The following is a 61,201-nucleotide window of genomic DNA, read 5'->3' as shown; positions in this document are numbered from 1 at the left end:
AAGGCAAAATCATGTATGAAATTTTTAAGTGGAAATGACGAACTTCAGAAGCCTTTTTAAACCTCAAATACACTACAAGTTCTCCTGCAACAGGGTGATCAAATTAAGATCCTAGATCTGTATATACTGTAGTTGACAGTTGATTCTCACTCATAACGGTATCAATGCAAAATATGATGTCTCTTCATGTTCGTACCTTGATTCTATCTCTCCCTTATGCATCTCCACTTCTCCGTTATGCGTACATCTCCAGCCCTTTCTCTCCATCCCCTTATCCATCTGTCTTTTCTCCCTCTCTCTTTCTGCCAGAGGAACATTGTTACACATTGTAAACTTTACTCACTGAACGACACCCGGCAGTATAGGGTTTCACAGGCAGACTTTATATGTGAACCGCTCTGGCAATTAGTAGAGGATAGACTTACAGCGTACCCACTGCACAAAGAAAGGACAGGCCCAATTCCACAAGCCTCTGTCCCTGTTCTGTTCCTCTGCCCCTTTCCATCTGTCAGTCCCACAGGACAGGGTGTGTGTGTGTGTATGTGTGTATGTATGTATGAATGTGTGTGTGTGCATGTGTCTGTGTAGACGGTTCATGTGTGCGTGTGTTTGTGTGTGTTGTAGGAGGTTTGTGTGTGTATCTTTGCATGTGGCAGAGGATTTGTGTGTCCCTGTGTCAGAAGGTGTGTCAGCCATGTGACATTGCATGTACGTGTGTATGCATACAGAGCAGAGGGCAGGGGTTTCTGTGATGCGCTTACTTACATCACCCTGTCATTATCCTTATCCCTTGTACCTTGTTACACTGTCATTGTCACGGACTTGTTATTACGTCACATAAGACAGAATGTAGCACACACTGCTTTAATAACTCTGACATAGTGCTTGGTTGACATAGTGCTTTGTTGACATAGTGCTTGGATGACATAGTGCTTGGTTGACATAGTGCTTGGTTGACATAATGCTTGGTTGACATAGTGCTTGGTTGACATAGTGCTTGGATGACATAGTGCTTGGTTGACATAGTGCTTGGTTGACATAGTGCTTGGATGACATACTGCTTGGTTGACATAGTGCTTGGATGACATAGTGCTTAGTTGACATAGTGCTTGGTCTGTTCAGTAACACTACTGACATCATGGCTATTTCACTTTAATTGCATAGTAATGACTTTGAGTGTTTTTTTAAATAACACAATAGGGACTGTTCCTTATTCCAATTGTGTAATAAAACGCTACTATGCAATTACTTAACTGTTGCTGAATAATTAATTTCAGCGTTATTATAGATATTATTGTACAGCTGATGCTCAAATGCAAACCTCACTTTTATTCATGATTGGAGTATGGGGTAACTGATCCTGATCTGTGGTTAAGGGCAACTTCTATCTTCTACGTACCTACTAGCAAAGGTAGAATCAATGTTTCCCTGCCCGTTATCGCCCCCAAGTGGAAGGGTGGAGGTACACCTGGATGCATCAGAAGTCAAGCATTAGCCATTGATTGACATGACCAGGGGCGGAAATCCCGGGGGGGACGGGGGGGACACGACCCCCCCATCCTGGGAAAAATATGATTTGTCCCCCCCAATATATCACTGAAACATAACTATGTAATTTAAATAATATTAATAATACGCAATGAAAGCAATTGTGCTGATTATAGACACTTAATAGCGCGTTTTTATGTTTCAAAAGATTGCGACCCCCCCCCCCCACCCTTTGCCTCACAATGGTTTGATCCACTGCCAGTTCCTTAGCTTGCTAGGTAACAGAGAGGTCGTATCTACTGTCTGAAAGGCACTCAATGCACGGAACTGACGTGAGGTTAATCCAGTCAATCGCGCACACACACTAGCTGAATATGCAGAGCTAGCGCACAAATATTAACTATTAAGCTAGCTAGTACCTATTCCATTTATGTGGCGTCGTTAAAAGATGGAATCTTTGCTATCGTCAATTTATTCCAAGATCAGCATGCAGATGATGTAAATTAGTGCTTCAAAGTCCCTGTGATAAGGTTAGCGATAAACTGAAATCCAAACTGAACAGAACTACACTCTCTTCTACCATTGTCTTAAATATATTTAATGGTCTCGTTGCAAAAGCTAAATCGTCGCAAGGGAACTTTTATTTATTTATTTTATTTCACCTTTATTTAACCCGGGTAGCAAAGATTATAACAAACACCACTGAAACTGAATTGGTGCTCGCTAGCTTTGCAAATTCAGCTATTGTTGGAAGCCAGCCAATATGAAACAAACTATTAAAATTACAAAAGGTTGCAGCATATGTTGTGTAAATGGTGAACTCATACAGCTGTCAACTCTTGTCATTTTAATCCGTTTCACATTTGCTAGCTACCTTTTAGATCGAAGCCCAAATAGAATGATTGAAGATGATAGAAGCCCATCTCCTACTGTAAATAACCTACACACTGTGTGTGTAGCCAGCCAGACAGGTAGAAAAATGGCAGAAAAATAAAAGACGGACATCAGAGTATTTTTCATTACACCAAAACGCATAGTAAGAACCCTAGTAGCCTAATATCTCAAAGACTAGTTGATAAAATGTTCATAAGAAAGAAATTAAATTCTAATGGAAATGTTTCACAATGATGTCATTAGGCAGAGCAGGCAACAGATGGCACACAGACAGCAGAGTTGGGGACAGATATGCAGGGACAGACTGGCAGAGACAGGGAGTCTCAGGTAAGTTTGTTGAGTCTTTGTTTGGCAACATTATGAAAGGTTCTCAATTTTTTTGACTTGTAAAATAGGAACATAATTGGAAAATGCCATGGATACCCCCACTCTCAACTTAAACTGGTGACTGAACTAAGATTTGTTAAAGGCAATGGTATTGCTGTTGTGATTAGTTGTGTAGTTTTGGGTACCGGTAGTTAGGAGTACGGCAAACACCTTATTTCTTTGGTTCCTCAATATACATTTACCATCCCCCTCAGGAATTGCTCTTGAGAAAATTTCATGTAATTGTCCCCTCCAAAGTTGATATCAGATTTTCGCCCCTGGACATGACTAATGAGTGTGAGGTAACTCTGCATCTTAATAATATCTCCTTCCTCCAGAAGTGTGCACTTGTTCACATCCCTTCATGGATTTATAAGGAAATGACTGGTATATGGAAACTCCCTCTAGCCATGCCTACTCCAATACATTGCTTTTAAATTTGTCGGGAGTAGTGATCAAGTGCACACTTCAGGAAGAAGAGAATATTGGGACGAAACCTCACTCCCACTCTCTTTCAACTGTCTCTTACTGCTAGCTCATTTCTCTCTCTAAATCTCTCTCTCCCTTTGTCTCCCTCCCTCCACAGCCTGCTCTCACTCTCTATGGTAATGATTATAGTGACAATAAACATATATTTGTGTATTATCAGCCCAAAGTTCTTTCCAAATGAACACTTAAAAGAACCAAAACAAGGGAAAGCTAGTGGCTGCAATACAGCTGATCAGGAGCTAGTAGTCTATCACTAGACGCTGACCATGAGGAACAACTCAACTTAGGAATTCAGAGAGGGAGTAGAAAAGAAACATAAAGAGAACTAGAAATAGAGAGAGTGAGGGAGAGAGAGTAAGGAGCAAGCAAGGGGACTCAGAGATCCAAGCTGTTTTATTAATCTGCCAATTTTCTCAGATGACGCAAGGACTGGGATTTTGCCTATTCTTTCTCTCTCTCTATCGCTCCATCCTTTCCTCCCTTCATTGTGTCTCTCCCGATGCCTTGCTCTGGTTGGATGGGAGACGACACACAGCAGGTAGGACTGACTTTACCTCCCTTCTCTTCGTTCCTTCTATCCCTTCACCTGTCCTCCCTCTGATCTTTCTCATCTTCTGAGTGATGTCTGGACATTTCTTTCATGTTCGTCTCAAATCCTCCCCCACCCATGTGCATAGGATTTACCAGAAATGTTGTTGTACTACCATTGTCAGTGCTATTTTTCATTCACTGAATTGCTATGAATTTGGAGTCCATGTGCTCATGTCACTTTTGCTCTGTTTCTCTCAGTCAGAATGTGCTGCACATTGACTGTCTTTATATCCTGGTACTGCTACCAGTTTGTCTGTGGTGATGTGTGTATATAGGTGTAGGTGTGTGTATATAGGTGTAGGTGTGTGTGTGTACATCGTTCATCTTCATTCGATTTTATGGAATGTTCTGTATCATCATTTTTCTTTCACTGGAGTGTAGTCAGCGGTGATGGTTCGATATTAACAGTGCTATGGAACCTCAGAATTAGCTGACTATTTACATTCCAATGAAATGCTTTCCCAGCTGTTGCATTTCAAATAGTTGTGTTTAGAGTCAGAGTGAGAAGAAGAGAGAACCAAGACAGAGTTTGCGTTTGGAGAAAAAAAAACTGAGAATATTCAAAGATATTTTTGGCAAAAGGAGAGGATGGATAAACTGTTCTGGAGGATTGGGAAGAATAAAACTAGCTTCTGCTGGAGAAATTGCATTCCAATGACAGATCGAAAGGAAAGAGGAAAGAGAGAGTATGAGGGAGGATTTATAAATAGCAGAGCTTTAGAAGGGTGAAGAGAGCAGATGTGATAGACAGTCTGTGCTTAAGGAGTTCAAACAACAGATTAATACACTCAGATTACAGTCCGAGAGAGAGGAATGGAGGGGCTGCCACACACACACACACACACACACACACACACACACACACACACACACACACACACACACACACACACACACACACACACACACACACACACACACACACACACACACACACACAGACACACAGACAGATGCACACACTGATGAACAGTCAATGAAAAATACACAAGCTCCCTATTTTTTCTCTCTGTCATGGTCTATTGATTCCAGAGTTTGCCACTGACGACCAAATCTGACTAATGTTGAGCCTGAGACAGAGGGTTATTACACTACATACAAACCCACTACATACATTTTCTCTATATGGTCTGAACATGCCCTTAACACGTGTGTGTGGGTGTATGTGCATATGCTGTATGAGTAAACTCCTTGAACCTAGAATTAACATTTCTGAGGTGAGATTATGTGTGATGCCTGCCTGCGTGCCTGTGTGCCTGTGTGCCTGTGTGTGTGCTGCACACACTATTCAGTGTATGTGTCTATTTTACATTTTTTATTGCTTGGTATTACTGCACTGTTGGAGCTAGAAACACAAGCAAACTTTATTTGTCACATGCGCCGAATACAACAAGTGTAGACCTTACCGTGAAATGCTTACTTACAAGCCCTTAACCAACAATGCAGTTCAAGAAGAGTTAAGAAAATATTTCCCAAATAAACTAAAGTAAAAAATAATAAAAAGTAACACAATAACATAACAATAACGAGGCTATATACAGGGGGTACCGGTACCGAGTCAGTGTCAGTGTGCGGGGGTACAGGTTAATCGAGGTAATTTTACATGTGGGTAGGGGTGAACTGACTATGCATAGATAATAAACAGCGAGTAGCAGCAGTGTACAAAACAAAATGGAGGCGTGGGGGGGGGGTCAATGTAATAGTCCGGTGGCCATTTGATTAATTGTTCAGCAGTCTTATGGCTTGGGGGTAGAAGCTGTTAAGGAGCCTTTTGGTCCTAGACTTGGCGCTCCAGTACCGCTTGCCGTGCGGTAGCAGAAAGAACAGTCTATGACTAGGGTGACTGGAGTCTCTGACAATTTTATGGCTTTCCTCTGACACTGCCAATTATATAGGTCCTGGATTGCAGGAAGCTTGGTCCCAGCGATGTACTGGGCCGTACGCACTACCCTCTGTAGCGCCTTACAATCAGATGCCGAGCAGTTGTCATACCAGGCGGTGATGCAACCAGTCAGGATGCTCCCGATGGCGGAGCTGTAGAACTTTTTGAGGATCTGGGGACCCATGCTAAATATTTTCAGTCTCCTGAGGGGGAAAAGGTTTTGTCATGCCCTCTTCACAACTGCCTTGGTGTGATTGGATCATGATAGATCGTTGGTGATGTGGACACTAAGGAACTTGAAACTCTAGACCCGCTCCACTGCAGCCCCGTTGATGTTAATGGGGGCCTGTTTGGCCCGCCTTTTCCTGTAGTCCACGATCAGCTCCTTTGTTTTGCTCACATTGATGGAGAGGTTGTTGTCCTGGCATCACGCTGCTAGTTCTCTGACCTCCTCCCTATAGACTGTCTCATCGTTGTCTGTGATCAGGCCTACCACTGTTGTGTCGTCAGCAAACTTAATGATGGTGTTGGAGTCGTGTTTGGCCACGCAGTCGTGGGTGAACAGGGAGTACAGGAGGGTACTAAGTACACACCCCTGAGGGGCCCCTGTGTTGAGGACCAGCGTGGCAGACGTGTTGTTGCCTACCCTTACCATCTTGGAGCGGCCCGTCAAGAAGTCCAGGATCCAGTTGCAGAGGGAGGTGTTTAGTCCCAGGGTCCTTAGCTTAGTGATGAGCTTCATGGGCTCTATGGTGTTGAACGCTGAGTTGTTGTCAATGAACAGAATTCTCACATAGGTGTTCCTTTTGTCCAGGTGGGAAAGGACAGTGTGGAGTGCAATTGAGATTGCGTCATCTTTGTATCTGTTGGGGCGGTATGCATATTGGAGTGGGTCTAGGGTATCCGGGAGGATGCTGTTAATGTGAGCCATGACCAACCTTTCAAAGCACTTCATGGCTACCGACATGAGTGTTACGGGGCGGTAATCATTTAGACAGGTTACCTTCGCTTCCTTGGGCACAGGATCTATGGTGGTCTGCTTGAAACATGTAGGTATTACAGACTCAGTCAGGGAGAGGTTGAAAATGTCAGTGAAGACACTTGCCAGTTGGTCCGCGCATGCTCTGAGTACACGTCCTGGTAATCTGTCTGGCCCCGCGGCTTTGTGAATGTTGACCTGTTTAAAGGTCTTGCTCACATCGGCTACCGAGAGAGCGTTATCACACAGTCGAGCATAAAAGGCATTTAGGTCGTCTGGTAGGCTCACGTCACTGGGCAGCTCACGTCTGGGTTTCCCTTTCTAGTTCGTAATAGTTTTCAAGCCCTGCCACATCCGACGAGCGTCAAAGCCAGTGTAGTAGGATTCAATCTTAATCCTGTATTGATACTTGCGATAACATCTGCAAATCTGTGTACGCGACTAATAAACTTTGATTTTATGTTTCTGAATGGACTTGTTAACCTATACAGTGCAGTGTTGTAGTAGTATCCTGTCGAAAGTTTCAAGACCCCCTCCCTTGTTCTCTCTGGAAGAAGGGAGGGGGATATGGGATTATATCTCTTTCCCAGCGAAAATCACACCAAACAGTCAACAAATGGAAATAATCCCCCCCTCTCTCTCACACACACACACACACACACACACACACACACACACACACACACACACACACACACACACACATACACACACACACACACACACACAACATGCTCACGTGATAAAGACAAATGCATACACAGAGCTCAACGTAAATGCATATAAACTCCCATGTCCTGTTAGTTAATAGGGCTGTAGACAGAGGGTGGGGGTTTAGCGGTGGGCTAGCCATCACACAGCTGTTAAGTCTCTTAAACCCACATCACTGATTGGTCAGGGGCAGGGAGGGTCACTGATTGGATGAGAGCATGCGTGGGTCTCTGCATGGTGGAGTTCAGTTAATACCCCAGTCATTGGTTAATACTTTTGGGGCGGCAGGTGGCTTAGTGGTTTGTGCATTGGGCCAGTAACTGAAAGGTTGCTGGATCGAATCCCTGAACTAACAAGGTAAAAATCTGTCATTCTGCCCCTGAACAAGGCAGTTAACCCACTGTTCCCCAGTAGGCTGTCATTGTTTATAAGAATTTGTTCTTAACTGACTTGCCAAGTTAAATAAAGTTTAAAATATATATATATATATATATGCTGTCATTAATGACCATCATTCACCACTGACACAGTGCCTTGAGAAAGTATTCACACCCCTTGACTTTGTCCACATTTTGTTGTGTTACAGACTGAATTTAAAATGGATTAAACTGAGATTTTATGTCCCTGACCTACACACAATGTCAAAGTAGAATTATGTTTTTCAATTATTATTATTTTTATTAAAAATGAAAAGCTGAAATGTCTTGAGTCAATAAGTATTCAACCCCTTTGTTATGGAAAGCCTAAATAAGTTCAGCAGTACAAATGAGCTTAACCAGTAACATAATAAGTTGCATGGATTCACTCTGTGTGCAATAATAGTGTTTAACATGATTTTGAATGACTACCTCATCTCTGTACCCCATACATACAATTATCTGTACAGTCCCTCAGTCAAGCAGTGAATTTCAAACTCAGATTCAACCACAAAGACCAGGGTTTTCCAATGCCTCGCAAAGAAGGGCACCTATTGCTAGATGGGTAAAAAAAAAAAAAAACAGACATTGAATATCCCTTTGAGCATGGTGAAGTTATTAATTAGTAGAGGAAGGAAACCTCAGGGATTTCACTTTGAGGCCAATGGTGACTTTAAAACAATTACAGAGTTTAATGGCTGTAATAGGAGAAAACTGAGGATGGATCAACAACATTGTAGTTACTCCACAATACTAAACTAACTGACAGAGTGAAAAGAAGGATGTCTGTACAGAAAAAAATATTCGAAAACTGCATCATGTTATGGGTATGCTTGTGATCGACAAGGACTAGGGAGTTTTTTTATGATAAAAATAAATGGAATGGAGCTAAGAACAGGCAAGATCTTACAGGAAAACCTGGTCCAGTCTGCTTTCCACCAGACACAGTGTCATGGGCGTCGTAAGGATAGGACCAAGGCGCAGCGGGTAAAGTGCTCATACTTAATTAATTTGATGAAAATACTTAAACAAAATAAATGTACAACGAAAAACAGTTCCATAAGGCACACAGGCTATACAGAAAATAACCACCCACAAAACACAAGTGAAACAAACCGAGTTACAGTTTTGACTTAAATCTACTTGAAAATCTATGGCAAGATATGAAAATGGTTGTCTAGCAATGATCAACAACCAATTTGACAGAGCTTAAAGAATTTTGAAATAATAATGAGCATATGTGGCACAATCTAGAGACTTACCCAAAAAGACTCACAGCTTTAATCGCTGCCAAGGTTGCATCTAGAAATTACTGACCCAGGCGTTTGAATACTTATGTAAATGAGATATTCTATAATTTCTAAAATTTCAGAACATTGTTTTCACTTTGTCGCTATGGGGTATTGTGTGTAGATTTCTGAAGACACTGTAGATACTGATTGTCATAGTGACAGTCACAGTCATAGATACTGATCATCATAGTGACAGTGACAGTGATAGATGCTGATCATCATAGTGACAGTGATAGATGCTGATCATCATAGTGACAGTGACAGTGATAGATGCTGATCATCATAGTGACAGTGACAGTGATAGATGCTGATGATCATAGTGACAGTGACAGTGATAGATGCTAATCATCATAGTGACAGTGACAGTGATAGATGCTGATGATCATAGTGACAGTGACAGTGATAGATGCTGATGATCATAGTGACAGTGACAGTGATAGATGCTGATCATCATAGTGACAGTGATAGATGCTGATCATCATAGTGACAGTGACAGTGATAGATGCTGATCATCATAGTGACAGTGTTAGATGCTGATCATCATAGTGACAGTGACAGTGATAGATGCTGATCATCATAGTGACAGTGACAGTGATAGATGCTGATCGTCATAGTGACAGTGATAGATGCTGATCGTCATAGTGACAGTGATAGATGCTGATCGACATAGTGACAGTGTTAGATGCTGATCATCATAGTGACAGTGACAGTGATAGATGCTGATCATCATAGTGACAGTGACAGTGATAGATGCTGATCATCATAGTGACAGTGTTAGATGCTGATCATCATAGTGACAGTGACAGGGATAGATGCTGATCATCATAGTGACAGTGACAGTGATAGATGCTGATCGTCATAGTGACAGTGATAGATGCTGATCGTCACAGTGACAGTGATAGATGCTGATCGTCATAGTGACAGTGTTAGATGCTGATCATCATAGTGACAGTGATAGATGCTGATCGTCATAGTGACAGTGATAGATGCTGATCGTCATAGTGACAGTGATAGATGCTGATCGTCATAGTGACAGTGTTAGATGCTGATCATCATAGTGACAGTGACAGTGATAGATGCTGATCGTCATAGTGACAGTGACAGTGATAGATGCTGATCATAGTGACAGTGACAGTGATAGATGCTGATCATCATAGTGACAGTGACAGTGATAGATGCTGATGATCATAGTGACAGTGTTAGATGCTGATCATCATAGTGACAGTGACAGTGATAGATGCTGATCATAGTGACAGTGACAGTGATAGATGCTGATCATCATAGTGACAGTGACAGTGATAGATGCTGATCATCATAGTGACAGTGATAGATGCTGATCATCATAGTGACAGTGTTAGATGCTGATCATCATAGTGACAGTGACAGTGATAGATGCTGATGATCATAGTGACAGTGACAGTGATAGATGCTGATCGTCATAGTGACAGTGATAGATGCTGATCGTCATAGTGACAGTGATAGATGCTGATCGTCATAGTGACAGTGATAGATGCTGATTGTCATAGTGACAGTGTTAGATGCTGATCATCATAGTCACAGTGATAGATGCTGATCATCATAGTGACAGTGACAGTGATAGATGCTGATCGTCATAGTGACAGTGATAGATGCTGATCGTCATAGTGACAGTGATAGATGCTGATCGTCATAGTGACAGTGTTAGATGCTGATCATCATAGTGACAGTGACAGTGATAGATGCTGATCGTCATAGTGACAGTGATAGTGACAGTGATAGATGCTGATCATCATAGTGACAGTGACAGTGATAGATGCTGATGATCATAGTGACAGTGACAGTGATAGATGCTGATCGTCATAGTGACAGTGATAGATGCTGATCGTCATAGTGACAGTGATAGATGCTGATCGTCATAGTGACAGTGATAGATGCTGATCGTCATAGTGACAGTGATAGATGCTGATCATCATAGTGACAGTGACAGTGATAGATGCTGATCATCATAGTGACAGTGACAGTGATAGATGCTGATCATCATAGTGACAGTGACAGTGATAGATGCTAATCATCATAGTGACAGTGACAGTGATAGATGCTGATGATCATAGTGACAGTGACAGTGATAGATGCTGATGATCATAGTGACAGTGACAGTGATAGATGCTGATCATCATAGTGACAGTGATAGATGCTGATCATCATAGTGACAGTGACAGTGATAGATGCTGATCATCATAGTGACAGTGTTAGATGCTGATCATCATAGTGACAGTGACAGTGATAGATGCTGATCATCATAGTGACAGTGACAGTGATAGATGCTGATCGTCATAGTGACAGTGATAGATGCTGATCGTCATAGTGACAGTGTTAGATGCTGATCATCATAGTGACAGTGACAGTGATAGATGCTGATCATCATAGTGACAGTGATAGATGCTGATCATCATAGTGACAGTGACAGTGATAGATGCTGATCATCATAGTGACAGTGTTAGATGCTGATCATCATAGTGACAGTGACAGTGATAGATGCTGATCATCATAGTGACAGTGACAGTGATAGATGCTGATCGTCATAGTGACAGTGATAGATGCTGATCGTCATAGTGACAGTGATAGATGCTGATCGTCATAGTGACAGTGTTAGATGCTGATCATCATAGTGACAGTGATAGATGCTGATCGTCATAGTGACAGTGATAGATGCTGATCGTCATAGTGACAGTGATAGATGCTGATCGTCATAGTGACAGTGATAGATGCTGATCGTCATAGTGACAGTGTTAGATGCTGATCATCATAGTGACAGTGACAGTGATAGATGCTGATCGTCTTAGTGACAGTGATAGTGACAGTGATAGATGCTGATCATCATAGTGACAATGACAGTGATAGATGCTGATGATCATAGTGACAGTGACAGTGATAGATGCTGATCGTCATAGTGACAGTGATAGATGCTGATCGTCATAGTGACAGTGATAGATGCTGATCATCATAGTGACAGTGACAGTGATAGATGCCAATCATCATAGTGACAGTGACAGTGATAGATGCTGATGATCATAGTGACAGTGACAGTGATAGATTCTGATCATCATAGTGACAGTGACAGTGATAGATGCTGATGATCATAGTGACAGTGACAGTGATAGATACTGATCATCATAGTGACAGTGACAGTGATAGATGCTGATGATCATAGTGACAGTGACAGTGATAGATGCTGATGATCATAGTGACAGTGACAGTGATAGATGCTGATCATCATAGTGACAGTGACAGTGATAGATGCTGATCGTCATAGTGACAGTGACAGTGATAGATGCTGATCGTCATAGTGACAGTGATAGATGCTGATCGTCATAGTGACAGTGATAGATGCTGATCGTCATAGTGACAGTGATAGATGCTGATCATCATAGTGACAGTGACAGTGATAGATGCTGATCATCATAGTGACAGTGACAGTGATAGATGCTGATCATCATAGTGACAGTGATAGATGCTGATCATCATAGTGACAGTGACAGTGTTAGATGCTGATCATCATAGTGACAGTGACAGTGATAGATGCTGATCATCATAGTGACAGTGACAGTGATAGATGCTGATGATCATAGTGACAGTGATAGATGCTGATCGTCATAGTGACAGTGATAGATGCTGATCGTCATAGTGACAGTGATAGATGCTGATCGTCATAGTGACAGTGTTAGATGCTGATCATCATAGTGACAGTGACAGTGATAGATGCTGATCGTCTTAGTGACAGTGATAGTGACAGTGATAGATGCTGATCATCATAGTGACAGTGACAGTGATAGATGCTGATGATCATAGTGACAGTGACAGTGATAGATGCTGATCGTCATAGTGACAGTGATAGATGCTGATCGTCATAGTGACAGTGATAGATGCTGATCATCATAGTGACAGTGACAGTGATAGATGCCAATCATCATAGTGACAGTGACAGTGATAGATGCTGATGATCATAGTGACAGTGACAGTGATAGATTCTGATCATCATAGTGACAGTGACAGTGATAGATGCTGATGATCATAGTGACAGTGACAGTGATAGATACTGATCATCATAGTGACAGTGACAGTGATAGATGCTGATGATCATAGTGACAGTGACAGTGATAGATGCTGATGATCATAGTGACAGTGACAGTGATAGATGCTGATCATCATAGTGACAGTGACAGTGATAGATGCTGATCGTCATAGTGACAGTGATAGATGCTGATCGTCATAGTGACAGTGATAGATGCTGATCGTCATAGTGACAGTGTTAGATGCTGATCATCATCTGACAGTGACAGTGATATATTCTGATCGTCATAGTGACAGTGATAGATACTGATCGTCGTAGTGAAAGTGATAGTCATATTGATAGTGATCGTGATGTGAGAGAGATCATAACATAGGTAGTTTGTTTTCAGATCCAATGTTAATATGTGCATTGATAGCTCAGCGATATTGGATTACATACTACGGTGATGTAAATCTCTCCTCCTAATCAAAGAGAGAGAGATTAGCCCTCCTGACTTGACTGGCATGACCATTCAGGGGATATGAGTATCTCTGGAATCTGGATGCATGGAACTAGTTTCACTCTGGTCTTCTTGCTGATCCAGGAGAGCTCAACATGGCAAGACACGTAAAGAAAAACACCACTGCCAGTAACAGCCCTGCCAGTAAGGATTACAGCTTTCTCCTCCCGTTGAGACTTGCTGTCTTTGAAGTATCCTCCTTCATCCCTGGTGCTTTATGCTCATTTCTAACACATGTTTCTGTTCTGAGTGCTTCCCTAAAGCCTTTTCCTGAGGAATACTGTAGCTTTCTTCTCAGAGAGATCATGGCCTTTGAACCTACCTGCCAAGGTTGTAATATCTCTGTCATGTTTGACCAAATCCTGGATTTACCGTAAGGGCTCTGACTTAACAGTGTAAACCCATTGACTGTCTGCTTTTATGTATATAGTATCTTGTAAAAAACTGACAATAATATAGCTAGCAAGCCTGCATTCAAGATAGTGCTCTGGGTGCTGAGATTATGATGAACATTACATTATTAAGCACATTACTCATCTGCGATACGAGGTGATATGATGTAACATAAACTAATATGACAAGTCCCTATGACTAGCTCTGATCCAGGGCTACATGTGGACTATCTTCCCTTTCAGTCTGTTGGAGGCTAGCTGCTCTGGTCCAGAGCTATATGTAGACTTTCTTCCCTGTTGGTCTATTGGAGGCTAGCTCTGATCCAGGGTTACATGTGGACTATCTTCCATGTTGGTCTGTTGGAGCCTTGGAGGCTAGCTCCCAATCCCACTGCTCAGGCCATTCCTACATTTCCTGGAGACAGAAAATAACCCCTTAGTCTTGGGAAGAAAATGGATTTACAACATGGCTACAGCAGGCTACAGGTCGTTGAGCATGTCACTGCAATTTATGCACTGTTCAATCTTCAGGATATATCCTCATTACATGATGCAGGATACATCCTGATGTTTGGTAGGACAGTGGGTCGGGCATAGAGATCTTATTAAAATCCTACTGTATATGTCATTCAATAGGGTTGGGTCCTCTGTCTGACCTCCTCCAAGGTCTTAATACCCATCCTAAGAGCTGTAGACCTGGGCTGTTTTTGGCACTGCCATCCTACTGAACAAAGTATTGGCAATGAGATCTGTGTCCCAAATGGCACCCTTTTCCCTTTATAGTGCACTACTTTTGGCCAGAGCCCTATGAGCCTGGGTCAATTGTACACTATATAGAGAAAAGATTGCTATTTGGGATGCACATAAACACTCTGTGTGTTCATCGGTCTACTCTGTGTTTTCTGATAGTACAGTGATTCTACAGTTCATCAGATCATGGTGCGGTTTCTGACTCACCCTCCTACAACAGGACTGCTGGATAATTGTAGTACGGTACATTGTCTCCTGGATGTTTGTAAACATTAATGTTAAGAATGAAATGAATTTTGCAAAGAGGATTGGTACAGTAACAGAAACAGGGAGCCCCCTCCACCCCTCCCTTTCCCCCCATCGCACAGTTCACAAGGGATTATATCGGTCTGCTATCGAAATTTGGCAAGAGATTCCCTTCCCCCAAATTTTTGTTGCATTTGCTGGCAATCCCTCTTTATGCCTGGGCAGCAACTGTTGTTGGACTTTAAACGACAGATGAAGACAAGCTGATGAACAGAGCGGGGAAAGAGAGCACGATGGAGAGAAGCGAGGTCAAAGGGTGAGGTCCATAGAGAGTGGAGGAGGTAAAGAAGGAAGGAGAGAGGGAATAGAAGGAGGTTAGACTAGACTGGTCTACGTGCATTTTGGTGAGTGTTTTCTCCATTCTTCCTTATGTAGAAATGCCATCTGCATGGCTGATGAATTATAATCATGTGTGATTGTCCCTACGGAGGCGGTCTGTTTGTAAATGTGCCACTCAGGTTCCTGACACTGACTTCACACACCGCCATGTTGCTCTCCAGATGTGTTTATCTCTGGTGGGAGGGGGATTCATCATCCCTCTCTACACTCTGTTGGAGCTGGTGCTGCTGGTCACTGCATTGGAATACTGGAACAGACAGACTAGGCAGACTGAGTAGTTATTAGTTGAATATTATTATAATATATCAAACCTGATCAGATTTACGTAGCTTACATAATATTGATGTTTTTATGTAAAGGTCTTGTTTGGATGGCACGTCCACCTATTGTTTTGACTATGTTTGAACCTGTCTAGTCTGATATCTGATGTTAGGCTGGATGTTCCTTCTCTGGCAGAAGTGGGGGGTTTGGTTTAGGTTGTGATGTGGGGGTGACTACAGTGATTCTCTGGTTGACTTGAATAGAATTGTGCTCCATCACTCACATTGTCAGATTATCGTTGATCATTCCCATGACATGACTCTCAGATGATTGTCAGAGTGCTTTGTTACTCCGCCTCTCTCCGTCTCTCTCCCAATTGTTTTCCATCCATCTTTCTCCACCTCCATATCCTGTATTATTCAGGTTGTGGGTACATTCCTTCTCAATGTAATGACATTTATCAGACCTTATCCTGACTGATCTGTCAGATCTACGTTTTACTCATCTTAGTCAACAGCACCCAACGGTTTCGGTCTTCCCTTGGTATGGTGATGATGTTAAACTGGTTTGAAAACAACTCCTCGCCTCTTCCCCCTCTGTCTTCGCAGATCTCAAGGAACCAGGTGTAAAACAACAATATGGTGTACATTTCCCCAAGCCAATAGAAAGGCTAAGGGGAGCCACTGTAATGCTTACACCAGAGGAAGAGGCATGGGGCTGTTTTCTGACCAGGCAGATGTGTGCTCTCACAGTACACCTCCCTCTCTCACTGTCTCCCTCTCTACCACAGACAGGATGACGAATCAGCAGCCAGTCCACCAGTCTAACAAGGCCCATTATGATGAGGCACTGCCACCCATTGTTGGCGCTGGAGTGTTGGACTTGTTGGAACCCAAACTTCCCAATAGTTTCTTGGGAACCTACTGTGGCTTCCTCATCCGAAACTCACTGCTCGTCCTCACTATACTGGGTAGGTAGGCACCTACCCACCTACCACCTCGCTTCATGGTGGTCAACTGTCAGGAAATCAATTACTTCATCAACTTCAGTGGTTATAAAGTGTTACACTGCATTTCAGCTCTCTGTATTTCCTGCTCTAGCACACTATTTTTTATATATAAACATTTTATTAAATGTTTATTAGCCCATCCCCCTCTTCTACGACAATAACAAACTTTCTCTCTTATTTTTTTACAGCTTTCTCACACACATTTTACACACATGGCACTTCTCTCTAAGTTTTCTTCACCATAGTTACATATCAAGAATATAGTTAGTACATACAGTACATTCGGAAAGTATAAAGACCCCTTACATTTTTTCCACATTTTGTTAAGTTAGAGCCTTATTCTAAAATTGATTAAATTCTTTTTTTTCTCATCAATCTACACATAAAACCCCATAATGACAAAGCAAAAGCACGTTTTTAGACATTTTTGCAAATGTATAAAAACAAAAAATAGAAATATCTTATTTACATAAGTATTCAGATACTTTACTGAGTACTTTGTTGAGGCACCTTTGGCAGCGATCACAGCCTTGAGTATTCTTGGGTATGATGCTAAGCTTTGCACACTTGAATTTGGGGAGTTTCTCCCATTCTTCTCTGCAGATCCTCTCAAGTTCTGTCAGGTTGGATGGTAGCGTCGCTGCACAGCAATTTTCAGGTCTCTCCAGAGATGTTCAGTCGGGTTCAAGTCCGGGCTCTGGCTGGGCCACTCAAGGACATTCAGAAACGTGTCCCAAAGCCACTAATGCGTTGTCTTGGCTGTGTGCTAAGGGTTGTTGTCCTGTTGGAAGGTGAACCTTCTCCCCAGTCTGAGGCCCTGAGCAGTCTGGAGCAGGTTTTCATCAAGGATATTTCTGTACTTTGCTCCGTTCATCTTTCCCTCATTCCTGACTAGTCTCCCAGTCCCTGCCGCTGAAAAACATCCCCACAGCATTATGCTGCCACCACCATGCTTCAATGTAGGGATGGTGCCAGGTTTCCTCCAGATGTGACGCTTGGCATTCAGGCCAAAGGGTTCAATCTTGGTTTAATCAGACCAGAGAATCTTGTTTCTTATGGTCTGAGAGTCCTTTAGGTGCCTTTTGGCAAACGCCAAGCAGTCTGTCATGTATCTTTTACTGAGGAGTGGCTTCCGTCTGGCCAGTCTACCATAAAGGCCTGATTGGTGGAGTGCTGCAGAGATGGTTGTCCTTCTGGAAGGTTCTCCCATCTCCACTGAGGAACTCTGGAGCTCTGTCAGAGTGACCATCGGGTTCTTGGTCACCTCCCTGACCAAGGCCCTTCTCCCCCGATTGCTCAGTTTGGCTAGACGGACAGCTCTAGGAAGAGTCTTGGAGGTTCCAAACTTCTTCCATTTAAGAATGATGGAGGCCACAGTGGTCTTGGGGACCTTCAATGCTGCAAAAAAAATTGGTACCCTTCCCCAGATCTGTGCCTCAACACAGTCCTGTCACGGAGGTCTACGGAAAATTCCTTCAACCTCATGGCTTGGTATTTGCTCTGACATGCACTGTCAACTGTGGGACCTTATATGGACAGGTGTGTGCCTTTCCAAATCATGTCCAATCAATTGAATTTACCACAGGTGGACTCCAATCTAGTTGTAGAAACATCTCAAGGATGATCAATGGAAACAGGATGGACCTGAGCCCAATTTCGAGTTTCATAGCAAAGGGTCTGAATACTTGTAGTTACGTTTTCGCTTTGTCATTATGGGGTATTGTGTGTAGATTAATGAGGATTTTATTTTTAATCCATTTTAGAAAAAGGCTGTAACCCAACAAAGTGTGGAAAAGGTAAAGGGGTCTGAATACTTTCCGAATGCGCTGTACACATCACTTCTTGTTGGCACTAGTGCACTTACTGTAAATCCCCCTGGAATGGAAATCCAATGAGTCAGACGCTGTGATTATAAACCCTCTCGAAGTGCTCTTCTGAAGCGTTTCACTGGACTCTCTTCTCTCTGTGCTCTCACGGAAGCTGTAAGGGTGACAGAGGCAACCATTGTGTGGCTGTTGTGCTTACTCCTCTCCTCTGTGAACTGTAACAGGTGTAATAGCGGGGTCGCTGTTTGGGATGCTGCTGCGGTATGTTTCTATTACAGACCCCAACACCCTGATGCTGGTGTCCTTTCCTGGAGACATCCTCATGAGGATGCTGAAAATGCTCATCTTGCCCCTCATCATCTCCAGCCTCATCACAGGTACACTGTTGTAATACACAGCACACACACACACACACACACACACACACCCAGACACACAGTCTTATACAGCTAACCTTGTGGGGACACACAATTCCATCCCATTCAAAATCCTATTTTCCCTAACCCCTAACCCTAAACCTAACCCTAACCCTAACCCGTACTCTTACCCTTACCCTAACCATAACCCTAACCTTAACCTTAACCCTAACCTTAACCCAAAAACCTTTACCTTAAACCTGACCCTAACTCCTAATTCTAACCCTAAAACTAACCCTAGCTCCAAACCCTTAATGTAATTCTAACCATAGCACTAATTCTAACCTTAACCCTAAACCCCCTAGAAATAGCATTTGACCTCGTGCGGACCTTCAGAATGTCCCCAGGTGGTCAAATTTGTGTTTGTTTACTATTCCTGTTGGGACTTCTGGTTCCCACAAGAGTAGTTAAACACGTCCACACACACACACACACACACACACACACAGTCACACACACACACACACACACACACACACACACACACACACACACACACACACACACACACACACACACACACACACACACACACACACACACACACACACGCAAGTGGAATGTGCCCTGCTCATCAGCTTGTCTCTCTCCCTCCCAGGTCTGGCTGGTCTGGATGCTCGTTCCAGTGGGAGGATGGGGTCCAGGGCCATGGTCTACTACATGTCCACTACGGTCATAGCTGCCATCCTGGGGGTCATCCTGGTCCTGGGGATCCACCCGGGAAACCCCAAACTCAGGAGCAGTCAGGAGCAGGACACGGCCCCCAAGAACCAGGAGGTCAGCAGTCTGGACGCCTTCCTGGACCTCATCAGGAACCTGTTCCCTGAAAACCTGGTGCAGGCCTGCTTCCAACAGGTAGGACCCAGACCCAGAACTAGAACTGGACCCAGACGCAGAACTAAGCCCTTACCCCATCAAACAGTGGATGTTCAGTTGTTATTGTGAGATTTGGACCTTATCAAAGCCTGGCTTTAATGACCAGTATTGGGAATGTGTGGCTTATGGGGCAATTGATTGTTACAGTGCCTTCAGAAAGTATTACACCCCTTTACTTTTCCCACATTTTGTTGTGTTAAAAAGTGGGATTAAAATTGATTTAATTATCTTTTTTTTGTCAACGATCTACACTAAATACTCTGTCATGTCAAACTGGAAGAAAAATTCTAACATTTGTAAAATATTTGTGAAAACCAAACAGTAATATATCTTGATTAGAAAAGTACTCAACCCCATTACATGTTAGAGTCCCCTTTGGCAGCGATTACAAGTCTGAGTCTTTCTGGGTAAGTCTGTAAGAGCTTTGGATTGTACAATATTTGCACATTATTCTTTTTTAAATTCTTCAAGCTCTGTCAAAACTGTAACTAGGCCACTCAGGAACATTCAACGTCATCTTGGTAAGCAACTCCAGTGTTTATTTGGCCTTGTGTTTTAGGTTATTGTCCTGCTGAAAAGGTGAATTTGTCTCCCAGTGTCTGTTGGAAAGCAGACGGAACCAGGTTTTCCTCTAGGATTTTGCCTGTTCTTAGCTCTATTCCGTTTCTTTTTATCCTAAAAAAAAACTCCCTAGTCATTGCCGATCACAAGCATACCCATAACATGATGCAGCCACCGCCATGCTTGAAAATATGAAGAGTGATACTCAGTGATGTGTTCTGTTGGATTTGCCCCAAACATAAAACTTTGTATTCAGGACATAAAGGTAATTTCTTTGCCACATTTTTTTGTAGTTTTACTTTAGTGCCTTACTGCAAACATGATGCATATTTTGGAATATTTGTATTCTGTCAGGCTTTCTTCTTTTCACTCTGTTAATTAGGTTAGTATTGTGGTGTAACTACAATGTTGTTGATCCATCCTCAGTTTTCTCCTATCACAGCTCATAAACTCTGTAACTGTTTTAAATAGGTGCCCTTCTTTGCGAGGCATTGGAAAACCTGATCTTTATGGTTGAATCTGAGTCCATGCAACTTATTGTGTGACTTACTAAGCAAATTTTGACTTTTTAATTTATTTAGGCTTGCCATAACAAAGGGGTTGAATACTTATTGACTCAACACATTTCAGCTTTTCATTTGTAATTAATATGTAAAAATTCCTAAAATATAATTCCACTTTGACATTATGGGTTATTGTTTGTAGGCCAGTGACCAAAAATCTCTATCTAATCCATTTTAAGTTCAGGCTGTAACACAACAAAATGTGGAAGAAGTTAAGGGGAGCAAAATACTTTGAAATGACTGTATATGCACAAACAAGTTCATAAAAAGGAATGGCTTACGTTATCATGGAAGTAGATTTTTGCTTTAGAGTAGAGAAGACATTAGTACTATATAGGTAGAGAACATTGAACAGAACAACATGAATTGGGGTATTTACAGTACTATATAGGTAGAGAACATTGAACAGAACAACATGAATTGGGGTATTTACAGTACTATATAGGTAGAGAACATTGAACAGAACAACATGAATTGGGGTATTTACAGTACTATATAGGTAGAGAACATTGAACAGAACAACATGAATTGGGGTATTTACAGTACTATATAGGTAGAGAACATTGAACAGAACAACATGAATTGGGGTATTTACAGTACTATATAGGTAGAGAACATTGAACAGAAATGCAGCTAGAACCTTAAAGTCCCAGGCGCTCCATATTATGATCCTTCCATTTCCCAGAAAATGATGACTTTGCAGACCAACACGTGTGTGGTGTTAGCTGTGCAGATCCTAATCCCCTCTCTTTATTCCAAGCTTTTGTTGTTGCATTGGACATTTGATGTCTCCCTCTGAACATCTTTCCCCTTGTATTGACCAATAGCTGTTCTTGTGTTGACATTTACATTTGACATTTTGGGAATTTATCAGAGGCTGTTGTCCAGCGTGATTTACAGTTAGTGTATTTATCTTAAGATAGCTAGGTGAGACAACCACACACCATAGTCGTAGTGAGAACAGTTTTCCTCTGAAGAAATCAGCAAAGTCAGTGCTAGTAGGAAAAGTGCAGGTTTTTAGTTTTTATTTTTAGGGGCGAGGACGGAGGGAATGAGACGGAGATGTCTTATTTAAGATACTCTTTGAAGAGGTAGGGTTTCAGACGTTTTTGGAAGATGAGCAGGGACTCTGCTGTCCTAGCATCAAGGGGACATGATCCTGTACCTAGGTGGCTGACCACAGGACAGAACAGGAGAGGACAGGAGAGGACAGGAGAGAACAGGAGAGGACAGGAGACTACAGGACAGGACAAGGCAGGACAAGACTGTGATTTATAAAGCAACACTGCCTGGCAGATATGATTGCTGTTAATCCAAGCAGTCGGATCATTTTTAAGCGATAATCCAGACCTCAATCATGTCGCAGCAGTCGCCTTCTTTTGTCCAAATCCTGTGTTTTTTCTCTCTCTCTCCTTATCGCTCTCGTTCTCTCTCTCTTTCATGCGCGTGTGTCTGAATGATTAGAAATACTCTGTGTTAGACTGGGTGAGGGTCAGACCTTCTGTTGGTGCTAATCTCTTTACAGCTCCGTTGGGTTGTCTTCATTTACTACAGTAAGGCATCTGCCTAGTGTGTGTGTGTGTGTGTGTGTGTGTGTGTGTGTGTGTGTGTGTGTGTGTGTGTGCGTGTGCGTGTGCATGTGTGTGTGTGCTGTTCAGCCCTGGGCTTATAAGGATCCTTTCTCTCGTTGTGTGCTGTCACTGCGTTTGTCTTCATCAGAGATTAATTGATATTGTAATTGCTTTTGCAGATCAGCCAAGAAATTGCATGACGATCCCCAGCCCCCTTTTCCATATTTCCTCTTCTCTCTCTCTCTCTCTCTCTCTCCCTCTCTCTCTCCCTCCCCCTCTCTTCTTCTCTGTCTGCATAAACATCTCTCTCTTTCTGGTGGTTGCTCTCTCTCTCTCTCTATTCTCCACCCCCCTTCTACCCCACCTCTCTTTCTCTCTATTCTCCACCCCCTCTCTACCCCACCTCTCTCTCTTTCTCTCTATTCTCCACCCCCCTCTCCACCCCACCTCTCTCTCTCTCTCTCTCTCTCTCTATTCTCCACCCCACCTCTCTTTCTCTCTCTCTCTATTCTCCACCCCCCTCTCCACCCCACCTCTCTCTCTTCAGGTTCAAACAGTAGCAAAGAAAGTGTCAGTGATGCCCCCGAACCAGACAGAACCTGTCATAGTCAGCAAGAAGAAACTGGAGTTCAAATGGGGCATGAATGTTCTGGGTGAGAGAATGCTATGGTTCTTTCCTCTCTATTCACTGAGTGGGCAACAATATCCTGTTCGGTTCAACTCTCTTTCTGTTGATTGGACGGAATACTATTATGTCTATTTCCTTTTGTTTCATTGGTTTAGTTATATTCATCATATATTCATCATTCATGTTGAGAGAGCACATTGGGTATTTATGAACAGATGATTTAATGTTGTAATGATGTTTTCTGAAGGTTTAATTGGGTTCTTCATCACATTTGGAATGTGCATGGGGAAGATGGGAGAGAAGGGGAAGCTCATGTCAGAGTTCTTCAACATCCTCAACGAGATCATCATGAAGATGGTGGGCATGATCATGTGGTACGTGTCTCTCTGTGTCTTCCTGTCTGTGTCTTCCTGTCTGTGTCCCTGTCTGTGTCCTTGTCTGTGTCTCTCTCTGTGTCCATGTCTGTGTCCCTGTCTGTGTCCTCCTGTCTGTGTCACTGTATGTGTCTTCCTGTCTGTGTCCCTATCTGTGTCCCTGTCTGTGTCCTCCTGTCTGTGTCCCTGTCTGTGTCCTCCTGTCTGTGTCCCCCGTCTGTGTCCTCCTGTCTGTGTCTTCCTGTCTGTGTCACTGTCTGTGTCTTTCTGTCTGTGTCCCTGTCTGTGTCTTCCTGTCTGTTTCTTCCTGTCTGTGTCCCTGTCTGTGTCTTCCTGTCTGTGTCCCTGTCTGTGTCCCTGTCTGTGTCCTTGTCTGTGTCTCTCTCTGTGTCCATGTCTGTGTCCCTGTCTGTGTCCTCCTGTCTGTGTCACTGTATGTGTCTTCCTGTCTGTGTCCCTATCTGTGTCCCTGTCTGTGTCCTCCTGTCTGTGTCCCTGTCTGTGTCCTCCTGTCTGTGTCCCCCGTCTGTGTCCTCCTGTCTGTGTCTTCCTGTCTGTGTCTACCTGTCTGTTTCTTCCTGTCTGTGTCAATGTCTGTGTCTACCTGTCTGTGTCCCTGTCTGTGTCTACCTGTCTGTGTCCCTGTCTGTGTCCCTGTCTGGTTCCCTGTCTGTGTCTTCCTGTCTGTGTCCCTGTCTGTGTCCCACTCTGTATCCCTGTCTGTGTCCCTGTCTCTGTCTTCCTGTCTGTGTCCCAGTCTGTGTCCTCTTATCTGTGTCCCTGTCTATCTTCCTGCCTGTGTCCCTGTCTGTGTCGTCCTGTCTGTATCCCTGTCTGTGTCTTCCTGTCTGTGTCCCTGTCTGTGTCTTCCTGTCTGTGTCCCTGTCTGCATCCCTGTCTGTGTCTTTCTGTCTGTGTCCCTGTCTGTGTCTTCCTGTCTGTGTCCCTGTCTGTGTCTTCCTGTCTGTGTCCCTGTCTGCATCCCTGTCTGTGTCTTTCTGTCTGTGTCCCTGTCTGTGTCTTCCTGTCTGTGTGCCTGTCTGTGTCCCTGTCTGTGTCTCTGTATGGGTCTGTTTTCCTCTAGTGGAACAATGGCTGCAGTGCTGAAAAACATTCTATAGAATGATGAATTCACTGACAGTGATGAATAAGGGGAGGACTGCGTACATGAGAAAAATGGTGGGAACTGGGACCAGGGGCAGAGAGAGGATTGGAAAGGGGAGAAATATAGGGAGAAGAATTCCCTAAGACATGACAGTGTGTGGAATGCTGAGGACTAGCAGGAGTGGGAGCAGAGCAGAAGCCTTTCTGGTTCCCAGGGGGGAGAGGGTGAAACAGGTCCAGAACGTAATGGATCCACAGACAGGAAAGGAGCCACTAGCCGCTCAGCAGGCCAGCACAAATCAGAGCGCAGACAGACTGATGCAGGGCGGGACAGAGGGACGTGGTGAGATCCATGTCCTTGGAGAGCGATGAAAGCCTTGATGCGTTGCAGGACAGTAACAGACAGTCCAGTAGCACTGAAAGATCAAGGGAAAAGAGAGAGAAGGGGGAGAGACAGAGAGACTTCACACGACACTGGCCAATACCACTGAGAGAGAGAAAAACACACATCCTCTCTCTCTCTCTCTCTCTCTCTCTCTTTCTCTCTCTCTCTCCCTCTCACATACTCGGGGGACATCTTGATGTGCAGCACATTTTCCAAGGGAACTGTGTTCTCCATACCACAAACCCAACGTAAATCACCCATTTTACACACTAAACACATGACTCACTACTAGGCCTACAGAGCTGGCCAAACAAACCGACATGTATATACAAATAACATGTCATACACCGTACACTAAACACACTGGTCACACATAGTACACTAAACACACTGGTAATACACAGTATACTAACTACTCTACCAAACAACTCTGGCTAAATGCCATCTTCCTCACAGATCAACACACAGTACATCCCTTACACCTCAGATGCTAAGCTTGTGTTGCTGTGACCTATGACCCGCCCAGCTGTGGTTATCACCTAGTCCCACTGCCTCTTCAGTATTGATGCCATCGGTGGAGTGTGTCTCAATAGTCTAAAGTGGCTTCCTCTCCCCATATATTTTCCTACACCTGGAAAATTCTGGAAGAAGCCTCCTCATTAGCAATGTTGTGTCTCCAGGTACTCTCCAGTTGGTATCGCCTCTCTGATCTCAGGGAAGATAGCAGCCATCGGGGACCTGGAGGTGGTGGCTAGACAGCTGGGCATGTACATGGTGACAGTCATAGTGGGCCTAATGATCCACGGGGGCATTATCCTGCCACTCATCTTCTTCTCCATCACAAGGAAGAGCCCCTTCACCTTCTACTCCGGGATCTTCCAGGCCTGGATCACTGCCCTGGGCACCGCCAGCAGGTAGGGGAGGAACACTCTAGGGGGGATTGGGTGTGTATGGAGGGGGTGTATATACTATGTTTAGATCATTTGTGCTGGTGTGTATTTTCCTTAATAGCACTGTATGGCATCAAGTACTGTAGTAAATGTGATAGAGCCAACTGTGCATGAATCTGGGTGATCACAGACCAGCTCTGTCTGACAGACAGACAGACAGACAGACAGACAGACAGACAGACAGACAGACAGACAGACAGACAGACAGACTGACAGACAGGCAGGCAGGCAGGCAGGCAGGCAGGCAGGCAGGCAGACAGACAGACAGACAGACAGACAGACAGACAGACAGACAGACAGACAGACAGACAGACAGGCAGGCAGGCAGGCAGGCAGGCAGGCAGGCAGGCAGGCAGGCAGGCAGGCAGACAGACAGACAGACAGACAGACAGACAGACAGACAGACAGACAGACAGACAGACAGACAGACAGACAGACAGACAGACAGACAGACAGACAGACAGACAGACAGACAGACAGACAGACAGACAGACAGACAGACCCTGGGTTGTAAATGTCTGGGGCTCTGGATAAGGTTGTATGGGCCAAACTGGCCATGTTTCCGCTGCTTCTGAATCTGTCGTGCTGCTCAAACCAACTGTCATTTTGACGCATTAGGGAGGCTTTACAGAATAAGAGTAATCCTATCAACTTTCTCTAATTATATTATGACCTGGGCTTAGCTTAGGCTCAAATCAAATTCCTGCAATTCACATGTTGGATTGTAAAATACACTTGCTGTTATGATAATGCTGTTAGATTTCACCCCTTCTCTCCCCCTCTCTGTCCCCCTCCCCTCTTTTTTAACTCTCACTTTGTACTCTCACCCTCCCTGTCCCTCACTCTCCCTCACAATTTCTGTCATTATTTTCTTTCTCAATACTTCTCTCTCTCTATAACATCTTTATACCCTCTCTCCCCATTTTTATTTTCTTCCCTTTATCTCTCTCTACCGGTCTATATCCCTTTCTTACCCACTCTCTCCTTCTCTCAGTGCGGGAACGTTACCAGTCACATTTCGCTGTCTGGAGGAGAATCTGAAGATCGATAAGCGCGTGACGCGTTTCGTGCTGCCCATCGGAGCCACCATCAACATGGACGGGACAGCCCTGTACGAGGCGGTGGCAGCCATCTTCATCGCTCAGATGAATGACATCAACCTGGACGCAGGACAGATTGTTACCGTCAGGTAGGCCTCTTCTTTACCACTAACAACCCTGGCTCAGGGGGTTTCTCAGGATACTTTTGTGTTGAGGTGTGTTACCTGGGTGTAATATATTATGCTTTTAGGTATAGTACTAAAGTGTAGTGATGGTTTTAAGGTTGTCATGCTCTGTATGTATGTAAGAGAAAGCTGTGTCATTTCCTCCATGGGTTTTTGTACCTTGAAATAGTCATCTAACTGTAGGTTTACTGTATGTACCAGTTATGGTTGCTGATGACTTTTATGAGTCACATGCTAATTCATTCTGTGGTGACAATGTCTTGGAATGAGAAACGTGTGTGTAACGTCAATTCCCTCTTCTCCTTCCTCTCCCTCACTCCTTCCCCTCCTCTCCTCTCAGTATGACAGCCACCCTGGCCAGCGTGGGAGCGGCCAGTATTCCCAGCGCAGGCCTGGTGACCATGCTGTTGATCCTTACAGCTGTGGGCCTGCCCACCCAGGACATCAGCCTGCTCATCGCTGTCGACTGGCTGCTGTGAGTCACATACACACAATCACTGTGATGTTACACTTCAGATACTCTGGTCTTTGTTTCCAACAACATGATGACATTAGACTACAATGATTCAATGTTGCTGATTATCTCTCTGAATGAAAAGTAGGGTACGTCAAGCTCTGTCAAAATGCAACGCATATTGTCAACTGTAAAGGGTAGAGTGGTACTTAGCTGTAGATGGCATTGCTATTGTTGGCATCTACTCATCCATGAGAGCTGCTGTCTTGTAGTGTACCTGTATCACAGTGATCAGTCATGGCTGACTCCAGCATTGTCTGTCTGTTGGGTCAGTGACAGAATGCGTACCTCAATCAACGTGGTGGGCGACTCGTTTGGTGCTGGGATTGTGGACCACCTGTCCAGGGCAGAGCTAGCTGAGATTGACGCGGAGCTCCTCTCCCCTGAGGATGAGGAATTCATCCCCCCGCCCCCTGTCCTCACCGAGATAGACCTGGTGGACCCCAAGAGACCCCCCGAGTTACCCCCACGTTCCCCCCGCCCGCCCAAACTCAACCACCATGGCCACTCCAACCTGTCACAGATCTACTCCATCACCAACTCTCCCCGCTCCGTCCGCTCTCCGTCCCCCCGTTCTGTCCACTCTCCCTCCCAGCGCTCCAACTGTTCCCACTCCCACTCCCCACGGCCCTCTGCCTTCCGTACCCACTCCCCACGCATCCTCCGCAGAACAGAGCCTGGCTACTGCGCCCTGCCAAGCCACGACAACCAGGTAGGCTGGCTTCCCATTGACTTACTGCAGGGTTACAGATACCACTAGTCCTAGGGCTCAATCCTAACTTCTTGTTAATCATGTATTGATATCAATGGAATATTTGTGTGAACGTTTGAGTTGGATGATCCTTTGATGGCCTGTCTCTGACTCTATTTCTCTTTGTCTTCCCAGATCCCCACACTCCCTCGCTCCCACAGAGAGAGAGACAGAGGGGATAGAGACAGAAGGGAAAGAGACAGGGAAAGAGACAGGGAAAGAGACAGAGAGAGAGATAAAGGAAGAGAGAGGGAGAGACTGCGGGGGCGAGACAGCGACCGATATCAGAGCGAGACAGAGGAAGAGGAGGAGAGGGATAGGGTGCTGGATGAGGGGAGTGAAGGAGAAGAGAGTGACGACACTGCTTACGACCGCAGGAACACCATCCTGCCCTGCGACCTGCCCTGATTGGGACGCCTCTATGAAAGCACTTCTGTTTTACCACAGTTTTACTACACTTCCCCCAATTTACTGCACTCTACCACCTAGTACCACTGTGGTGTTTTAGATAGAGGTCTGGGTTGGTGGATGCAGTGCTCTACAAAATGCTTACTATTTAGCAGTTGTCTGATTTGAGTCCTGTTTGACATGATCAGGGATCAAGAAGCTTGCTTTGAGCGATGACGATATGTATGTTGCTATGGCAACACCCTTTAATAATCTTTTAAAGTAGAGCCCATGCCCTAACTTTTGCGCTCCAGTGTGCTGCAGAAGGGAGCTTTAACTTAGTGTTGTGTCCTCTGTCAACCCAGCTCTATTCTCTGATAATCACTGTCTTGTTCTAATCATTTCAGCTAGCCAGTTCCTCAACCTTATCCTCTACCCTCTAGCGTGGCTGAGAGAGATGCTGTACTGAGATCTTGGTGTTCAGTGTCAGTTAACGCACAATCAGAAATGTTCTCTTCTCAACTTCCAAAAGGTCACGTGTAGAACGTCATCCATCTCCAGCTGTACTGTATAGAATGATTCAACAAATAAATACTAATACTTCTACTTATATGTAAGTTAAAATGTGAGATAAACTTGCGTGTAGCAACTATATGTAATTAAAGGTAACAAACACACTGTAGTCAAACTATTTTTATACTATTCTACCTCCTCTCTCCCTCTTCTCTTCCTCTCCTTGTCCTCTACAAACTCAACACTTCACTTGACTTTACCTCAACTTGTACCTCAACTTGTCCTGAAATGACAATCACAATACGGTTATTGTTGTTAATATTGTTATTTCTCAGTATTAATGTACGGTTAGTCATTTTTTGTCATTGTCTGGTGTCTGAAATGATGGTTGTTAATATTTTTATAAAACATTTCCAGCACAACAGTCTTCAGTCTGTGTTGCACAGCAGTCTGTTTTCATTTTGGTTAATGTATTAATTTACTTGTTGTTTCATTACTTTTGTACTTTAATTATTTATTGGTTAATTAAGAGATATTCTCATTGGTTCTGTCATATTGATTTGTTTTCCTCTGTCCCTCTGAAATGCCTTTCGTTGAAGGTCATTACTGCCTACCCAAATCCTTCAGTCTTAAGGCAGGTTTGCAGATCCAGGTTGTGTGTATATTGTATGTAATAAAATCTTAGAGATTTATTTAAATTACAATGACAAAGATTTGGTTATTTCTGTACCTTGTGTAAAAACTGTGGACAGATTTGTTCTACAAAAAATATTTTGTGACTAAAGACAAGGATATTACTGGACGTTCAAGTTGCAACTGACACACCAAACCTCGAACACACACACACACACACACACACACACACACACACACACACACACACACACACACACACACACACACACACACACACACACACACACACACAGCATCACATTTACACATTGATGAGACAAAGACACACAGAGATATCAACACACTTAATCCTCTCAAAGAAGAGTTGGGGAGGGAGGGAGGGAGGGAGGGAGGGAGGGAGGGAGGGAGGGAGGGAGGGAGAGGAATAGAAGAACGGCAGATGGCCAGAAAGACGTCAATCCAACTCATTCTTCCAGACAGCATAGGGCACTGTGGGTAATTGCAAACAGGACTGACGTTAGTGTTGGGACCCTGCACGTCACGGAGAGAGGAGGAGAGGATGAGAGAAACAGGTAGATAATTAGGGAAAGCTTCAGGCCACAACAGGCCACCGCCACCTAGTGAACCCAGTGAACAGGGACAGACATGCCTCGACTCTCTGGGTGAAGGTATTCAACAAAACAGACAGACTGTGATTTATTTCTCTATTTCAATGTAGTGAACTGAGTCTTTTCGGCTCACATACAGGAATTCCTTACACAACAAGATTGACACTTGTATTTTTTTGTCAATTCAATGAATAGCAACCAAAAACAAGCATAAATCACTTTCTATTACACCAGAAACCTCTAACCCACAACACGACATCAGAATGTCAGCCAACCCGGGGGGAGAGAGGGGGTCAGGGTATGTAATCATTGGGACAGTCATCAAGCAGTGAGGGTATGAAGAGACTCATCTGCTCAAACCGTCAGTGTTGCTGAAAACCCATCAACTCATTTCAACTTCACTTCAGTCTGGCTTTTCTCCAGTTTTATTTAGAAGCGTTTACTTCTCTCTTTTAGCAACAGTCACTGAGTTTCCTCAGTCGTCCCTGGCAGAGTAGAGGCCATGGAACTGGTTGATGTTATTTCTATGTAGAGGATGGTTACTGATATCATTACATTAGTGTCACACTTATAGCATGTTTATTTAATCCCACCTGCACAATTTACCATTTCTGCCAACTAGGCTTTTTCAGTAGGGCGGAGGGTGAAGAATGTTGCAGAAAGAAATGCATTACAGACATTATTTTTTTGTATGGTTGTCCCATAAAATGTATGTTGTTTGTATAATTCGTTATTGTTTACATAATTATTTCAATCTGCAAAATACACAGTACGTGCTTCTTCTGGCTTCATGGATCAGGAGAAGCAACCACAGAGTCCTCAGTATGATGTCCCTGAGCTGGGATGACTGGGAGGATTTGCACTGAGTGCTTTGACCTCTAGAGACTAAAGAGATAGTTACAAGGAGGGAAATCAACTCAATCCTTTGGGCGCGTGTGAAGTGGGAACTCAAATGATCCAATCTGCTCTCTTACCAAATAAAACAGATGGTATCTAAATTGACAAAAAATATCATACATTTAACATAGTATGTCAACATTTTGAAAGACTTGACATTTTGGTTGCTGTTTTGTAGATAATTGTTTTGTGGTGAAGTGGGCATCTGCTGACTCATCTCCCCTCCGTTAATAAAACAGGGACTCATTTAGAGAACTGATAAATAAATATAATCTTTATTAAATACAACAAATATAAACAGGGTTCACAGTCATAGAACACATACCGGTAACCACACACACGTGCATACACACACACACACACACACACACACACACACACACACACACACACACACACACACACACACACACACACACACAGTCATAGAACACATACTGGTAACCACACACACACACATACACATACACACACACACACACACACACACACACACACACACACACACACACACACACACACACACACACACACACACACACACACACACACACACACACACACACACACACACACACAACCCACTCTCTTATACAATCTGTGCAGCTCACAATCTCTGATCATAAGAACATATTTATAAAGCACAGTATAAACACTGAACACTGTGCAAAGCATTTTGTTAAGACACATTCTAAGTAGGCAAGGTAATTGAGGCACCATGGTAACATGGACAGGGGCAGGGATGTGTCTTTGGATGACCAGTAAAGTAGTTCTACCCAGGGGGTGAGTATGGATTTAGGCCAGTGGTATCTACTAGTGGTAGCCCTGCACAGCCATTGGGAGGAAGGGTCAGCTGGAAGCCTGACAGGTCCAGGATCAGATTTCCCTGCCGCCCAGCCTAGCTGTCTCCATTACACACTGAAAACTCTCCACTGGCCCAGGACCAACACTTAGGGCTGCTCTCTGTTTGCACCACAGCCCCCAGGCTGATCTCTTTGTGTTCCATGTCAACACAATATCACTGCAGAGCATTTCTGCCATAGCTTTCAGAGACGGGTGCCCAGTCCCATCACGACATTCAGAGTGTTTTTACACATAGTCCTCTTTAAAATAACTGATCTTTGAATGAGGTCTCAACTCTTTTGTCAGTTCACTTCACCTATTTTGTGGTCCGAGTCCTCTTTGCATTGGCATTGCCATGTTTAGAAAGGAACCAAGATCTTTTTCCAAAATTCACTCAATGCACTCCAGGTTTTTACAAAGTGCAGTGCAGGACAAGCCATTCCATCAAAACGTGTTATCGGACAGCTATATACTACCGGCTTACATTTGGAAAGCTAATAGACTGCATTTAGTGAAAAAAGGGGAGAAACAATCATTTTAATCAGAAGACACTATTAACATGTAAATATTATTGGTAACAGAATAAATAGCAGAAGAATAACTGCAGTTTAAATAATACTGTAATTGAAAATTGTACACCCAATGTAGGCTACCGCCCTTTTAAGAGCTATAATTGATTTTGGACCCTGTGTTGTGATTCTCACCAAATATACTGTTGTCTTCTCACACTATTCAAACCCCACAATCAAATAAACAGTTTTATGAACCTCTCTTAGAATATAGATCACATATGGCAAACAAATAATCTGAACTACAAACTAAACATTTCGGTGGATTCTTGACAATCGCTAATCAATATAAAAAATCATCACTTTTTTTCCATGAACCTGCACATCCACTTCTCTCTTTTGTAACAACAATGTGAGTGGTTACGGCAGGAAAACAATGCTGCAGTAGTCAAGTGTGTCGCACGGAAATAATGACAAGTGAACCTGGGGAGCTTTGTGTTCACATTACCCTAAAAAAGGAACCGAACCTCGGAATTCAAGAGAACCGACCTCAGACCAGCTCTCGAGATGATCTCAGTTCGGTTCACTTAGGGGGCACTTCTGAGGGGGTCTGAGTTCCTTTGGGAGTGTTCACACTGCACTAAAAAATTTGCAAACTGCACTGGGTTGACAAAAATTGTAAAAACGCCCTTAGTCAACCCTCTACACACATTCAAAACGGCCCTGTGCATTTAGCTAGCTAGCACACAATAACAAATAAAATGGCACTGCAATTCACTCATGTCTTAAAAACACCAACATTTACAATTGCCAGAGTTGTATGTACTGTATAGACTGTTATTACAATCTGGTAAATATATAATAAATAAATATACATTCTGTTTCAGCTGTTTTTATTGTCAATATGACGGCATCATACTCGATTCTCAGTGACATTAGCAAAAAGCAAGCTGTCACAATATCTCTGCCATGGTCTCATCAGTTCTGTCTGTAGTAAACGGTGTAAGCCACTGACGGTGCAAGCGTGCAACTAAGTCCTTGAGTAAAATAGTACTTTTTTTGTATCTCTTCTCCTTTACTTTGCCATCCTCCGTTATCTTTCTCTCTATTTAACTTAGAGGCAGATTACCAGGGTTGTATTCAGCAGATCCTCTGTCTATCCATCCATCCTGTCTCATACCTGAGTGACCAGGGGTTCCCTGAGGTACACGTTGCCTTTGTTCTCCCACCCGTCCTGCCCCGCACACAGCCCTGACAGCAGTGTCCCATTGAGGGGGTTACAGATTCCCTTGCAGTCGCCCACATACAGGGGAGTGTAATCTCCCTCCCCCTCGTCTCCCTCCTCGTCCTCACCCTCCCAGAGAGAGGTGCTGATGTGGGTGTACTCACTGATTTTCTCGAGACACTCCGTCTCTCGGTGATAGAAGTAGCTGAAGTTGGACACAATGACGGGGACTGGCAGGGAGATGGTGAGCACGCCAGCGATGGCACACATGGAGCCCACCAGCTTGCCCCCCAGAGTTGTAGGGTACATGTCCCCGTAGCCCACTGTCGTCATGGAGACCACGGCCCACCAGAAGGCCTCGGGGATGCTGGTGAACACCGTGTCGGGGCTGTCCGCCTCGGCGAAGTAGACAGCGCTGGAGAAGAGGATGACTCCGATGAAGAGGAAGAAGATGAGCAGGGCCAGCTCTCTCAGGCTGGCCTTCAGAGTCTGGCCCAGGATCTGCAGGCCCTTGGAGTGACGCGACAGCTTGAAGATCCTGAACACCCTGACCAACCTAATGACCCTGATGATGGCCAAAGACATGCCCGGGTCCTTGTTGGAGGTTTTGTCCCTGGCCAGCTCTGTGCCCAGAGTGACGAAGAAGGGAATGATGGCGAGGAAGTCGATAGTGTTCATCACGTCCTTGAAGAAGTGGAGCTTACTGGGGGAGCTGGCTAAGCGCATAATGAGCTCAAAGGAGAACCAGAAGATACATATGGTCTCCACCTGGAAGAAGGGGTCATGGAAAGCACTGCCAGTGGGAGGGACCAGGATGGTGATGTTGGGGAGGGTAGGATGGGGCTGGTAGGTGAATTTCTGAAGGGAGAGAAGGAGAGAGGGAAAGTGAGTGGTAGAAATTAAGCAGGAGAGATTGAGGGGAGGTAAAACAGTGAAGGGGGGAATGACCGTGGTTTAGACAAGAGAAAGCAAACAGGGTTGTAAAGTCTGCTTCCAACTCACACCCTCCAACACATAGATCCCCTGAACGCAGCTAACTTTCAGGCCCACTTTCCAGCTCACACTCTCAAACACCTAGATCCCCTGAACGCAGCTCACTCTCCAGATCCCAATCATCTGAATTCTAATCACCTGTTCACACACCTGTATGTCATTATCACACACTATTTAGTTCAGTTCTTTGCATCCCATCACTGTGAGGTATTGTTTGTTTTGTGACACACAGAGCGCTGGGTTTCCTGTGATTTACGCCTCCCGTGTATGATAGTTTGTGTTTTCCTAACAATGCCTTTTGCCTATTCCCTGCCTGTACTTTAGCCTATCGGATTTCCTGTTATCTACCTATTGTCTGATCTCCCGGACTACGTTACTAGCCTTTTCCCTGCCTGTACTGTTGCCCTTTTGGACCCCCTGTGTATGACCTTCTGCCTGCCCCTGGACCCAGCTACCTGCCTCCTCCTGTGTATGACCTTCTGCCTGCCCCTGGATCCAGCTACCTGCCTCATCCTGTGTATGACCTTCTGCCTGCCCCTGGACCCAGCTACCTGCCTCCTCCTGTGTATGACCTTCTGCCTGCCCCTGGACCCAGCTACCTGCCTCCTCCTGTGGTCCTTTACAATAAACACCTGCTGCGTCCTGCGCTTGAAACCAGCTCTCTGTCTCTCGTGTTCATTACAAGGGTAATGAAGGACATAAATGAATAAGAAATAGTAAGGAGGGAAGGTTAAACAGAGATCAGGGAGAACCATGATGACTACAGTAAACATGAGAAGGAGGAGAAGTGATTATTTTAAAGGTGGAAAAGTCTTTCCTCAGCACATGTGGAAAATGTATCTGTCATCACGGTCTGATTAAGACTGTGATAACTGTAATACTGTGTTAACATAACTTCACTTGTGCAATCACACTCTCTTTCTTTCCGCAGACTTTGATACAAATGTGTTTCGTCTCTTTATTTAAACAGAAGAAAAACATTATAGTGCATGACTGCATGTGACAAATGCTAATGTTACAGCACAGCGTCAGGACTGACTGAGGAATCTGACACTTCATTTCATCCTGACAATGTTTTCTAAGAAGCAGTCTTGAGGTTCAAAGTGAGACAGTCAAATTTAGGTTTTATGGTATGTCCAGCCATAAGACGGATTGGAATCAAATGGCTCAGAATTTTTATTGCCTATGAATAGTGAAGCCAAAGTCTATGATATACTGTTTGTGTGTTAGTGTGTGCCTGTGTGAGGTACATATACAGCAGTTGTTTGTTTGTGCATATACTGCATATGTTAGTCTTTATGTAGAGGCCTGGAATGCTTTTACCAACTGAAATGACAGTGACATTTTGCCCTCACATTTGTCACCCACTTTAGTTCCATTTCTCCTCACCTTTATGAGGTTCAAAAGCCATGATCACACTGCCCCGACAGACATTCTCACTCTTTGTCACCCAATGAGAAAGGTATAACAACTAGCCTCTCATCCAAATGGTCACAGAACCATACAGCATGTCTTTCAATACTGTATGCAGTGTCTAGAGCTACCGTTGCAATGGGAGGTGATCGTCTTGTAAAAGACAAGGATTTATTTTCAATTGCTGCCACCTATGCTGCCATTTTGAGTCTGTACAGAGCACTGTGTGTCTTATGTCAGATGTTCTGATCATGTGAGTGTGTGTGAGAGGTCGGGTGTGTGCATATGCGCTTCGGTAAGACCCACCGTATACCTTGTGTTCTGTGCTTTTGCATGATCCCTCAAAATCCAAAGGCAGCTAAGCCAACCTTGTCGGTAAGCCACTTGGCGTGTGGGGTTCATTTCATTTTGTGCGAGTCATCAAATAGGTGTTCTGTACTACTCTTTCCATGCCTCTTTCAGTGGGTATGAGTCAGTGTGTTTATTAATGGGAACCATCGTTTACGTGTTGATGTGCTCTTAGGGTTGTCCTTACGCTATATATAGCTCCTTTAGATCTCTAAGGAGTAACGTGAGACACGCTCCTCTCCTCTTTTGCACTCCACTTTCACTTACCCCTCTCTCTCTCTCTCTCTCTCTCTCTCTCCCTCTCTCCCTCCCTCTCTCTTTCTCTCTCTCTCTCTCTCTCTCTCTCTCTCTCTCTCTCTCTCTCTCTCTCTCTCTCTCTCTCTCTCTCTCTCTCTCTCTCTCTCTCTCTCTCTCAGTTTATATGTTCCTATCAACTCCATCTATTCCCGTACGGAGTCGTCTTGGCAGTGATCCTGGAGCACCAGTCAATGTGAGACACAGATGGACAGTGATCTGGAGATACCATCAATAAAGCATAATGTTCTTTGTGCAGTCCATATTTACCCCTCCCTTCCTGCCCCTCATCTCTCTCTGTCCCACCCCTTTTTCTCTTCCGCTCTTACCTGCAGCCTCCCTCTTTCTCTAGATCCCTAACTGTGATTCTCCCTCTCCAATCTATTTCTCTTGTTTTCCTACCACACTTTCGTTCCCCCTCTCCTCACCCCCCACTCTTCCCATTCCTATGTGGTCACACATGTAGTATTTATGTTCCACAGGGTGACATCTGTCATTGACTTTCACCAACTGTCATCCACAAACTGTCATCCTTCACTAACTGTCATCCTTCACTAACTGTCATCCTTCACTAACTGTCATCCTTTACTAATTGTCATCCTTCACTGACTGTTGACGATCACCCCATCATCAGTCTCCCAATGTGCTAACCTCTGTTCTCTTAGCACCCTGTCGAGATGCCTTCCTTACTCTTTCATCCTCTCTTCATTCCTCTCTTCCTTCCTCTCCTTCCTCTATCTGCGCTTTATACACATCTCCCGCAGCCTCTCCTTTCTCCTGGTGCCTTTGTTAATTTCCTTTTCTACCATTCTCTGTTTCTCTCTCATTCTCTCTCTCCTGTGTGTCATTTCTGTTTGGCCCTCAGGCCCCTGGCCCCACAACGGCCCCCTCTCACCTCTCGGAGCTCCTTCTCGTTCCTGAAGTCAGGCAGCGTCTCCAAGCAAAAGATGGCGATGGACACCACAATAACCATGACGCTGATGATGGCGATGATGCGTGCGCCCGAGGAGGATTCTGGGTGCTCAAAAAGCATCCAAACCTTCCTCTGCATCTCGTTCTCAGGCAGGGCAGGCACCTCCTCCTTGGGGAAGCCCTCATCCTCCTTGAAGCGTTCCATGATCTCCTCACCAAGCTCATAGAAGCGCAGCTCATCCAAGAACACATCCAGGGGCACGTTGGCAGGCCTCCGCAGCCGCCCGCCAGACTGGTAGAAGTAGAGGATGGCGTCGAAGCAGTTCCGGTTCCGGTCCAGGAACATCTCATTGCGCAGAGGGTCAAAGTAGCGAATTCTGCGGTTAGGGTCCCCCAGGAGGGAGTCAGGGAACTGGGCCAGAGTGCGGAGCTGTGTCTCGTAGCGCATCCCCGACACGTTGATGGCTAGCCGCTCCGTCAGGGCCCAGCCCCCCCTCCACAGGGAGCCTGAGCGACGACAGCTTTCCCTTTTCCCCTCAACCCTCTCCTTTTCACTGCCGTTGTTCTCTGTCTCCTTCTCTCCCTTCTCCGCCTTGTTGCGCTGGTCCTTGGTCTCCTTGTCGCTCTCGCTCACCTCCTCTGGGAGATGTTTCTTGTCTCCTTCTCCTCCTCCTTCACCTCCACCCTTGTCATGGTTCTCCATTCCTTGGTCTGTCATTCAACTTCTATTTAGTTCTTTGTGTGGACAGTTTGTCCCCTCACTCTAGAGAGAAATGCACAACGCTGCTGAAGTTATCAAGGGACATATCAGGTACTGCAGAAGAAGAGACATATCAGGTACTGCAGAAGAAGAGAAATATCAGGTACTGCAGAAGAAGGGACATATCAGGTACTGCAGAATAAGGGACATATCAGGTACTGCAGAAGAAGGGACATATGAGGTACTGCAGAAGAAGAGACATATCAGGTACTGCAGAAGAAGAGACATTTCAGGTACTGCAGAAGAAGAGACCTATCAGGTACTGCAGAAGAAGAGACATGTCAGGTACTGCAGAAGAAGTGACATATCAGGTAAAGGCAGATAAAGAAGTGGGAGGAGAAACAACTCACATTATTGGCAATTTTAATACTCATAATTATTTAACAGAAATGTAAGCATTAAGTAATTTATGCCAATTCACCCGCAAATACACTACCGGTCAAGAATTTTAGAACACCTACTCATTCAGGGGTTTTTCTTTATTTTTACTATTTTCTACATTGTAGAATAACAGCTTTGCACACTCTTGGTATTCTCTCAACCAGCTTCACATGGAATACTTTTCCAACAGTCTTGAAGGAGTTCCCACATATGCTGAGTACCTGTTGGCTACTTTTCCTTCACTCTGCGGTCCAACTCAACCCAAACCATCTCAATTTGGTTGAGGTCGGGGGATTGTGGAGGCCAGGTCATCTGATGCAGCACTCCATCACTCTCCTTCTTGGTCAAATAGCCCTTACACAGCCTGGAGGTGTGTTGGGTCATTGTAACTGACTTGCCTGGTTAAATGAAGGTTACTTTTAAAAAATGTTTTAAATGTCCTGTTGAAAAACCAAATGATAGTCCCACTAAGCCCAAACCAGATGGGATGGCATATCGCTACAGAATGCTGTGGTAGCCATGCTGGTAAAGTGTGCCTTGAATTCTAAATAAATCACAGATAGTGTCACCAGCAAAGCACCCCCACACCATCACACCTCCTCCTCCATGCTTTATGGTGGGAAATACACATGCGGAGATAATCCGTTCACCCACACAGCGTCTCACAAAGACACAGCGGTTGGAACCAAAAATCGCCAATTTGGACTCCAGACCAAAGGACAAATTTCCACCGGTCTAATGTCCATTGCTCGTGTTTCTTGGCCCAAGGAATCCTCTTCTTCTTATTGGTGTCCTTTAATAGTGGTTTCTTTGCAGTAATTCGACCATGAAGGCCTGAATCACGCAGTCTCCTCTGAACAGTTGATGTTGAGATGTCTCTGTTACTTGAACTCTGTGAAGCATTTATTTGGGCTGCAATTTCTGAGGCTGGTAACTCTAATGAAATTATCCTCTGCAGCAGAGGTAACTCTGGGTCTTCCTTTCCTGTGGCAGTCCTCATGAGAGCCAGTTTCATCATAGCGCTTGATGGTTTTTGCGACTGCACTTGAAGAAACATTCAAATTTCTTGAAATGTTCCGTATTGAGTGGCCTTCATGTCTTAAAGTAATGATGGACTGTCATTTCCCTTTGCTTATTTGAGCTGATCTTGCCATAATATGGACTTGGTCTTTTACCAAATAGGGCTATCTTCTGTATACCACCCCCACCTTGTCACAACACAACTGATTGGCTCAAACACATTAAGAAAGAAAGAAATTCCACAAATGAACTTTTAAGAAGGCACACCTGTTAATTGAAATGCATTCCAGGTGACTACCTTGTGAAGCTGGTGAGAGAAAGCCAAGAGTGTTCAAAGCTGTCATCAAGGCAAAGGGTGGCTATTTGAAGAATCTCAAATACAAAATATATTTTGATTTGTTTAACACTTTTTTGGTTACTACATGATTCCATATGTGTTATTTCATAGTTCTGATGTCTTCACTATTATTCTACAATGTAGAAAATAGTTAAAATAAAGAAAAACCCTTGAATGAGGGTCAGTATGACCGGTAGTATGTAAGAAACATTTTACAACTAGAGTACAGAATAACAAATAAAAGCATGAACTAGACAGGTGTTATTTCAATCGTAACCTTTAACCTTTATGTTCGGTCAGAATGACTATTTATTTAATCAGAAGGTTAGTCTTTACAGTAAACACAGCCATTATTAGAATAATACAGAGTCCTACTCATAAACACCCTAGTTACAAGCCATGCCCAAGCATGCTGCTGTGAAGTAAGAACCATATTATTGGTGTTATTTACAAGAAGCAGCCTGCACTGTTCCACTCACCCCTCTGTCAGTCAGCTACTGTTGATAGAGACTAATTACTCAAGAGAATCACGGTGCCTCTGCTACTGTACCTCCACCAGGGTATCTGTCTGGCTGTCTGTCTGGCTGTCTGTCTGTCTGGCCCTCCCTCTGGCCGTCTGTCTGTCTGTCCGTCCGGCCCTCCCTCTGGCCGTCTCTCTAGCTGTGTCTGGTCTGGGGGTGGAAGGGAAGGGAATGCGGGGGCACAAATGCTCCTTCAGGGGTAGTGTTAATCTGTCTGCTGATACCCCACCCTGGGTGAAGTGAAGATAGTTAAGCTTGTTTGTAGGTCACAGCCTTCAGTCTCTCCCCTTTGCTCTCTCTCATGCCTACTATTTCTCTGGAGAATGCTGTCAGGTCGAAATTCAATCCACTGCCTTCTCTCTACAACCTCAGCACGGCGTCCTCCTCATACCCCCACCCCCTAATGTCAGCCCTCTGCCCCTCTCTTAAAGTCTTCAATTCTCCCTGTCTCCCTGTCATAAACAAACACACAAAAACACACACACACCATCCACAACACATGTACTGATGTCCTCACGAGACCCAAATGAACACCCATAAAATCCCAGTGAGAATGTATTTTGGAGTTCCATTCTGGCTTTAGTATTTTTATTGCTCCTGACTATGTAACCTTACCAGGAAACACTCAGGGCCCTAAACGAGTTATATAGCAGAGCCAATGTATTTCCTGGTAAGGTGTGGTCAGGACAAATGTAGGGCCCTAGTCACATTTACAAACATGTTGATACATGTTATGAGACCAAACAGTAAAACTGAAAGCCTACAACAAAAAGCCATGACACTCCTTTTCTGATTATCCTTTCGTAAGCCTTTATTCAGTTGGCTTAGTGTATGGTATAGTATAGGGTATGGTATAGTATAGTATAGGGGTATGGTATAGTATAGGGTATGGTATAGTATAGGGTATGGTATAGTATCGTGTATGGTATAGTATAGGGTATGGTATAGTATAGTGTATGGTATAGTATAGTGTATGGTATAGTATAGTGTATGGTATAGTATAGGGTATGGTATAGTATAGGGTATGGTATAGTATAGTGTATGGTATAGTATAGGGTATGGTATAGTATAGTGTATGGTATAGTATAGTGTATGGTATAGTATAGTGTATGGTATAGTATAGGGTATGGTATAGTATAGTGTATGGTATAGTATAGGGTATGGTATAGTATAGGGTATGGTATAGTATAGTGTATGGTATAGTATAGTGTATGGTATAGTATAGTGTATGGTATAGTATAGGGTATGGTATAGTATAGTGTATGGTATAGTATAGTGGTATGGTATAGTATAGGGTATGGTATAGTATAGTATAGGGTATGGTATAGTATAGTGTATGGTATAGTATAGTGTATGGTATAGTATAGTGTATGGTATAGTATAGGGTATGGTATAGTATAGGGTATGGTATAGTATAGTGTATGGTATAGTATAGTGTATGGTATAGTATAGGGTATGGTATAGTATAGTGTATGGTATAGTATAGTGTATGGTATAGTATAGGGTATGGTATAGTATAGTGTATGGTATAGTATAGTGTATGGTATAGTATAGTGTATGGTATAGTATAGGGTATGGTATAGTATAGTGTATGGTATAGTATAGTGTATGGTATAGTATAGGGTATGGTATAGTATAGTATAGTGTATGGTATAGTATAGTGTATGGTATAGTATAGTGTATGGTATAGTATAGTGTATGGTATAGTATAGGGTATGGTATAGTATAGGGTATGGTATAGTATAGGGTATGGTATAGTATAGTGTATGGTATAGTATAGTGTATGGTATAGTATAGTGTATGGTATAGTATAGGGTATGGTATAGTATAGTGTATGGTATAGTATAGTGTATGGTATAGTATAGTGTATGGTATAGTATAGTGTATGGTATAGTATAGTGTATGGTATAGTATAGTGTATGGTATAGTATAGGGTATGGTATAGTATAGTGTATGGTATAGTATAGTGTATGGTATAGTATAGGGTATGGTATAGTATAGTATAGTGTATGGTATAGTATAGTGTATGGTATAGTATAGTGTATGGTATAGTATAGTGTATGGTATAGTATAGGGTATGGTATAGTATAGGGTATGGTATAGTATAGTGTATGGTATAGTATAGTGTATGGTATAGTATAGGGTATGGTATAGTATAGTGTATGGTATAGTATAGTGTATGGTATAGTATAGGGTATGGTATAGTATAGTGTATGGTATAGTATAGTGTATGGTATAGTATAGTGTATGGTATAGTATAGGGTATGGTATAGTATAGTGTATGGTATAGTATAGTGTATGGTATAGTATAGGGTATGGTATAGTATAGTATGTGTATGGTATAGTATAGGGTATGGTATAGTATAGTGTATGGTATAGTATAGTGTATGGTATAGTATAGTATAGTGTATGGTATAGTATAGGGTATGGTATAGTATAGGGTATGGTATAGTATAGTGTATGGTATAGTATAGTGTATGGTATAGTATAGGGTATGGTATAGTATAGTGTATGGTATAGTATAGTGTATGGTATAGTATAGGGTATGGTATAGTATAGTGTATGGTATAGTATAGGGTATGGTATAGTATAGTGTATGGTATAGTATAGGGTATGGTATAGTATAGTATAGGGTATGGTATAGTATAGTGTATGGTATAGTATAGTGTATGGTATAGTATAGTGTATGGTATAGTATAGGGTATGGTATAGTATAGGGTATGGTATAGTATAGGGTATGGTATAGTATAGTGTATGGTATAGTATAGGGTATGGTATAGTATAGTGTATGGTATAGTATAGTGTATGGTATAGTATAGTGTATGGTATAGTATAGTGTATAGTATAGTATAGTGTATAGTATAGTATCGTGTATGGTATAGTATAGGGTATGGTATAGTATAGGGTATGGTATAGTATAGTGTATGGTATAGTATAGGGTATGGAGCAGACGTGTCAGACAGGTAATGACTCACAGGTGTGGTGTCAAGAAAAATGTAAGTGACATATAGTGACCACTGTAAGATGTCAACAGCATTATTTCTGGGCTAGAAAAAAGGTTACATGGGGTGGCACGTAGCCTAGCAGTTAAGAACGTTGGGCCAGTAACCGAAAGTTTGCTGGTTTGAATCCCAAACCAACTAGGTAAAGAAATATGTCGATGTGCCCTTGAGCAAGGCACTTAACCCTGATTGCTCCGGTAAATCGCTATGGATAAGAGCGTCAGCTAAAGGACTCAAATGTAAATGTAAAATAAGAATTGATGGTTGAGTTAACTATTTAGAGACGTGTACCAGTTGGAAGGGGGGAAAAAGACATGTAAAATGTATAACAGATATAACACTGATATGAGGTGGATTTTACAGGAAAGTGAGCATTAAAGCATTTAAAGTTTTTTTTTTTTTATTATGCATTAAACATTTGCATAAACCATCCCATTGGCTTCTTGGTTAATTGACGAATGTAATGGCTTATTTTTTCCATTTCAGAATATGCCTCATAGATAGACTGAGATACCGGTATGCATGTTGACACAGCAGGTTGCAGCACCAGGATGTGCGTTAGAATTTGCATGGAGCTTAAACGACAAGTCCCACAAAGCCGCTCACCTGTCTTCACAAACGACAACAAACCCCATGATTTTTGAGGAACTTAGAAGAGGGAAGAGAAAGTTAACGTACAAATGTAAAAGACAAAAAGACAACGGGAGGGATGCAATTATATATTTTGCTGCATGTAAAGAAATAGAATAAAAAGTGTAGCTTGGAAAGAGGGCAAGTAACTTTGTTTGCGGCATTCGACCAACACAGTCAACCAGGTAGTGGCGATTCTTTGTGAACGTATCATCAGTGAAATCATCACCCGTGACGGGTTGGCTCCAGTGAACATGTCAGGCAGTACATTGCGTTACGGAGACAAAGTTGTCATTGTGACCGGCGGGTCCAAAGGGATTGGTAGAGGGATTGTCAAAGTATTCGGTAATAATCAAAGTTGCTGATTTGAAGTTAGTTTGTTGAGATTTGAGCAGAGTGAGGTACTGGGGAAACAATAATGTGCTATTCTGTTGTTTTTTTCCAGTGGAGAATGGAGCCAAAGTTGTCTTCTGTGCAAGAGGGGGTGAGTGTCTGCACGTTTTATTCGATTTTTTTGCTCAGATTAAAGTATACCATTGCAGGTGTGGTGGAACTGGTGGCTTCTACGGTTGTGGCTAGATGGAGTGGAGTACAGTACAGCTACGTACCAAAAATTGCATGTTAGAGTTGCGTCGGTGACAACGGTAGGATTGAAGCTAAGCCTAACCTTAACCTTTTTCTCCTAACCTGCTACTTTAATTCTCCTAACCTGCTACGTTAAATATCCAAACCTGCTGCATTAGTTCTCCTAACCTGCTACATTAATTCTCCTAACCTGCTGCATGAATTATCCTAACCTGCTGCATTAGTTATCCTATCCATCTAGCCACAACGGTAGAAGCCATCAGTTACAAGAGTCTCAGAATCTTCATTCATCAGTAATCCATTGTTGAAGACTTTATGAATCATTAAAAAAATCATCTTTACATTGCATGTTCATAAGTTTACTGTATTCTTATTATTATTTATTTTTATATATTTTTTATTTTTTTACAGTGGCAGCAGGACAGGCTCTAGAGGCCGAGCTGAACAGGGCAGGGCTAGGGTCATGCAAATTTGTACCTTGTGACATCTCCAAAGAGGAGGACATCAAGGTAGGGCTTCTGGGCAATGACTTATCTTACAGGGCAGTGAAATGAGAGTCAAATGATCACTCATATGCACAACATTTCAACAGAGTTTATATCCTCATTCCTCAATGGATCATATGACCTGTGGTTTATCAGAATGCTTACTATAACGTTTTGTATTGTAATCTACACTCCACCTATCTTTAGTCTTTGTTGGATTTTCCCTGCCTGTGAAAGGACTTTTCTCCACTGAGTTTACTCACAGCTCTAGCAAGCTCCTTGCTCTTCATTTGAAGGTCTGCTTATAAACTCCTTAGAAATCACTGTTAAAGGCCCAGTCGGTCATTATTTGAAGCGCTCTGTGTTTCCTGTGCCCTGGTTTCCTGTTTTTTTCCCCCTGTTTTTTTGTGCTTGCCTCCCAGACTGAGAGTTCACTCAGGCATTGAGGTCTGTGCTGACATACATTTATTAATTAGTAAAAAAAAAATATATATATACAGTTGAAGTCAGAGGTTTACATACACCTTAGCCAAATACATTTAATCCTAGTAAAATCCTAGTAAAAATGCCATGTCTTAGGTCAGTTACGATCACCACTTTGTTTTAAGAATGTGAAATGTCAGAATAATATTATAGAGAATTATTTATTTCAGCTTTTATTTCTTTCATCACATTCCCAGTGGGTCAGAAGTTCACATACACTCATTTAGTATTTGGTAGCATTGCCTTTAAATTGATTAACTTGGGTCAAATGTTTCGGGAAGCCTTCCACAAGCTTCCCACAATAAGTTGGGTGAATTTTGGCCCATTCCAACTAACAGAGCTGGTGTAACTGAGTCAGGTTTGTAGGTCTCCTTACTCGCACACTCTTTTTCAGTTCTGCCCACAAATGTTCTATAGGATTGAGGTCACGGCTTTGTGATGGCCACTCCAATACCTTGATTTTGTTGTCCTTAAGCCATTTTTCCACAACTTTGGAAATATGCATGGGGTCATTGTCCATTTGAAAGACCCATTTGCGACCAAGCTTTAACTTCCTGACTGATGTCTTGAGATGTTGCTTCAATATATCCAGATAATTCTCCTCCCTTGTGGTGCCATCTATTTTATGAAGTGCACAAGTCCCTCCTGCAGCAAAGCACACCCACAATATGATGCTCCGTGCTTCATGGTTGGGATGGTGTTCTTCGGCTAGCAAGCCTCCCCCTTTTTCTTCCAAACATAACGATGGTCATTATGGCCAAATAGTTCTATTTTTGTTTCATCAGACCAGAGGACATTTCTCCAAAAAGTACGATCTTTGTCCCATTGTGCAGTTGCAAACTGTAGTCTGGCTTTTTTACGGTGGTTTTGGAGCAGTGGCTTCTTCCTTGCTGAGTGGCCTTTTAGGTTATGTCGATATAGGACTCGTTTTACTGTGGATATAAATACTTTTGTACCTGTTTCCTCCAGCATCTTCACAAGGGCCTTTGCTGTTCTGGGATTGATTTGCACTTTTCACACCAAAGTACGTTCATCTCTAGGAAACAGAACGCATCTCCTTCCTGAGCGGTATGACGGCTGCGTGTTCCCATGGTGTTTATACTTGCGTACAGATGAACGTTGTACCTTCAGAAGTTTGGAAATTGCTCCCAAGGATGAACCAGACTTGTGGAGGTCTACAATGTTTTTTCTGAGGTCTTTGCTGATTTCTTTTGATTTTCCCATGATGTCAAGCAAAGAGGCACTGAGTTTGAAGGTAGGCCTTGAAATACATCCACAGGTACACCTCCAATTGACTCAAATGATGTCAATTAGCCTATCAGAAGCTTCAAAAGCCATGACATCATTTTCTGGAATTTTCCAAGCTGTTTAAAGGCACAGTCAACTTGGTGTATGTAAACATCTGACCCGCTGGAATTGTGATACAGTGAATTATAAGTGAAATAATCTGTCTGTAAACAATTGTTGGAAAAATGACTTGTGTCAGGCACAAAGGAGTTGTCCTAACTGACTTGCCCACACTATAGTTTGTTAACAAGAAATTTGTGGTTGAAAAACGAGTTTTAATGACTCCAACCTAAGTGTATGTAAACTTCCGACTTCAACTGTATATATATATTGGAGTGGACAGATAGATGAAGCCTCATCAGACAATAAAATGTATTAGTGATCAGACTAGCACTGCAAGACGGAAGCTTTCCATCATGTTTTACATTTACATTTAGGTCATTTAGCAGATGTTCTTATCCAGAGCGACTTCTTTTTTTTCTACACCGCCAATCATCAATCAGTGTCCAGACCCTGGTGCTTGTGAACAATAGTGCCATTGCTATAACCTGTTTTGTGTGTTTGACTGAGGGATGTGTGTATGTTTCTATGTTATTCTAGTGGTGTGTCTAGCTGTTTTTTCAGCTTAGGCTCTATGTAGCAAGTTAGGTAGGTACATAGGTAATGGGATCATAGGTCCAGATACCTGGAGATGGCAGTTATAAACGTCTTACACAGTGTGGTGGTCAATGACAGAGAGCAGTCAACTCAACGTGTGATATTCTCTCTGCAGAGGTTGATTTCAGTGACAGTGGAGCATTATGGTCAAATAGACTGTCTGGTCAACAATGCTGGGTGGCGTGAGTATCTGTTATCATTTTGTATGAGAATTGATGTTGTTAAGGAAAGAAAGAAAGAAAGGAAATGATATATCCACAAATCAGCTGATAGTTGGTATACCAATCCACATCCAGGCACTTATTTTTATTATTATATATATACTTTTTTTACCACCTTTTTCTCCCCAATTTCGTCATATCCAATTTGGTAGTTACAGTCTTGTCCCATTGTCCGGAAACACAACCCCGCCAAGCCGTACTGCTTCTTGACACAATGCACGCTTAACCCGGAAGCCAGCCGCACCATTGTGTCGGAGGAAACACCGAACAACTGTCAGCGTGCATGCACCCGGCCCGCCACAGGAGTCGCTAGAGCGCGATGGGACAAGGACATCCCGGCCGGCGAAACCCTCCCCTAACTCGGATGATGCTGGGCCAATTGTGCGTCGCCTCATGGGTCTCCCGGTCGCGACCGGCTGCAACACAGCCCGGTATATAACCAGGGTCTGTAGTAACACAGCTAATATTGCGATGCAGTGCCTTAGACCGCTGCGCCACTCGGGAAGCCCTGGCAAGTCATTATTTAAACAGGCATATTCAAGCAATAAAAACACGTACACTGAGTGTACAAAACATTAAGAATACCTTCCTAATATTGAGATGCACCCCTCCTTTTGCCCCCAGAACAGCCTGGACTCTACAAGGTGTCAAAAGCGTTCCACAGGGATGCTGGCCCATGTTGACTCTAATGCTTCCCAAAGTTGGCTGGATGTCATTTGGGTAGTTGACCATACTTGATAAACACAGGAAACTATTTATGGTGAAAAATCCAGCAGCGTTGCAGTTCTTGACACAAACCGGCGTGCCAGGCACCTACTACAACACTCTGTTTAAAGGCAGTTAAATATTTTGTCTTGCCCATTCACCCTCTGAATGGCACACATACACAATCCATGTCTCAAATGTCTCAAGGCTTAAAGCTTTGCAGCTTGCACCATCAAACCAATCACATCCTGATCCTCACACCCTGACAATGGTGCAAGTCGCAACGCGGATGTGTTTTTAATGCTATACTGGTTTTCATCGTTTGTTAAGATCTGCATACGTTTTTGTACCACTTAACACTTTTTTTGTGGATATAAAATGCATGTTTTTTCCCCCTCTTTGGTTAGTGTTTATGCTGTATTCATTGAGTTCCCTCACTTTCATCCCCTTTCAGACCCACCTCATAAACCCACAGATGACACTACTGCAGATGAGTTCAGAGATCTTTTGAATCTTAACCTCATCAGTTACTTCCTGGCCTCCAAAGTAAATAATTCACTCATTATATTTACTTTACTGAAAGCCTTCAGGTACAATGCTTTATTACTTGTTATAAGCATGTATGAGCCTTAATAATGGGTTATTATATAGCTTATAATATGTTTTGCTTCATCACGGGATCTCCCCACCTCTCTCCCCTCCTCAGTATGCCCTGCCCCACCTGCGACAGCGCCAGGGGAACATCATTAACTTGTCCAGTCTGGTGGGCTCCATTGGTCAGAAAAATGCAGCACCATATGTAGCCACTAAGGTGAACTAAAAACCTAGATAACAGTATGCATCAGTACTTTATCCCAGTGTTTGAGGCTTGGAGAAGTAGGCTTAACAGGGGTGATGTGTCTCTTTTCCTCCACAAGGGGGCGATCATTGCCATGACAAAAGCCATGGCTGTGGATGAGAGTCGGTACCAAGTGAGAGTCAACTGGTGAGTAGAACTGGCATCTGTCCTGTTTTAAAAATACTTTTGTATTTTCCCACTTTTTCTCTTATCTCTATCTCTGTTTGCTGCAGTCTAAATGTGTATTATCTTGTAGCATCTCCCCTGGTAATGTGATGACACCTCTGTGGGAGGAGCTGGCTGGACAGACTGCAGATACCTTAGCTACCATTAAAGAGGGAGAGAACGCTCAGGCAAGTGCTCACTGGACAGGAGCCAATACAAGATATACGATGAAATATAGATCTGTTACAATGACATATTTCAGAATGCATTGAAAAGGGAGGGTTGGTAGAGACTTCCTAATTTCACTTGCATCTCTCGTCTTGATAAACCTGATGCTTTATCTTTAACATTCTTCCTAATCTCCAACAGCTGCTTGGTCGAATGGGGACAGAAGCTGAGAGTGGGTTGGCTGCTCTGTACCTGGCTGCTGATGCGACGTTCTGCACTGGGATAGACCTGCTGCTTAGTGGAGGGGCAGAACTCAACTATGGCTACAAGAGCCAGGTCCCATGAGCAGGCCTGTCACTCCGGGCCTTGTGCCTACCTGACCAATAACAGGACCTGTTATGTTCTATTGCTGTCCTGCTTGAGATTATTCAACCAATCACCCTGTTTTATCCATAGCCACGGGATGTAGAGGTGCTGGGGATGGTACAGCACCCTCTGGTGGTGAGATGGTAAAGCTTCAATAATTTGTGTTGCAATAAAAACGATTAAACTATTTTTTTTGTTGCATTGTTGATATAAATGATAATGGGATTGGGGTAGGGGTAGGGGAGAGAGAGAAAAAACATGGGATATGTATATATGGGCCCTATTTTGCATCGAGAGCTCTCAGCTCTGTTTTGTAAACTGTGCGCTCATGATATGCTCCTATCTATTCAGTGTGGTTGGTTTGGAGTTGGACACGCTCTACTGTACGATAGACCGTTTAAATTAATTCGGGTCTGACCCTCTCCACTCTTCATATTCTATTCTTTCCCCCTTGTGGTGGATATCAAGTGATCTGGAGAAGTTTTCGCAATAGTTTTTTACATATATTTTCTATTAGTTTACAATTCTAAACTTGGCGTAAAGGGAATGGGAACAAAATAAAATTGCGTTCTCTCGCACTTGGCTCGCAGGCCTGCTGCTGCCCATGTCAAACATGAGTTTCGTGAGTTTCAAGTTTGTGAAAATTCAAGTTTGGAGAAGCTTACAATTTATCCTACCATTTCTACCGATCTTCATACCAGTTATGATTATCATATGCACATTTTCGTGGAACAGTTTAATTTCAATAGTAACGTTTTTGTTTCTCAAAATCATTGTCACGTGGCTGATAATACAAATCGGGATTAAAATGATAAAAACCCCAAAAGTTAAAATTCCACTAATGGGAGAGCAGCAGCCTCTGCCATATGAACACACTGATTCACCATGAGCCATTGGCGGCTAAATAAATGAACACATGGAACAATGAGATAGCCTATAGGCCAATGTAGCAGTAGGACTATAGTTTACACTGTCAACTAAGAAAAATACCTAAAGCTGACAAATAAAAACTGAAAATGTCCTGATGAAAATGCAGGTTCTTTCAATTTCATCTATCTTCCCACCGCCTGTCTGCCTCCCGTTCTATCTGTCTTGATTTGAGCTATCACTAGTGAAGCCAACATTGCATCAAATCAATAAATTGGGTCTGGCCCAATGAAGGCCTGGCCCTAAGCTGTCACTGGCTACATTGAATCAACTAGCCTTTTCTGGGCCATCACAGTTTCTGGAGCTCCTGACAGACACAGTTGTTTTTGGCAAAGGGAAAGGTCTTCAGGTATTTTATGGCGTTTCCACTGGGTATATGGGATGCTCAGAGCATGACATTTTGCTCTTTCACACCAAGGCCTGGTGATTATCTAGGGGGAGAGTGTTGGAAAGATTTTTCAAATACTGTGAGGAACTATTATCATTCACACTGGATGTAAAACAAATATATATATATATAATTCATTGACTTGCTGAAGAAAAAATTGCTGAGAAACTCAGCGTATTAGTTGTGGTGAGTTAAGACAATCAGAAAAACCAGACATCCCAAAATAGGCAACCAGACACATTAGTCCATTGATGACATAGTCCCAAAGTGTCTGACCCAAGATGGCGTAGCAGTAGGACGTGTGTGTTTGTCTTTGTCTTATCCCGTGTCTTATCCAGTGTTAATAGCCGGTCTTTTTCGTATATATCTTAATCTCACTTTCTATCTACGAACTAAATATACTTTCCTGCAACCCGCCTCACCCATTGTGGTACGGCTCTTCTATTTTTATTCCTTATAACTGGAACTTCCATCAGGAGCTAGCCAGCTAACTAGCTACTAGTCTTTGTTAGCCACGGCTAGCGGTCTTCACCTTTTTCTCGGTCACCAGCCAGCCTTAGCTCGGACAATACCTGCCAGTCTGCACAGCACGATATCAACCCAGAGCATATCGGACTGCTTCTCTCTACCACATCACCGGATTCCTGCCGCTCTGGATCAATACATCGGACCATCGCAGCTAGCTAGCTGCAAACAAGTGGCTACTGTTAGCTAACGCCTCTGTCCCGAAGAAAGCACCAGCTAGCCTTCAGCTAGCCTCAAGCTAGGCCCATATACCAGCTAATTCTAGGGCTACAATACCTTCTTTGCCAATTGGCCTGGACCCTTTATTGTCGACACGGAGCGCCGCCAATCCATCACGACTGGACTGCAGACGTGATCACCCGATGTGGTCTCAACAGGCTATTCTGTTACAATGTCGCCGAAGAACCATCTACTAGCCCCGGCCCGCTAGCGTTTCTGAACGCTGTGTCCCCTGCTTGCCTAGCGTAGTAGTGACTACCAAACGGCACCGTGACTCACCTATTGCTGCTCTTTTGACCCTATGATCACTCAGCTACACAGCTGATGGATAACCCCTGGACTGTTTCAATAACACGGTACCTCATTTTGTTTACCTGTCGGCCCCAGCCTCTAACTCAGGTCCTGTATGTACCTAACTGACCCGCTCTGCCCATTCATCGCCATTTACCCTTTGTTGTCTTAGCTCTCCTGATCAACACCTGTGATTGCTTTATGCCTCTCTCTAATGTCAATATGCCTTGTCTACTGCTGTCTTGGCTAGTTCTTATTGTTTTATTTCACTGTAGAGCCCTCAGTCCCGCTCAGCATGCCATAGATTTCTCTTTTGTCCCACCCTGGTGCCTCCAGAGACGAAACCTCTCTCATCGTCACTCAACGCCTAGGTTTACCTCCACTGTACTCACATCCTACCATACCATTGTCTGTACATTATGCCCTGAATCTATTCTACCACGCCCAGAAATCCACTCCTTTTATTCTCTGTCCCCAACGCACTAGACGACCAGTTCTTATAGCCTTTAGCCGTACCCTTATCCTACTCTCCTCTGGTGATGTAGAGGTTAACCCAGGCCATGTAGCCCCCAGTTCGACTCCTATTCCCCCCAGCCGCTATCATTTGTTGACTTCTGTAACAGTAAAAGCCTTGGTTTCATGCATGTTAACATCAGAAGCCTCCTCCCTAAGTTTGTTTTATTCACTGCTTTAGCACACTTCGCCAACTATGATGTCCTAGCTGTGTCTGAATCCTGGCTTAGGAAGGCCACCAAAAATTCTGACATTTTCATTCCCAACTACAACATTTTCCACCAAGATAGAACTGCCAAAGGGGGTGGAGTTGCAATCTACTGCAGAGATAGTCTGCAGAGTTCTGTCATACTATCCATTTCTGTGCCCAAACAGTTTGAGCTTCTACTTTAAAAAATCCACCTTTCCAGAAATAAGTCTCTCACTGTTGCCGCTTGTTACAGAACCCCCTCAGCCCCCAGCTGTGCGCTGGACACCATATGTGAATTAATTTCCCCCCATTTATCTTCAGAGTTTGTACTGTTAGGTGACCTAAACTGGAATATGCATAACACCCCGGCCATCCTACAATCTAAACTAGATGCCCTCAATCTCACACAAATTATCAAGGAACCTACCAGGTACAACCCTAAATCCGTAAACACGGGCACCCTCATAGATATCATCCTGACCAGCCTGCCCTCTGAATACACCTGTGCTGTCTACAACCAGGATCTCAGCGATCACTGCCTCATTGCCTGCTTCCGTAATGGGTCAGCGGTCAAACGACCACCCCTCATCACTGTCAAATGCTCCCTAAAACACTTCAGCAAGCAGGCCTTTCTAATTGACCTGGCCTGGGTATCCTGGAAGGATATTGACCTCATTCCAGGATACCCAGTAGAGGATGCCTGGTTATTCTTTAAAAGTGCTTTCCTCACCATCTTAAATAAGCATGCCCAGTTCAAAAAATGTAGAACTAAGAAGAGATATAGCCCTTGGTTCACTCCAGACTTGACTGCCCTTGACCAGCATATCATAACCGTAATTGATAACAGACAATACTGTGCAGCCATCTTCATTGATCTGGCCACAGCTTTCGACTCTGTCAATAGCCACATTCTTATCGGCAGACTCAACAGCCTTGGTTTCTCAAATGACTGCCTCGCCTGGTTCACCAACTACTTCTCAGACAGAGTTCAGTGTTGTCCGGGCCTCTGGCAGTCTCTATGGGGGTGCCACAGGGTTCAATTCTCGGGCTGACTCTTTTCTCTGTATACATCAATGATGTCTCTCTTGCTGCTGGTGATTCTCTGATCCACCTCTACACAGACAACACCATTCTGTATATTTCTGGCCCTTCTTTGGACAATGTTTTAACTAACCTCCAGACGAGCTGCCATACAAGAGTCCTTTCGTGGCCTCCAACTGCTCTTAAATGCAAGTAAAACTAAATGCATGCTCTTCAACTGATCCCTGCCCGCACCTGCCCGCCCGTCCGACTAGCATCACTACTCTGGATGGTTCTGACTTAGAATATGTGGACAACTACAAATACCTATGTGTCTGGTTAGACTGTAAACTCTCCTTCCAGACTCGCATTAAGCGTCTCCAATCCAAAATTAAATCTAGAATCGGCTTCCTATTTCACAACAAAGCATCCATTCACTCATGCTGCCAAACATACCCTCGTAAAACTGACTATCCTACCGATCCTTGACTTCGGCGATGTAATTTACAAAATAGCCTCCAACACTCTACTCAGCAAATTGGTTGTAGTCTATCACAGTCCCATCTGTTTTGTCACCAAAGCACTATATACTACCCACCACTGCAACCTGTATGCTCTCGTTGGCTGGTCCTCGCTTCATATTTGTCGCCAAACCCACTGGCTCCAGGTCATCTAAAAGTATTTTCTAGGTAAAGCCCCTCCTTATCTCAGCTCACTGGTCACCATAGCAGCACCCACCCGTAGCACGTGCTCCAACAGGAATATTTCACTGGTCATCCCCAAAGCCAACTGCCTTTCATTCCAGTTCTCTGCTGCCAATGACTGGAATGAATTGCAAAAGTCACTGAAGCTGGAGTCTTATATCTCCCTCACTAACTTTAAGCATCAGCTGTCAGAGCAGCTTACCGATCATTGCACCTGTACACAGCCCATCTGTAAATAGCCCACCCAACTACCTCATCCCCATATTGGTATTTTGTTTTTTGCTCCTTTGCACCCCAGAATCTCTATTTGCACATTCATCTTCTGCACATCTGTCACTCCAGTGTTAATTGCTAAATTGTAATTATTTCGCCACTGTCACGTTCTGACCTGTAAAGGTGTTATTTGTTAGTGTCGTTTCTGTTAATTGTATACGTGTTTATTTTGTTTCTCCTTCTTATATATTAAAAAGAGAAGATGAGTATACACTTCCCTGTTGCGTCTTGGTCCTCCACACACGACACCCGTTACAGAACTACCCACCACAACCGGACCAAGCAACAGAAGAGGGAGCAGCCAAGGAAGCAGGAGGACTACAGGGAATCGTGGTCATGGGAGGAAATCCTGGCGGGAGAAGGTCCGTGGCGAAGGAACGGTGAGGACCGGTAGAAGTACGTTGGGACGAGGCTAGCAAGGAGGCCTGAGAGGCAGCCCCAATAAACATTTTTTTGGGGGGCACACGGGGTGGGTGGCTGGGCAAAGGATGCCCCTGAAGCCAACACCTCGTGCTTATTATGGGGAGCACATGGAGTGGAGAGCTCCGAAGTACGAAGAGGTACGCAAGATCTCGCCCATGCGCACGCACAGTCCGGTGTGTGTGATCTCAGCCCCAAGCAAAGGCCGTGCTAGAGTGGGCATCCAGCCTGGAAGGAGGATGCCAGCCCAATACGTCTGGCCACCGGTACGCCTCCGAAGTCAGGCCCCTGCATAGCCCAGTCCACCCTGTACCAGCACCCCGAACGCTCGACCTATCCCTGCTCCCCGCACAAGCCTACAGGTGTGTATCCAGTCTGGCTCCTCCGAAGCCAGCACCGCGCACCAGGCATTCCCGAGCGGCAGCCTAGTCCAGCTCGACCTACTCTTGCCCCTAGCACTAGCCCTGAGGTATGTGGGCCTAGTCCGGCATCCCCAACGCCAGCCCCACGTACCAGGCCTTGAATTTATAAAAAAACAACACTCAACAGTCAAACAATTAATACTAACAAGGAATGCGCAAGAATTGGCGGGAGACAGCTCATCACATTCTGGAGAGCTGAGCGCATTCTGGAGAGAGATGCACCAATATCGCCACATACCCCTCCCCTTCTTCTTGTCTCAACATTTCAAATGATAGTCAAGACACATTATCTTCACACATATTTTAGATGCATTGCTTTTCACTGACAGCTGCATCTCAATAATTAGCTAGGCCTATTGCTACATGCGCTGCCCAAATTGAGATGCTTCCCAACTAGGCATATAGCCCTATATGCTTGTGATTTGAAACAATCCACCACAATTGTTTTTAAATAAGCTAATGATCCTCTGTGGCTAAGTCATGCTTTCTGGTGAAGTATTTTGAATGATTTGAATGTTCTTCACCATGCTCCAAACTCCAGAGCACAAATCTCAGTGACATGGACTTGTCATTTGTTTTGCTACAGGGTAGAAGAAATCCCCAGGAGAAATCCCCAGGAGAAATCCCCAGAGTAGGCCTAATTCACCATGAAATGAAACTAGACCAACAGGTGATTCAGGCTCCACAAAACACAGACGCCCACATTGATATTTATTTATTTTATTTCACCTTTATTTAACCAGATAGGCAAGTTGAGAACAAGTTATCATTTACAATTGCGACCTGGCCAAGATAAAGCAAAGCAGTTTGACACATACAACAACACAGAGTTACACATGGAGTAAAATAAACATACAGTCAATAATATAGTAGAAAAATAAGTCTATATACAAAGTGAGCAAATGAGGTGAGATAAGAGAGGTAAAGGCAAAAAAGGCCATGGTGGCGAAGTAAATACAATATAGCAAGTAAAACACTGGAATAGTAGATTTGCAGTGGAAGAAAGTGCAAAGTAGAAATAGAAATAATGGGGTGCAAAGGAACAAAATAAATAAATAAATACAGTAGGGGAAGGGGTAGTTGTTTGGGCTAAATTATAGATGGGCTATGTACAGGTGCAGTAATCTGTGAGCTGCTCTGACAGCTGGTGCTTAAAGCTAGTGAGGGAGATAAGTGTTTCCAGTTTTAGAGATTTTTGTAGTTCGTTCCAGTCACTGGCAGCAGAGAACTGGAAGGAGAGGCGGCCGAAGGAGGAGTTGGCTTTGGGGGTGACCAGAGAGATATACCTGCTGGAGCGCGTGCTACAGGTGGGTGCTGCTATGGTGACCAGCGAGCTGAGATAAGGGGGACCTTTACCAAGCAGGGTCTTGTAGATGACCTGGAGCCAGTGGGTTTGGCGACGAGTATGAAGCGAGAGCCAGCCAACGAGAGCGTACAGGTCGCAGTGGTGGGTAGTATGTGGGGCTTTGGTGACAAAACGGATGGCACTGTGATCGACTGCATCCAATTTATTGAGTAGGGTATTGGAGGCTATTTTGTAAATGACATCGCCGAAGTCGAGGATCAGTAGGATGGTCAGTTTTAAGAGGGTTGGCAGCATGAGTGAAAGATGCTTTGTTGTGAAATAGGAAGCCAATTCTAGATGTAACTTTGGATTGGAGATGTTTGATGTGAGTCTGGAAGGAGAGTTTACAGTCTAACCAGACACATAAGTATTTGTAGTTGTCCACATATTCTAAGTCAGAACCGTCCAGAGTTGTGATGCTGGACAGGCGGGTAGGTGCAGGCAGCGATCGGTTGAAGAGCATGCATTTAGTTTTACTTGCATTTAAGAGCAGTTGGAGGCCACGGAAGGAGAGTTGTATGGCATTGAAGCTCGTCTGGAGGGTAGTTAACAGTGTCCAAAGAAGGGCCAGAAATATTCAGAATGGTGTCGTCTGCATAGAGGTGGATCAGAGACTCACCAACAGCAAGAGCGACATCATTGATGTATACAGAGAAAAGTGTCGGCCCAAGAATTGAACCCTGTGGCACCCCCATAGAGACTGCCAGAGGCCCGGACAACAGGCCCTCCGATTTGACACACTGAACTCTATCAGAGAAGTAGTTGGTGAACCAGGCGAGGCAATCATTTGAGAAACCAAGGCTATTGAGTCTGCCGATGAGGATGTGGTGATTGACAGAGTCGAAAGCCTTGGCCAGGTCAATGAATACGGCTGCACAGTATTGTTTCTTATCGATGGCGGTTAAGATATCGTTTAGGATCTTGAGTGTGGCTGAGGTGCACCCATGACCAGCTCTGAAACCAGATTGCATAGTGGCGAAGGTGCGGTGGGATTCGAAATGGTCAGTAATCTGTTTGTTGACTTGGCATTCGAAGACTTTAGAAAGGCAGGGTAGGATAGATATTGGTCTGTAGCAGTTTGGGTCAAGAGTGTCCCCCCCTTTGAAGAGGAAGATGACCGCAGCTGCTTTCCAATCTTTGGGAATCTCAGACGACACGAAAGAGAGGGTGAACAGGCTAGTAATAGGGGTTGCAACAATTTCGGCAGATAATTTTAGGGTCCAGGTTGTCTAGCCCGGCTGATTTGTAGGGGTCCAGATTTTGCGGGTCTTTCAGAACATCAGTTGACTGGATTTGGGAGAAGGAGTAATGGGGAAGGCTTGGGCGAGTTGCTGTGGGAGGTGCAGTGCTGTTGGCCGGGGTAGGGGTAGCCAGGTGGAAAGCATGGCCAGCCGTAGAAAAATGCTTATTGAAATTCTCAATTATAGTGGATTTTATCGGTGGTGACAGAGTTTCCTATCCTCAGTGCAGTGGACAGCTGGGAGGAGGTGGTCTTATTCTCCAAGGACTTTACAGTGTCCCAGAACTTTTTTGAGTTTGTGTTGCAGGAAGTAAATTTCTGCTTGAAAAAGCTAGCCTTGGCTTTTCTAACTGCCTGTGTATATTGGTTTCTAACTTCCCTGAAAAGTTGCATATCACGGGGGCTGTTCAATGCTAATGCAGAACGCCACAGGATGTTTTTGTGTTGGTTAAGGGCAGTCAGGTCTGGAGAGACCCAAGGGCTATATCTGTTCCTGGTTCTAAATTTCTTGAATGGAGCATGCTTATTTAAGATGGTGAGGAAGGCATTTAAAAAAAATAACCAGGCATCCTCTACTGAAGGGATGAGGTCAATATCCTTCACGGATACCCGGGCCAGGTCGATTAGAAAGGCCTGCTCGCTGAAGTGTTTCAGGGAGCGTTTGACAGTGATGAGTGGAGGTCGTTTGACTGCTGACCCATTACGGATGCAGGCAATTAGGCAGTGATCGCTGAGATCCTGGTTGTAAACAGCAGAGGTGTATTTAGAGGGCAAGTTGGTCAGGATGATATCTATGAGGGTGCCTGTGTTTACGGCTTTGGGGTGGTACCTGGTAGGTTCATTGATAATTTGTGTGAGATTGAGGGCATCAAGCTTAGATTGTAGGATGGCTGGGGTGTTAAGCATGTCCCAGTTTAGTTCACCTAGCAGCACGATCACTGAAGATTGATGGGGGGCAATCAGTTCACATATGGTGTCCAGAGCACAGCTGGGGGCAGAGGGTGGTCTATAGCAGGTGGCAACGGTGAGAGACTTGTTTTTAGAGAGGTGGATTTTTAAAAGTAGAAGTTCAAATTGTTTGGGCACAGACCTGGATAGTAGGACAGAACTCTGCAGACATCTCTGCAGTAGATTGCAACACCGCCCCCTTTGGACGTTCTAACTTGTATGAAAATTTTGTAGTTAGGGATGGAGATTTCAGAGTTTTTGGTGGTCTTCCTAAGCCAGGATTCAGACACGGCTAGGACATCCGGGTTGGCAGAGTGTGCTAAAGCAGTGAATAAAACAAACTTAGGGAGGAGGCTGATGTTAACATGCATGAAACCAAGGCTATTACGGTTACAGAAGTCATCAAAAGAGAGCGCCTGGGGAATAGGAGTGGAGCTAGGCACTGCAGGGCCTGGATTCACCTATACATCGCCAGAGGAACAGAGGAGGAGTAGGATAAGGGTACGGCTAAACGCTATGAGAATTGGTCGTCTAGGACGTCCGGAACAGAGAGTAAATGGAGCAGGTTTCTGGGGGCGATAAAATAGCTTTAAGGTATAATGTACAGCCAAAAGTATGGTAGGATGTGAATACAGTGGAGGTAAACCTAGGCATTGAGTGATGATGAGAGAGATATTGTCTCTAGAAACATCATTGAAACCAGAAGATGTCATAGCATGTGTGGGTGGAGGAACTGAGAGGTTGGATAAGGTATAATGAGCAGGGCTAGAGGCTCTACAGTGAAATAAGCCAATAAACACTAACCAGAACAGCAATGGACAAGGCATATTGACATTAAGGAGAGGCATGCTTAGCCAAGTGATCAAAAGGGTCCAGTGAGTAGTGAGGTCGGTTGCGGTCACGGCGATTCAGACAGCTAGCCTGGCCATGAGTAGCAAGTCAGAAGTTGGCAGAAGATGGTCTGTTTTTAGCCACCCTGTGCGTTTCCGTCGGTAGATTAGTGGGGTTCCGTGTGGTAGAGGGGACCAATCCAATTGGCAAAAAATAGTTATAGTTATAGTGGCTCAAGAAAATTGCCCGATTAAACTAAGGTTACTTGGAATAGATTACACAACCTCACTTAATCCA

At 43.8% G+C, this 61,201-nt stretch overlaps 3 protein-coding genes across 5 annotated transcripts; 2 read left to right on the top strand and 1 right to left on the bottom strand.

The window, feature by feature from the left end:
* Positions 1-3,530: 3,530 nt before the first annotated feature.
* On the top strand, positions 3,531-30,057 carry LOC106601550 (excitatory amino acid transporter 2). Its single transcript, XM_014193848.3, has 11 exons — positions 3,531-3,775; positions 16,497-16,676; positions 18,766-18,918; positions 19,556-19,812; positions 23,076-23,181; positions 23,404-23,530; positions 25,700-25,933; positions 26,964-27,158; positions 27,535-27,669; positions 27,982-28,420; positions 28,595-30,057. The coding sequence occupies exons 1-11, from the start codon at positions 3,655-3,657 to the stop codon at positions 28,865-28,867; spliced, it is 2,220 nt and encodes a 739-aa protein (XP_014049323.1). The 5' UTR covers positions 3,531-3,654; the 3' UTR covers positions 28,868-30,057.
* Positions 30,058-31,753: 1,696 nt separating this feature from the next.
* Positions 31,754-41,231, bottom strand: LOC106601551 (potassium voltage-gated channel subfamily A member 1). Of its 3 annotated transcripts, none has more exons than XM_014193851.3 (3): positions 41,015-41,231; positions 38,021-38,851; positions 31,754-34,935 (listed from the first exon to the last, which is right to left on the bottom strand). In XM_014193851.3, the coding sequence occupies exons 2-3, from the start codon at positions 38,753-38,755 to the stop codon at positions 34,027-34,029; spliced, it is 1,644 nt and encodes a 547-aa protein (XP_014049326.1). In that variant the 5' UTR covers positions 38,756-38,851; positions 41,015-41,231; the 3' UTR covers positions 31,754-34,026. The 3 variants fall into 3 exon arrangements, with proteins under 3 accessions (XP_014049326.1, XP_014049327.1, XP_014049325.1); XM_014193852.3 differs by having other exon boundaries at positions 38,021-38,800; positions 41,015-41,230; XM_014193850.3 differs by lacking the exon at positions 41,015-41,231 and having other exon boundaries at positions 38,021-39,239.
* A 3,451-nt stretch (positions 41,232-44,682) lies between these two features.
* dhb14 (17-beta-hydroxysteroid dehydrogenase 14) lies at positions 44,683-50,833 on the top strand. The gene is made up of 9 exons (NM_001140853.2): positions 44,683-45,033; positions 45,134-45,172; positions 45,685-45,782; positions 48,301-48,367; positions 49,566-49,657; positions 49,818-49,922; positions 50,029-50,096; positions 50,206-50,302; positions 50,484-50,833. Exons 1-9 carry the CDS (start codon positions 44,943-44,945, stop codon positions 50,625-50,627), a joined length of 801 nt encoding a protein of 266 aa, NP_001134325.1. The 5' UTR covers positions 44,683-44,942; the 3' UTR covers positions 50,628-50,833.
* The last annotated feature ends 10,368 nt before the right edge of the window (positions 50,834-61,201 follow it).

Source organism: Salmo salar, chromosome 03 (genome assembly GCF_965601325.2).
Source record: "Salmo salar chromosome 03, fSalSal1, whole genome shotgun sequence".
Lineage (NCBI taxonomy): Eukaryota > Metazoa > Chordata > Actinopteri > Salmoniformes > Salmonidae > Salmo > Salmo salar.
This window is presented reverse-complemented; position numbering and strand designations above follow the sequence as displayed.

Bases quoted from the DNA above. Each gene is read 5' to 3' on its own strand.
- LOC106601550 (XM_014193848.3), top strand. From the start codon at position 3,655: ATGACGCAAGGACTGGGATTTTGCCTATTCTTTCTCTCTCTCTATCGC. The intron at 3,776-16,496 runs GTAGGACTGACT...TCTCTACCACAG, and splicing joins TGGGAGACGACACACAGCAG to ACAGGATGACGAATCAGCAG. The intron at 28,421-28,594 runs GTAGGCTGGCTT...TTGTCTTCCCAG, and splicing joins TGCCAAGCCACGACAACCAG to ATCCCCACACTCCCTCGCTC.
- LOC106601551 (XM_014193851.3), bottom strand. From the start codon at position 38,755: ATGACAGACCAAGGAATGGAGAACCATGACAAGGGTGGAGGTGAAGGA. The intron at 34,936-38,020 runs GTGAGAGGGGGC...CTCTCCCTTCAG, and splicing joins ACGAGAAGGAGCTCCGAGAG to AAATTCACCTACCAGCCCCA.
- dhb14 (NM_001140853.2), top strand. From the start codon at position 44,943: ATGTCAGGCAGTACATTGCGTTACGGAGACAAAGTTGTCATTGTGACC. The intron at 45,034-45,133 runs GTAATAATCAAA...GTTTTTTTCCAG, and splicing joins AGGGATTGTCAAAGTATTCG to TGGAGAATGGAGCCAAAGTT. The intron at 48,368-49,565 runs GTGAGTATCTGT...ATCCCCTTTCAG, and splicing joins GGTCAACAATGCTGGGTGGC to ACCCACCTCATAAACCCACA.